The 72,089-nt window shown below is 47.6% G+C and overlaps 1 non-coding gene across 1 annotated transcript; it reads left to right on the top strand.

The window, feature by feature from the left end:
• Positions 1-46,855: 46,855 nt before the first annotated feature.
• Positions 46,856-46,929, top strand: TRNAI-GAU (transfer RNA isoleucine (anticodon GAU)). The gene has a single exon. It is a non-coding gene; the product is annotated as a tRNA-Ile (tRNA).
• Positions 46,930-72,089: the final 25,160 nt, after the last annotated feature.

Here is a 72,089-nt window from a genome sequence, read left to right as displayed (position 1 = left end):
CATCATCTGGTTCCTCTGGATCTTCAACTTCCTCTTGATCTTCAGCTTCGCCCGTTGCAGCATCACCGTATTCAGGGGGCACATAGTTGTCATCGTCCTCTTCTTCTTCGTTGTCTTCCATCATAACCCCTATTTCTCCGTGCTTCGTCCAAACATTATAGTGTGGCATGAAACCCTTATAAAGCAGGTGGGTGTGAAGGATTTTCTTGTTAGAGTAAGACCGCGTATTCCCACAATTAGGGCATGGACAACACATAAAACCATTCTGCTTGTTTGCCTCAGCCACTTCGAGAAAATTATGCACGCCCTTAATGTACTCAGAGGTGTGTCTGTCACCGTACATCCATTGCTGGTTCATCTGCGTGCATTATATATAATTATGTGTGTCAAAAGTAAGAAAATTAGACAAGTATCTATCTAAAGTAAGATTTTTTTTTCTTTCAGAAAGAAGATAAGAACAAGAGGCTCACCACGGTGGTGCCGGCGACGAGATCGGCGCGGGCGATCGACGGCGGTGAAGACGAGGACGGGGTGTGACGGACCACTAAACCTAGACAAATCTCGGAAAAAATGGAGCTCGGAGGTCGAGCTTCAAGAGGAGAAAGCTTAACTAGTGTGGCTCGGGCATTTCATCGAACACCTCACATGCATAAGAGGTGAGCTAGAGCACCCAAATGCCCTTCCTCGCCGGCCAGCAAAAACCAGAGCACTGTGGAGTGCTTTGCTCGCTGGCGATGGGGTATATATAGGCAACTCATTTGTCCCGGTTCATGGCTGGAACCGGGACTAAAGGCCATCCTTCTGTCCCGGTTCCAGCCACGAACCGGGACCAAGGGTTGTGGGCCAGGAGCGAGGCCCATTGGTCGCGGTTCGTGCCAAGAACCGGGACAAATGGACCCAGACGAACCGGGACCAATGCCCACGAGGCCCCGGCCGCCCCCTGGGCTCACGAACTGGGACAAATGCCTCCATTGGTCCCGGTTCGTGGACAAAACCGGGACTAATGGGTTGGCCAGGCCCGACCGAAAGCCCCTTTTTCTACGAGTGAACCACCCTACGTAAAAAATTGAAGGCAAAATCAAAATCAAAAATTAAAGGCAAAATGGAGAGCCTAGGATAGTGGAAGAACAGATGTACAATAAGATCACCTTAACAGACGTCATGCCGCGCAGGAGCCATTGGAGCCCGATTCAATCTCTAGATCCGTTTGCGGCCTTGGTCTTCCTCCAGCCGAGGAGACGGCGGAGGCATTGCGACCGTGGCGCTAGGGTTAGCCTAGTCCGAGGGGACGAGGGGGAACGGGCCGCATTCCACCTCATGCGGTGCGGCGGGGCCGGCTGGGCGAAGGGGATGACGGCGGCGGGGCAGGGAGGCGCGGGCTGCTCTAGTGATTGGAGGGAGAAAGAGAGAGGGGCTTGGTGGGACGGAGAGACGGCCACACTAGTACTGGAGGAGGCGGCTTAGGTCTTCACAAGAGAAGTTGTTGCCCTTTCGTACGCCTATGCGCGAAATAACGAAAATGCCCTTGGCGGGGCACTGTAATTGCACGCGGTTGCACGGCGGGAGTGAAACTATTCATTGTAATAGTGCTCTTGTTCGGTCCGACGGCCTAGGGCTTCCACGTGCGCGATCCAACGGCCGAAAGTGCATCAAGGAATCGAGATGGACGGCCGGATGTCCCTAATAGTTGTGAGAGCTCGAACCTTGCTTAGGTTCTTGTTTCTTGATAAACTGATGGACGTGAGAGTGGATATTAAGATAAATGGAGCCTAACTCTCACACGTCTTGATTTTGCCGTTCTTCGATATTCTCAATTATTGAAGTATCAAAAATGCTGTCTATTATTTTAATAAAAAAGGACTATGTCCAAAGCAATTAAGTCCTATAGCTCAGCTGGTTAGAGCGCTGGTGCGATGTACCAGAAGTCACGGGTTCAAGCCCCGTCGGGACTAATTCTTTTTTTTAATTGCGATTATCCTTTTCTTTCTTGTACCCGTATAGAGATCGATCTCACGGTTGTACGTCTCCTGTCGATTCCCTATGTACCCGTACGTACACCATATATATAACGGTAAGTATGTTTCCTCAAGCGACACCATATGTTTTTTTAGTATTCCTCAACAAAAAGTATGTTCTTTTAGTCTAAACACATTTTATTCATTAATCATCGACCAAATACATTAGGATAAAATTTAGTTTCGGAGGATGGAGGAGCCACAGATGGCGTCCTAAAAAGAGGCCTAATGTGTCCTTAGCATTTCTATAAGCCTTAATATTAGTTTCACGTCCCTTAAAGATGGCTGGAAATGCCGTGAACTGTGCTGAGGTAGCTTTAATCTCCTTGACGATGCTCCCATTTAAGCCTCCTGCATTGTTTTTGATATTTGTAACAACCTATTTGCAATCAGAAGGTATTATCACATGTGTGAGTCAAGATCCTGGGCTAGAGAAAGAGCTTCTCGACAAGCTAGCATTTACAAAGTAGTCGGGTCTGTTATGCCATCACACTTTATCGCTGAAGCACCCAGGTATTTGACTGCTCCATCTGTACACACGGTACTGAAAGATCAAGTACCATTAGTAGAAAACAGGGCTATGGTCCAGGCCGGCTCAGCCCATTAGTCCCGGTTCAGTCTAGAACCGGGACCAATGTGGGCATTGGTCCCGGTTCGTGAGCCCAGGGGGCCGGCCGGGCCACGTGGTCCATTGGTCCCGGTTCGTCTGGACCTTTTGGTCCCGGTTGGTGGGAAGAACCGGGACCAATGGGCCTCGCTCCTGGCCCACCACCATTGGTCCCGGTTGGTGGCTTGAACCAGGACCAAAGGCTTCCCTTTAGTCCCGGTTCTTGTCATCAACCGGGACCAATGAGGTGCCTATATATACCCCCTCGCGCAAGAGCAGAGCACAGTGCTCTGTTTTTTTGGCCGAGGGGGAGAGGGCTTTGTGGTGCTCTAGCTCACCTCCTATGCACATGAGGTGTTCGATTGAATGCCCGAGCCACACTACTTAAGCTTTCTCCTCTCGAAGCTCGACCTCCAAGCTCCATTTTCCTCGAGATTTGTCTAGATTTAGCGGTCCGTCACGCCCCGTCCCCATCTTCACCGCCGTCGATCACCCGCGCCGATCTCATCACCGACACCACCGTGGTGAGCCTCTTGTTCTTATCTTCTTTCTGAAAGGAAAAATATTCTTACTTGTATGTTTAGATAGATACTTGTATCATTTTCTTACATTTTTTATTGCATCTTATATAGTGCGATGGTTTTGGTATCCGCCCCCGTTGGCCCTCGTCCTGTCTATGATTCGGATTTGGTATGTATATTATCTTTATAACTATTGGTTTATTTATTGTTTATGAAAATTATGCCGACCAACGTGACATAGATTTTATTTATCTAGGATGTATGTGAATCGGAAATGCCAACCGACCCTATTGTCGAGAGGTTAAATTTAGTTGAAGAAGAAGACAATTTGTTGAAGGAAAAAATAAAAAAAATTGAGGAGGAGAAGATGATATTGGAGTTGCATGTTGCGGATGTCGTCGATGATCACAAGATCAAGATGGATGCAATGCGCTTGAAGATTAGAAAGATTAAAAAATATGCCATTCATACCGAGGCTTGGTATCATTATGCCGTTGGATCAATTGTTACCTTGGTTGCGATTATGATCGCATTTGTTTTCGCATTGAAATGTTTTACATAGTTTCAATGTATGGTTTAATTAATTAGATGCTCTGGAGAGCTATATGTTATTAGATGAGAACTATGTATGCACTTTGGTTTTAATGTGATGATGAACTTCTATTAATTTGGACACTTAATTATATATAATGCACGCAGATGAACCGGCAATGGATGTACGGTGACAGACACACCCGCGAGTACATTAAGGGCGTGCATGAGTTTCTCGATGCGGCTGAGGCAAACAAGCAGAATGGTTTTATGTGTTGTCCATGCACTGAATGTGGGAATACGAGGTCTTACTCTAACCGGAAAATCCTTCACTCCCACCTGCTTTACAAGGGTTTCATGCCACACTATAATGTTTGGACGAGGCACGGAGAAATAGGGGTTATGATGGAAGACGGCGAAAAAGAAGAGTACGATGACAACTATGTGCCCCCTGAATACGGTGATGCTGCAACGGGGGGAGCTGGTGAAGATCAAGAGGAACCAGACGATGTGCCCAATGATGCTGCCACGGGTGAAGCTGCTGAAGATCAAGAGGAACCAGACGATGTGCCTGATGATGATGATCTCCGCCGGGTCATTGTCGATGCAAGGATGCAATGCATTAGTCAAAAGGAGAAGCTGAAGTTCGATCGCATGTTAGAGGATCACAAAAAAGGGTTATACCCCAATTGCGAAGATGGCAACACAAAGCTCGGTACCGTACTGGAATTGCTGCAGTGGAAGGCAGAGAATGCTGTGGCTGACAAACGATTTAAGAAGCTATTGGAAATATTGAAGAAGAAGCTTCCAAAGGATAACGAATTGCTCGACAGTACATACGCAGCAAAGAAGGTCGTATGCCCTCTAGGATTGGAGGTGGAGAAGATACATGCATGCCCTAATGACTGCATCCTCTACCGCGGTGGATACAAGGATCTGAACGCATGCCCGGTATGCGGTGCGTTGCGGTATAAGATCAGACGAGATGACCCTGGTGATGTTGACGGCGAGCCCCTCAGGAAGAGGGTTCCTGCGAAGGTGATGTGGTATGCTCCTATAATACCACGGTTGCAACGTCTGTTCAGAAAAAAAGAGCATGCCAAGTTGATGCGATGGCACAGTGAGAGCCGAAAGAAAGATGGGAAGTTGAGAGCACCCGCTGACGGGTCGCAGTGGAGAAAAATCGAGAGAATGTACTGGGATGAGTTTGGAACGGACCCAAGGAATGTATGGTTTGCTTTAAGCGCGGATGGCATTAATCCTTTCGGGGAGCAGAGCAGCAATCACAGCACCTGGCCCGTGACTCTATGTATGTATAACCTTCCTCCTTGGACGTGCATGAAGCGGAAGTTCATTATGATGCCAGTTCTCATCCAAGGCCCTAAGCAACCCGGCAACGAAATTGATGTGTACCTAAGGCCATTAGTTGAAGAACTTTTACAGCTGTGGAATGGAAACGGTGTACGTACGTGGGATGAGCACAGACAGGAGGAATTTAACCTTAAGGCGTTGCTGTTCGTGACCATCAACGATTGGCCCGCTCTCAGTAACCTTTCAGGACAGACAAACAAAGGATACCACGCATGCACACACTGTTTAGATGACACTGAAAGTACATACCTGGACAAATGCAGGAAGAATGTGTACCTGGGCCATCGTCGATTTCTTCCGACCAACCATCAATGTCGAAAGAAAGGCAAGCATTTCAAAGGCGAGGCAGATCACCGGAAGAAGCCCGCCATGCGCACCGGTGATCACGTGCTTGCTATGGTCAATGATTTACACTACGTAATCTTTGGAAAGGGTCCCGGTGGACTAGCTGTTCTGAATGACGCTGAGGGACACGCACCCATGTGGAAGAAGAAATCTATATTTTGGGACCTACCCTACTTGAAAGACCTAGAGGTCCGCTCCTCAATCGACGTGATGCACGTGACGAAGAACCTTTGCGTGAACCTGCTAGGCTTCTTGGGCGTGTATGGGAAGACAAAAGATACACCTGAGGCACGGGAGGACCTGCAACGTTTGCACGAAAAAGACGGCATGCCTCAAGCAGTATAAAGGTCCTGCCAGCTACGCTCTTACGAAAGAAGAGAAAGAAATCTTCTTTGAATGCCTGCTCAGTATGAAGGTCACGACTGGCTTCTCGTCGAATATAAAGGGAATAATAAATATGCCAGAGAAAAAGTTTCAGAACCTAAATTCTCATGACTGCCACCTGATTATGACGCAACTGCTTCCGGTTGCATTGAGGGGGCTTCTACCGGAAAACGTCTGATTAGCCATTGTGAAGCTATGTGCATTCCTCAATGCAATCTCTCAGAAGGTGATCGATCCAGAAATCGTACCAAGGCTAAGGAGTGATGTGGCGCAATGTCTTGTCAGTTTCGAGCTGGTGTTCCCACCATCCTTCTTCAATATCATGACGCACGTCCTAGTTCATCTAGTTGACGAGATTGTCATCCTGGGGCCCGTATTTCTACACAATATATTCCCCTTTGAGAGGTTCATGGGAGTCCTATAGAAATATGTCCGTAACCGCGCTAGGCCAGAAGGAAGCATCTCCATGGGCCATCAAACAGAGGATGTTATCGGGTTTTGTGTTGACTTCATTCCTGGCCTTAACAAGATAGGTCTCCCTAAATCGCGGTATGAGGGGAGACTAACTGGAAAAGGCACTCTTGGAAGAGAATCAATAATATGCAGGGACGGATATTCTTGGTCTCAAGCACACTACACAGTTCTACAGAACTCTACCTTGGTGACCCCGTATGTCGATGAACACAAGAACAGTCTGCGCTCCAAACACCCGGAGCAATGCGACGACTGGATTACATGTGAACACATCAGGACTTTCAGCAGTTGGTTGGAAACACGTCTCAGAGGTGACAACACTGTTTGTGATGAGTTGTACTTGTTGTCCAGGGGACCATCTTTGACTGTATTGACTTACAAAGGATACGAGATAAATGGGAATACATTTTACACGATCGCCCAAGATCAAAAGAGCACCAACCAAAACAGCAGTGTCCGCTTTGATGCAGCAACCGAGAGCGGAAAGGACACATATTATGGTTACATAGTGGACATATGGGAACTTGACTACGGATCTGATTTTAAGGTCCCTTTGTTTAAGTGCAAATGGGTCAATCTGTTAGGCGGCGGGGTACAGGTAGGCCCACAGTACGGAATGACAACAGTGGATCTGAAAAATCTTGGGTACACTGACGAACCGTTCGTCCTAGCCAATGATGTGGCACAGGTTATCTATGTGAAGGACATGTCTACCAAACCGAGAAAACGAAAAGATAAGGAAGCGAATACATCATACGATGAGCCAAAGCGCCACATAGTTCTTTCAGGAAAAAGGGACATCCTGGGAGTGGACGGCAAGACAGACATGTCTGAAGATTATGAAAAGTTTCATGAAATTCCTCCCTTTAATGTCAAGGCTGACCCAAGCATCCTGATAAACAATGAAGATTATCCATGGTTACGGCGCAATAAGCAAATGACACAAGCGAAGAAAAAGTGAAGACTTTCTCCCGCAATAAGCAAATGCTATGTGGGTGAAATTATGATACCATCCCAACTTTCAACTTTTTCAGAGTTCATTTGAAATGCTTTCATGTCTTATGGTTCGAAACTTTGATACTTCGAAAGTGATGATCCATTTTGTACACGAAGTGCATCAAGTTTTTGTCGTAACCCTCTCTACTTTTTGGAACATGTTATGTGGGTGAAATGATGATACCATGCCAACTTTCAACCTTTTCAGAGTTCATTTTGAAATGCTTTCCAATTTCAGAGTCATTTAGCTCAAAGAATGAATTAATAGCAAACATAATGAACTACAAAACTTTTATGAAAATAAAAACAATCAATTAAAATATTATGTTATGATTAACTAAAATAAAACTATAATATTCTTCAATAGCAAAAGGAATATAATTTTTGTGACCTAAAATCAAACTATAAGTATTTAATTGTAAGTATAAATAAAAAATAAATAGCAAAGAAGAAAAAAAATTCTATTTTTATAGTAAAGTTATTCATAAACTAGTGATTCACACAAATTTTAAAAAATTCCAATTTAAACTATTCAAAATTTTAAAACTAATGGCACTAACAGAAAGTTTATAATTTTTGTGACCTAAAATCAAAAAGAAATCACTAAAAAATTATAAGTATTTAGTTGTAAGTATAAATAAAAAATAAATAGAAAAAAATTCTATTTTTATAGTAAAGTTATTCATAAACTAGTGATTCACACAATTTTTTAAAAATTCAAATTTAAACTATTCAAAATTTAAAACTAATGGCACTAACAGAAAGTTTATAATTTTTGTGACCTAAAAGCAAAAAAAATCACTAAAAAACTGTATGTATTTAGTTTTAAGTAGAAATAAAAAATAAAAAACCAAAAAAATGTCCCGGTTGGTGGCACCAACCGGGACTAAAGGGGGCATTGGTCACGGTTCGTGGCACCAACCGGGACCAATGCCCCCCTTTAGTCCCGGTTGGTGCCACCAACCGGGACCAAAGGCCGCCGCTTCCCGCCCTTTGGGCTGCTGAAAATTGCCTTTGGTCCCGGTTGGTGGCACCAACCGGGACTAATGCCCACCTTTAGTCCCGGGTTGTGCCACGAACCGGGACTAAAGGCTTTGCTATATAAGTTCACACTTTGGAAATTTTCACTCTCGTCTCTCGCAGTTGCCGCCCTGACGCCGACGCCGCCAGGCTGCCCCGCCGTCGCCGTCGCCTCGCCCGTGCCCGTCGTCGCCCGCACCCTCGCCGTTTCCCGCCGTCGCCCGCGCCCTCGCCGTCGCCCGGGCCCCTGCCCCGGACCACCCCTGCCCCGACGCGCGCCGCCCCGGCCCGCCGCCGTCGCCGTCGCCCGCGTGCCGCCCCGGCCCGCCCTCGCCATCGCCCGCGCCCCTGCCCCGACGCCATCCTCGCCGCCGACCTCTCCTTAGCTTGGTCCGGCCGCCGGCGCCCTCCCTTTGCAAATTTTTTTAGGTTATTTTCATTTGTAGAAATTTTTTATGTATCTAGGAATATTTTTGTTCATAGATGATAGATGATCAAATGATGATTTTTTTGTTCATAGATGATAGATGATCAAATGATGTTTTTTTGTTCATAGATGATCATATGATTTTTTTAGGTTATTTTCATTTGTAGAAATTTTTTATGTATCTAGGAATATTTTTGTTCATAGATGATAGATGATCAAATGATGATTAATTTTGTTCATAGATGATAGATGATCAAATGATGATTTTTTTTGTTCATAGATGATAGATGATCAAATGATGTTTTTTTTGTTCATAGATGATCATATGATTTTTTTTAGGTTATTATCATTTGTAGAAATTTTTTATGTATCTAGGAATATTTTTTGTTCATAGATGATAGATGATCAAATGATGAATTTTTTGTTCATAGATGATAGATGATCAACTGATGTTAACCTCTATTCATGAGAGAGGTGGGGAAGAAGGGGAAGCAGAGGAAGAAGAAGAGGAGAGGAAGAAGAGGATAAAAAAAGATCCCCTCTATTCTTTCTTCTCTTCTTTTTTCTTCTTCTTCCTCTTCTTTTTTTATCGGGAACGAGGGTCGTCGAGGGGTCGAGGGGGGGGGGGACGGCGAACATTCATGAGAGAGGCGGGGAAGAGGGAGAAGAAGAGGAGAGGAAGAAGAGGAAAAAAAGAAGAGGGAGAAGAAGAATAAAAAGAGGAGAAGAAAGAATAGAGGAGAAGAAGTTCTTCTCCTCTATTCTTTCTTCTCTTCTTTTTTCTTCTTCTTCTTTTTTTATCGGGAACGAGGGCATATCGAGAGTGTCGTCGAGCGGTCGAGGGTCGGGAAACTAGGGCTTACCCGAAGAAGGAGAAGAAGAGAAGAGGAAGAAGAGGAGAAAAAAAAGAAAAGGAAAAAAAGAGGAAGAAGAAGAAAAAAAGAGGAGAAGAAGAAGGAATAGAGGAGAAGACTTTGTCAGTTCTTCTTCTCCTCTAGCTATTCCTTTCTTCTTCTCCTCTTTCTTCTTCTTCTTCTTCTTCTTCTTCTTCTTCTTCTTCTTCTTCTTCTTCTTCTTAATTTTTATCGGGGGTTCGAGGGTTCGAGGGGTCGAGGATCGCCGAGGGGTCGAGAGAGGTTTCCTAGTGTCAAAGTATTGAAGAAATCCATGCCTTCATCATTAGCCGGAAGTAACCAGGGCATGTTGGTACGAAGTTTTGCAAAGTTGTTCTGGAATGGAGTCCTGGATAGAATAATCCGCCTTTTGGTACGAATTCAGCAAAGGCCTTCCAAATAGCGATATTCGGAAGGCTCTTGCTGAACTTTGTACCAAAAAGCGAATTATCCTATCTAGGACTCCGTTCCAGAACAACTTTGAAGAGCTTCGTACCATCATGCACATGTTACTTTCGCCTAATGATGAAGACATGGTTTTGTTGAATCCTTTGACACTAGGCAACCTCCCGATCCCTTGGCGATCCTCTCGAACATGAGAGGAAGAAGAGGGTCGTCTAGGGCTCGAGGGTTCCAGGGTCGTTGAGGGTTCGAGGGGTCGAGAGAGGTTTCCTAGTGTCAAAGTATTGAAGAAATCCATGCCTTCATCATTAGCCGGAAGTAACCAGGGCATGTTGGTACGAAGTTCTGCAAAATTGTTCTGGAATGGAGTCCCGGATAGAATAATCCGCCTTTTGGTATGAATTCAGCAAAGGCCTTCCAACTAGCGATATTCGGAAGGCTCTTTCTGAACTTTGTACCAAAAAGCGAATTATCCTATCTGGGACTCCGTTCCAGAACAACTTTGAAGAGCTTCGTACCATCATGCACATGTTACTTTCGCCTAATGATGAAGACATGGTTTTGTTGAATCCTTTGACACTAGGCAACCTCCCGACCCCTCGGAGATCCTCTCGAACATGAGAGGAAGAAGAGGATAAAAAAAGAAGAGGAAGAAGAAAAAAAGAGGAGAAGAAAGAATAGAGGAGTTCTTAACTCCTCTATTCTTTCTTCTCCTCTTTTTTTTCTTCTTCTTCCTCTTTTTTTATCTGGAACGAGGGTCGTCGAGGGACATAGATGTAGTGTCGTCGTTGTCGATATATACCCCCTCCCGATAGCTTACTATGATTAGGTAGCTAGTTCTACGTTTGGCACTAATATATCCATCTGTCATGTTTGAATAATAATTGCCATGTTGTAAATATTTGTAGAAACTATGGACACCGCCCTAGACGAAGCAACAAAAGAAGCGTTGTTGAGGGAGATAATCGCAGAAGGAAGTGATGCCGTCTCATACTTTCTCAATGAAACCGATGGTCTGGAAGGAGAGGGTGAACAAGCTGGCTACGGTGACCTAATGCCGGTGCAAGAAGAAGAACATCAGGACGGCTCCAGTGACCCAATGCCGGTGCAAGAAGGAGACCGTGATGACGGCTCCGGTGACCGAACCGAGTCCAGCCAGGTATATATATTAGTTAAGCCTATGCTGACTAGCTGATTGATGCATTCATTGTTTTGGTATGTACACATATTAATTAAGTCTTTGTTCTTTTTTCTAGCCCTCCGGATCGAGCACAACTTCGGTAAAGAGACGAGGCCCGAAGAAAAAGTTGAGCTCAGATGAAAAGCTTGAGATCACAGCAATCGCGCCCGACGGCCAACCTATTGAACCCCTCCGGACAAAGAGCGCATTTGTTGCTCAGTGCGGGGTTCTGGTTAGGGACAAGATCCCGATAAGCATCCAGCAATGGTTTAAGCCGGCTATAGAAGACCCTGAGGTGTCTTATGTCAATGATATGCAGAAAAATGATCTTTGGACTGAGCTGAAGTCAAATTTCACCCTACCGCCAGAGGATAATCCAGAGAACCCAATTAAAGAGAAATTAATCAAGTCTTTTGCTCTGAAGAGGATGGCAGAACTATTCAGGAGGTGGAAGAAAGAGCTGAATAAGTTTGTCGAAAATAAAGAGACACCAGAATTCAAGGGCAGATATGAGAAGATCAGAGATCACTGGCCCACATTTGTGGCCCACAAGACATCGGAAAAGAGTAAGAAGATGTCGGCGACAAACAAGCAAAATGCTGCGAAGAAGAAGCTTCACCATCGCACGGGGTCAGGTGGCTACCTCGTAGCCCGGCCTAAGTGGTCCAAGATTGAGAATGATCTGGTTCATAAAGGGATCGAACCAGAGACAAATAAATGGCCAGACCGTTGCCGGACTTGGTTCTTCGGGGCTGGCGGAACCTTGGACCCTGAAACAGGGAAGTGCATTTGGACGAACGATCAAATGGACATATCAGTCAGTAAGCTTAAGCAGTATATCGAAGCAGCGCAGGAAGGGACGTTCTTTCCAGATAGAGAGAACGACGAGCTCACAATGGCCCTCGGGAATCCTGAGCACCCTGGACGGACAAGAGGCACGCCAGGCTCCATTCCGTGGAAGGTTGGGTTTCCGGACGCAGGCGGTTACAAATCCCATGAGAGGAGGAAAAAAGTGCAGCAGACCCAAATGCAGGCGCTGCAAGCAAGGGTAGATGCGATAGAGGAACGAGAAGCAAATGGCAGCAAACGTACTGCCGAAGCCTCCCCCGAAGCCTCCCCCGTCATCTCAGCGCAGAAGCAGCGTGGCTTCCACCGAGCTGCTTCAGCCGGAGCATGCCTTGACGGCTCCTGCCAGCTATCCCGTGGATGCTATCACGGAGTCTCAAAATTGCCACCTTATGACGCAATGGATGAATTTGAAGGTCAAGGCGGCTGTTGGCTCTGTTTATCCTACTGAACCTGGCGCAACTTTTCACTGCCGGCCGATTCCAGAAGGATATGCTAGGGTGATGGTGGATGAGATAACGGAGGGATTTGAGGACCTCCAGCTTGACCACCCTACCAGTGAAGGGGAGACTCGGCTGGGGTCTGCTTTGAAGACTCCATGCCTATGGCGGAAGGAGCTCATCAACCTTCCGAACTGGACGCCTCCGCCTCCTCCTCCTCCGGCGAGTCAGGGCACTCCGCCTCCTCCACCGCCTCCTCCTCCGGCGAGTGACGATCAGGGCCCTCGGCCGGCTCCTTCTCCGGCGCGTGGCGGCACTCCGCCTCCTTCTCCGCCTGCGCCGACGCGCCCGAGCAGCCAGCCTCCTCCTTCTCCGCCTCGTCAGCAAGGGCGGAAGAGACCTGCCGCCGCTCCAGCTGCTCCGGCGCGTCGTAGTCCTTCTCCTCCGCCTCTTAAGCAAGTAAAGAAGACAACCGCTCCGTCTTCTCGGTCGGCGTCTAGCAGTACAACCAGAGGCGGTCGGACATACAGATTCGGTCCTTCTTTGAAGACTCCAGAGAAGTTACCATAAGAGAGGACCCAGGAGGAGAACGCCGAGATCGCGTGAGAAGAAGTGAGGAAATTCTTTGAAGGGGTGAAAGCAAAGAAACATCCACCTCTGGAGGAGAAGGTAGATCGGGTGAAAGTGAAGCGCACTCTGGCTGCCCTGACAAAACCACCGAAGTCTGATCCGCCGAAAGGAAACTATGACTGCATTATTGGAAAGGAATTTGCCAAAGCGGAGCGGTCGGGAAGTACTGTCAGTGATCAAAGGCTGAAAGAACGACGAGCTGGGAAACAAATTGCCCAGCTCGGCGAACAAGCAAAGCAATCGTGCCCCCCGCTCAAGGTGCCTAGCCACAACGTCGCTAATGATCCGAGGATGGTGCCCGGTTATAGCAATCTTGCAGATTACCTGCCCGACGAAGTACATTATGAACCCATGGAGATGCAGATACAAAGATACGTGTACGGGAAGCCTCTCGTGAAAGATGAAAGATCTCTATCAACGATGATGCGAAGATTGCATGATTGGTACTTGAAAATCTGCAGAGACTCTGGGGGGAGGAGTACTTTGTATTTGAAAGTTAAAAAGGAGCGTGACCTCGTTGGAATTGATCTGTTTCCTGTTCCATTTGAGGAGTTCTATCAGTTTTTCAATCAATTGGCCCTCGATAAAACAACGGTCGCCTGCTACTGCCTGTAAGTAGTACTACTCCTGTCATTAAGTTTCTCTATATAGCTTAGCTCTTTCATTGCATGTATTTATAATCATCCTCACTATATTATGCAGATTGAAGATCGTCGAATTGAAGAAAAGACAAGTCGGTGATATTGGGTTCATTAACACATATCTCATAGATGCAACTCAGGTTAAATTTCATGCCACAGAAACCGAGGCCAGCATGCTACAATCGTTGATAATAAATCAAAACAAAGATATAATACTCTTTCCTTACAACTTCAAGTGAGTGTTACTGTCTTGTGCGTATTCGGTTTCCCTTATATATTAGTCAAGGTTATAGTAATGTAATTGATGAGTTATGCATGCGTGTGCAGTTTCCACTATATTCTCCTACATATTAAGCTTGAGCAGGGACTAGTAACCGTCTTAGACTCAAGACGAAAAGATCCCAAGGACTATGCAGACATGACTCAAATACTCGAGAAGTAAGTTAAATCGATCATTATCCACCATATCAGCAACTTTGTTCATTTCCTGATATATCAAGTAATTATTTTCTTTGTCCGGCAGGGTTTGGAGAAAATTCACCAGAAAAGCTCCAGGACCGCCGAAGGAGCTGCAATTTAGACACCCGAAAGTAAGTACTAGCTATAGTAGCATTTTAAGCGCATCTACTAGTCATTCAAGCGCTAGTTTCATCAATACCATTTGGCATTCTTGCTTATCAGTTTGATTAACCTCTATTTCTTGTAAAGTGGTTGTGGCAGGAACAAGGGAATGATTTCTGTGGATACTATGTTTGCGAGTCCATCCGCCACACGACCTGTGAGCGGGGCTACATTGACGAAAAATATGAAGTACGGAAATAACAACATTCACAATTTTATTTTATTACCATCATTTGTGTTGAGTTTCATTCATTCATATATATATATATGTATTGACCCCCTTCTTTAAATTAGATGTTTCGGAAGCGGGATGAACTCCTAGCACCAGCTCGCATGCGAGGAATTCAAGAGGAATTGGCGGCATTCTTTCTTGACCACGTGATCCCTGAAGACGGAGAATTCTATGTTGACCCTGAGTCCGTATGATTATATTTGTAAGAGATAATTACTGTATATATGTAGCCGGTAGAGTCAGATAGATATACGAGAACTTGTTGTTCAACCAATCTCTTGGAGAAAGAGAGGTGGTCGATATCACTTCTCTCTGTATGCATATATGTTCATCACGATCTTCTGTTTCCTTCGTTTGCTTACTAGCTAGCCAGCGTGTCTAGTCCTCTCTATACGTATGTATAGTACGTAGCGTCGACCAAGCACGGACATAAGAGAGGACACTTCTCTCTATTAATTATAGCTAGCTAACACAATATATGAAACACCTAAATTAACCCCCCAAAACCCCCAACCCCCTCCCCTCCCTTTAAAAAAAAACAAAAACCCCAGCCATAGAAATGCTGACGCGTGGATGCCTATTGGTCCCGGTTGGTGCCACCAACCGGGACCAAAGGGTCTCCTGACTGGGCTCTGCGCACTGCCCACGTGGAGGCCCATCAGTCCCGGTTCTGGATTGAACCGGGACTAAAGGGTCGGGGCATTAGTACCGACACTTTAGTCCCGGTTCAGGAACCGGGACTAAAGGCCCTTACGAACCGGGACTATAGGCCCTTTTTCTACCAGTGTACTTCAGTTCCTCGCCATTGCCCCATCTACCTTGATCTTAGCAAAACCTGCCGCTGCGCAGGCGAGGTGCCCTCGCTATCAGCAATGGGTGTGTCCTGGATGGTTCACTCACCGAGCTCCTGGATGTAGTTGTTATGAAGTGATGATTTTCTATGTGCATACCAGATAGCCCATAGTGTAACCACCACTTTAACAAAATCATCATGTTGCAAGCTATCAATTAGTGTGAATATCCACATTCTTGCTTTCGGTTCCTTATTGTTCTCAACAACTTCAACTAGGTCTGGATCTTGCAAAGCCACACGCATCTTGACATGTTACAATGTAGGAGCGTGTGTTGCAAGGATCATCCCGTCCAGAAAGACTACATTAAGGAATTGTCGACATGTTCCTAGCTACTCTTTAAGAGATCAGTTGTGGGTAGGGATTACTGAGCTAACCTCCATAAGAAAGTTTTAACATCTAAGGGAACGTTTGTTTGACACATGCTTGTCCAGTCCTTCGGACCCCTCTTCGAGTTTGAAGATTCCGCTCTGCCCTCGAGCCATGCGTCGCGGCGTAACTTCGTAGAGACTAACATTCTATAGACAGAGCGAACTAAGAAAAAAAACCCGCTCTTCACATGGGTCCAAGACCAGAAACCGTCCACCTGACATGTCCATAGGGGGATAGAAGCAATAGCTTGTACATATGTAGGCAGGAAAGTTTGAGCTAGCTTGTCCATGTCCCACGATGCATCCACTGTGATCAGTTCGGCCACCAGTTCGGGCAGTTCCAGTACATTATTTACAATGGGCCACATATTAATGTCCCGGGGAATCAGGTTATGCTGCCAGATCGGTGTGGATGTCCCGTCCCCTACTCTCCTAGTAAGGCCCTGTTTCATGGTGCCCCTACCATCCAATTTCTATTGCCAGATTTGCGAAGGGGAATTCCCAAGCTCAGCATCAAGAAATCCTGAAGTAGCAAAGTATTTAGCCTTTAGTATTCTCGCACTTAGAAAAGCTGGTTCCATCAAAATGCGCCAAGCCTGACGGCCTAGCAGGGCAAGTTTAAAGAGTTCAGTATCTCAAAAGCCGAGTCCTCCACAAGATTTTGGCCTTGTCATAACACTCTAGGATACCCAATCTGGCTTTCGCCTACCTTCTGTAATACCCAACCAAAACTTCCGAATAAGAGTATTAATATGCTTGGAAAGGTCACGCGGGAGCTTAAAACAAGACATAGAGTAAACAGGTACTGCCTCAGCAATCGATTTTATAAGAACTTCCTTGCCACCAACTGATAGGATCTTCTCCATCCATCGCTTCACTTTTTTGCAGACTCTATCTTTCAAGAACTTGAAGGCACCATTCATAGAATTACCAACATCAGTCAGCATTGCTAGATATCTCTTAGACAAAGACTAATTTGGGACATGCAAGGCCTCCTTAATTTCAAGCTTTAAACTTTCAGGACAACCTTTACTAAATAAAATAGAAGACTTCGGTAGATATACCTTTTGACGGGAAGCATTACAATAGGACTCTAACAAAGAGGACAACTCATTAGCTCCTTGACTACATGACTTGACAAACAGTAGGCTGTCATCTGCGAATAGCATGAGGTTGACTGGCGGTGCCGACGATGCCACTTTAATGCCACATAGGTGGGATGACTTATTCTTATTTTGGAAGAGGCATGAAAGGACCTCAGCTGCAAACAAAAATAGGTAAGGAGATATTGGGTCCCCCTGTCGGATCCCCATTGTTGTCTTAAGTTCTTCTATTTTTTCTCCATTAAACATCACGGAGAATTTCACTGAACTAACCATCTTCATTACAAGAGATTCCCAAGTTACTGCAAACCCCAACTTTGACATGATAGCCTCAAGATAAATTCCCTCGACCCGATCATAGGCTTTCATCATATCAAATTTAACCGCACAAAATCTATTTTTCTTAGCATTATTGCTCTTCATCAAGTGTAAACACGTGTATGTTGTGATAATATTATCAGTAATGAGACGCTCATTGTTCTTCTTAGATGATATCGGGAAGAACTTGCTTGAGATGATTAGAGACCACTTTTGAGGCAATTTTGTAAAGGACATTGCAAAGGCTAATAGGATGAAACTGAGTGAGTTGGTTGAGGTGTTTTACCTTATGGATAAGAAAAAAGATTGTCTCATTTATTATCTCTGGGATCTCTTCACCTTGCAAAATTATCAGAAACGCGTTGGTGACCTCAACCCCACAGATATCCCAATGACATGGAATGAAGTGTGCGGGGAAGCCATCTGTTTTGGGCGCCTTTGTTGGAAATATCTGAAAAAGAGATGTTTTCACTTCCTCATTAGTGTATCGAGCAGTCAACATAGAATTCATCTCGTGAGTAACCTTGACCAGAACGCTATCAAGAACATCTTGCACACCCAAAAGACCTTCTGCTGTGAAAAGGTTTTGGTAAAAAGAATTCACCATAGATGCCATCTCCGTGGGTCTTGTGCTAGTGAGCCGTCTTCCCTCTCTAAGTGTTTTATTTTGTTTTTTCTATGATGCATGCTCGCTGGCCTCTCGAAGTACTGGGTATTTTTGTCCCCCTCACGCAACCAGTCCGCCCGTGAACGCTGTATTTACAGCATCTCCTCCATATGATAAAGCTTGACCAGGTGTTGCGAAATTTTTATCTCTACATGTAACGAGTCAGAACGTTGGGTGTCTCCTTGCAAAATTGCTAGTGCCTTTTGTAGTTTCTTAATCTCTGTGCACTTGTTACCAATATTGGCACCGCTCCATTGAGCCAGGCATGTTGACAAGTCAGGCAAGGTTTTTGCGGAGTGCGGCGACAGACTGAGCTACATGCAAATTCTCCCATTGGGCCAACAGTCCATCTGGGAAATTATCATACCTTTCCGAGAAAAGTTCGTAGCTAAACAATTTTGTTATTTTATTTTCTCCGGCCACTGGATCCAACTACAGACGAATATGACAATGGCCGGATGTTGCTCCCGTCTCGTGGGGCGGAGTGGCCAATTGAAACAAAGCTTTCCACTTGTCAGTGTGATAGTTCATCTTCTTCTAAGATGAATATCTCATCGTGAAATTTCAGAAAATTCAACGATTTTCCTGATTTGCATAATCCTGTTACAAGTTTTAGGGTTTTGATATCCATAACTTACGGTTTATTTTGAAGACAATCTAACAGAACAACTTCCGGTTTGTTAATCCTACTTATTACCACTAGAGATTCAATAATCCTTTCCAAGTTCTAGTATCCTCCCACTCATTTCTTTGACAAGAAAACACTTTCTTGAAAAAATATTCATCCGTGACAAACACTTTGCCTTTTGAACATTTCGATGGAAGGAATTCAAGTCATGTTTCTGAGATATCCTATAATTCAACATTTATCTGGTTTATAAACTCCATAAGTTATATGGTTTCTATTAGCAAGGCTAATATGCGGTGCTCCGTTTAGTGTATATCTTATCGTTTCAATTATACCCCAAATTTTATAAAAGCATATTGGTAATAAAATAATTCCACAATTATTCGAGTGTTTTCCTAAACTTATGACTCAGATAATTTTCTTCAATACTGAAGAATCACTTTATCTTTTGTCATAATGATCCTTATCTTCACTAAAAATATTTGAACTCTTCAAATAATATATTCTTAAATTCCTTTGAACTATTCAAATACTTCAGATTTTATGCTAAGTAAATAATATTTTCCTAATCTTTAATGAAGCATAATTATCCACCGCTCCCTCGGTTTTTCATCGAACCTTATATATCACTATGTATTCTTTTATTTGATTTCTCAATCAAGATAATTCAGTAATGTTCAATGAGACTTTGTCGTAATTTTGTACTTATCATATATAAAAATATGGCACCAATATATACGTACAAGCATGTATACATAACATTGGACAATACGTGGATTTTTCATCAGAGGGTCATCAAGATGGGTGGAGCATTATTTAATTATGTCTACACATGCATCATCTAATGAGCCTCACTTAACGAGCAAGTGGATGTACGTGCACATGCAAAGAGCTATGCATGGACATAGCTCACGTACATGCTATGATAGAAATCCCATGCGTGCATGGGGTTACTAACTAGCTAGGTAAATTGACGGCTATTTGGCTTGACTACCCGTGCAAGATGATCAGGACAGGCCGAACGTGCAAGCCGTGACCATGTTCAGGTCTAGCTGCTGCACCGCACGTACAAGGGATAAGTCTCAAAGAGATAACATGCTTATCATTGCCGGGAGAATAACACCTGCCGAATAAAGTCTTCCGCAGAGTACGTGCATCTCATACCTATCCATTCCTGCGGCGCTTGCGTCCACTGCCATGACGCGTATGGCTGGCGGCGGTGCAAGGACAAATACGAGAAGACCAGCGAGAGGATGCGGCGGCGGCGGCAGAGACACCCGTTGGGGCGGGATGATGGCGACGGTAACACACACCAGGCTGTTGTGTGTCAAGTCAAGCAAGGTACAACCAAAACAAGAAAGACAAAGAAAAATCTCTTCTTTGAAACCTAGCTAAACCTGAGAATCTCCTCCACAAGAAGAAAATAAAAATCACTAATCCAGCACACAAGATTAGAGGAGAAGAAACTCATCAAGCAGCACAAGAACAAGCTCTACACATAAATCGTGACAAGAATCCAAACGAACAGAGAGAAAAGAGGTTCAACCTCCAGGTCCATCTACATAGCAGTCGCAGGAACGCCACCGGCACCAAGAGAACGAGTAAAGATCCGAGAGAGAGCAACCACCCTGCTTAAAAAATTGAAGGCAAAATAAAAAATCAATCGAAGCATGGAGAACCTAGAATAGTGGAAGAACAGATGTACAACAAGATCACCTTAACAGGCATCACGCCGCGCAGGAGCCATTGGATCCCGATTCAAACTCCAAATCCGTTTGCGGCCTCGCTCTTCCTCCTGCCGAGCAGACGGCGGGGGCTTGGCGACCGTAGCGCTAGGGTTAGCCTGGGCCGAGGGGACGGCGGGGGAATGGGTCGCATTCCACATCGTGCGGTGCTTTCCTTTCTTGTATATATACTATATATATATAGCCCCGTCGGGACTAATTCTTTTTCTTAATTGCGATTATGCTTTCCTTTCTTGTATATATACTATATATATATAGCCCGTACGGCCCAAAACGGATAGCCCAGCAAACGATCCATGAACGGTCATAGCGAATCGTTTTCCCCTGACCTAGCCGCCGCCAGGCGACGAGGCAGGCGACCAGGGGAGCTCCTATTCGGCGCGTTCGGCGCCGGGGAAGCGAACCGGCGCCTGCTGGCAGCGCGAAGTGGGCCGGCCCACAGACGGAGCGAGCAGTAAACGGTTGCGTGAAAAAAGAAACGCAGCAAGGTAGCGGGATTTTTCAGCTAACCAATACAGCTTCAGATGACTAGCGATTCAAAACAAACGCGAACTCTATAAGAACCATATAAGAGCCGCGCCATTTATTGCACAAAAAAATACAGTTTACTCTAGAACTTGTATTTTCGAATTTCTTAAATATTGTACGTTTTACTTTATAGCTTGAACAAGAGTTCATTGAATTTGAAAATAAGTTCATCAAATTTGAAAAAAGTTCATCGAATTTGGAAAAAGTTCATGAATTTTGAAAAGAGTTCATCCCGTTTATAAAAAAAAAGTTCATCGCATTTGAAAAAGGTTCACAAATTTGAAAAAAGTTCATCGGATTTGAGAAAAGTTCATCGATTTTGAAAAGAGTTCATCAGATTTGAAAAAAAGTTCATCGATTTTTCAAAACAGTTCATCAAATTTGAAAAAAAGTTCATCGAATTTTGAAAAAAAGTTCATCGATTTTGAAAACAGTTCATCAGATTCAATAAAAGTTCATCAGATTTGAATAAAAGTTCATCGAATTTGAAAAAAAAGTTAACATATCTGAAAAAAGTTCATCGAACTCGAAAGAAGAAAAAGGAAAACAGAAAACGAAAAAAGAAAAAAGGAAAACAGAAAAAGGTAAAAAGGAAGATGTAAAAGAAAATAAAAGTTCATTCTAAACAAATGAAGTGTGTTGGCTTGCTGGTTGCACCATCGGTACTACGTGCGTGAGGTCCCTGGTTCGAATCACAGCTAACACATGTCTTTTTGCTGATTTAATAAGAAAAAAGTTATTGGGCCGGCCCATCGCGCGAGCGCTGCAGGCGCCGGGTTGGCAAGCGGGCGCATATGCGCCAAATAGGAAATCCATGTCTTTTTGCTGATTTAATAAGAAAAAAAGCTATTGGGCCGGCCCATCGCGCGAGCGCTGCAGGCGCCGGGTTGGCAAGCGGGCGCATATGCGCCAAATAGGAAATCCCGGCGACCAGCCTACCACCGATCTTCACCGGCGAGATCGCTAGTCCTCCCTCCCTCCGTCTACTGCTTCGGCGGGAGGGAGGGGGGACCCCGTTCCTCCGCTCTTTAGTTAGGTTTTGGTTTTGAATGTCGTGGTGCGTCGCTGGGGTGGTGGGTGCGGCGCCCAGACGAATAAATCTGCCTCAGCTCCACTCCCACACCGGCGATGTCCTTCATGGCGGCGTCTCGGAGTTGATGGCATCGTGTGTTTGCTGATTTAATAAGAAAAAAGTTATTGGGCCGGCCCATCGCGCGAGCGCTGCAGGCGCCGGGTTGGCAAGCGGGCGCATATGCGCCAAATAGGAAATCCATGTCTTTTTGCTGATTTAATAAGAAAAAAAGCTATTGGGCCGGCCCATCGCGCGAGCGCTGCAGGCGCCGGGTTGGCAAGCGGGCGCATATGCGCCAAATAGGAAATCCCGGCGACCAGCCTACCACCGATCTTCACCGGCGAGATCGCTGGTCCTCCCTCCCTCCGTCTACTGCTTCGGCGGGAGGGAGGGGGGACCCCGTTCCTCCGCTCTTTAGTTAGGTTTTGGTTTTGAATGTCGTGGTGCGTCGCTGGGGTGGTGGGTGCGGCGCCCAGACGAATAAATCTGCCTCAGCTCCACTCCCACACCGGCGATGTCCTTCATGGCGGCGTCTCGGAGTTGATGGCATCATGTGTTTGCCGATCCTTCAGATCGGCGAAGTTAGGGTTCATGGATGGTGTCGGCGAGCCGGCGGTGGCGACTCTATCAGGTGTGTCTCTCCTTCTGCTCTGTCCCCGTTGCTGCGGCGTTATCTCCGACGTCATGGTGGAGCAGGGAGGTTTTATCGTCCGGGAGTACGCGCAGACGGTGGCCTGCGCAGTTGACAGCTGGAAGATGGTGCATCCTGTGCTGGGTGTGTGGTTGGAGGCTGACAGTTCTGGTTTTCTCCTCCAATGTTGTAGTTGTGCGGGGATGTCAGGTCTGGAGTTCGAGGGCGTGTCTGGGGACACGTTGCCCTGGTCTGATTCTTTCAACGGCAATGGTTTTGCTTTTGGCAAACTACTTTGGAGGTCCGTAAAGCTGCAGATCAGGGATGGAGCCGCGTCGAGCTCGGGTGAAGAGGTGATCTGTCTTCTCTCTCTTGGTGGTCGCTTCGGTGGTGCCGAAGGAGAGGGACAGGCGCTGGTTTTTTGCGTAGGATTATCCTATCCTTTCAGTACTGTAATGTCGGTGTTTACGTGTGTCTTGTAACCGGATCTTTATTTTATGAATGAGAAACGTATTACCTTGCAAAAAAAAAGCAAACGATCCATGAAGGAGCACCTCCGCGTAGCCACGATCGGTTAGTACGTTTCTTCAAGCGACACCATCTGTTTTTTTTAGTATCTATCTATTAGCTAACCAGAAAAAAGGAAATAAGCTAGAAAATCTCACAAAAATTAGAAACATCCAATTGTTAATTTAACACGTCATAAAATTACAGCCCTTTGATCTTCCCAATACCATTTGGACATAAAACTTGATAAAAATTACCCACCAATGCCAACTAGTCCATACTAATCCTGTTTGTGAAAAAAAAATCTAGACTAACCCTCAACTCACCTCACGTCAAAGCAAAAAAAAAAAACTCAGCTCATCTTCCGTGTAAAAGGAAACCTAAACTCACCTGTACGCGCAGCCGCCTCCTGACCTATCAATCCAATCGCATCTCCCCCCTGCACTCGCCGCCATTAGTGTTCCCAATCTTCCTCCCCAAGCTCCACCAGATCTGGGATACTCGCCCTCGCCCAGCACGACTCCCTAGCCATATTACTCATGTGTTAATCGATATACATGGATTTCAACACATCAAAGATTCAAGGGTTGGACAATGCACAACATGCATGGGCCGGTAACGTGATCATCGTGTCCGGGAAGATTCGGTATTGACATCAGGGTATTTGTTTCTTTTTTTTCTATGAACTACTAATTTCATGGCCAATGTGTTGATGCATAATAAATAAATCTTATAGTTCAGCTTCAGATTTCATTCTATATGTACAACTCATATCGCTTTGATGTGTTCTGAAAGCATCTTGCTATATATTTCATATGGATCACAACTCTGAACTTAGTGACTAATCTGCTGATGCAGAGTTTTGTAATGTTGATTCAGTTTTGTCCCTCTTGCACGCACCTTATCCTCGCCATCGCGCAGTCCATTGATGTGTTTGCTCTTCCTCGCAGAGTTGTCGTTGTTGTTCAGATTGATCGAAAGTTCAAGACCACACCTTCAGTCCACAGAGTTATAGTCTTCCAGATCACATCATAAGCCATCTTGTACGTCCCCAGCCTCGCCTTCTCTATCATCACTAATCAGTCTATGTTCTTCCTGAAGAATTATATGGACTCCCTGCATATATGGAGACGCATGACATCAATGAAGTAAAGGCGTGAAACGATGAATGTTCAGTGATGGAGCGGAGAGGAATAAGATGCGTGTATCTGACCAAAGTACAGACCATCCATCCTACAATGGCTGCACGCTGCTGGAGATGGGCACGGTTTAAATTCATTGTGAGTGTCCAGCCTCGCCTTCTCTGTCATCACTCATCAGTTTGTGTTCTTCCCGAAGAATTATATGGGCTCCCTGCATATGGAGACACATGACATCAATTAAGTAAAGGCAGGAAAAGATGAATGTTTACTGATGGAGCGGAGAAGAATAACTGACCAAAGTACAGACCATCGATCCTAAAATGGCTGCACGTTGCTGGAGATGGGCAGGGTTTAAATTCATTGTGAGTGTATCTTTCATCAGGAAGACAGGAACTGCGAGTGTGGGAATTATTTTCGAAGATAATGTTCAAAATGTTCTGCTTGCTGCACGCAAGGTGTTACAGTCATGCAACGGTGCGCAGGAAGTAGAAGCCATGGCATGCCAAGATGGCCTTAGATTAGTAGCGACCTGGCCACACCATATTTTTGTTCTTCAATCAACCTGTTGTGTAGTGGGGTGTCAGCTATTCAAAGCACGGATAGGAACCTGTCAAGACACAAGTCCATCTACAAAGATATCAAAGTTGTAGGAACGGTAATCCCCTTGGTGGATAAAAGAAAATATGCGTGAGACAGAGACACAGAGCAGAATTCAGTGGTTCACGAATTAGCAAACTACATTAATTAGAGATAGAGGTTCTGGTGATATGTCCGGATTTTGCATGGACAGGAGCCTATAGAAAGAGTTGTGACAAATGGTTGTAATTGTTTCCTAATTCAGCAAAGCTATATATTTGTTCCGTAAATTAAGTTCTGTTAAAGCTCTCTTTTGACCTAAAAAAATAGATTCACCAAATAGTAATACATTGTCGTGATCAAAATGGTGGTTTAGTGCGCGCTGGGTGTTCTTCCAATAAGAGAAATGACTTGCAGGTAGGAAGAATGATCATATGATCTCTACTTTCTAATATGCGCAATTCACTATCTCTTCTGTTCATTGCCTGGAGTTATCGGCAGGACACGATCTCAAAGAATCAATTGCCAGGTTTGTGTATTTTACTGTGGCAAAAACATATTTGATTGTTGCTAAAACTTCTTCGCAGAACCATCCATTGTTTCGGCGAGAAATTCTAGAAGCTGCAAATATAAGGTTATTCATATGCCATATTTATCAAATAGTATTCCAAAAGGTAGAAAACTGAAGTGATATATAACTTATCATGTAAATGATGTTATGCTAGACTCTCTTATATGTATGATTTGGTTTTCTTATCGCCTCTTTATCAGATTAGGTTGTAGTATTTCACACAAGTGCAGATATACGTAAAGCTCCGGATGTGGCTGCAGTAGTGATCTTTCCATTATGTATTAGTTGTTTATTGTACGTCGAATGTTTTCACAAGGCTACACAATTTTCATCCTTTGGTTCGCTTTCTTAGATATATAGCGCATTTATCTGACATGATAGATGCTATGGATTGTACAGCTATTTACGCGGCTGAAGGATATGCATTGCATCCCCATGGTAGGATATAAGGTACATATTTAGTTAACTGCATGTTTTCTACGGTACTCAGTTTAAAGAATCCGCTTGTCTGATTCAGTTATTAGCATGGGCATGAGACACACTCATATATAGTGAGGATAACAGAATATATCACTTGAACATTTAGTTTTATATTTTCCCCACCAAACCGCACGATCACGTCACTCTTTGGGTGTTGTTGTCGCTGCTGATTGTCAGCGTCAAATTCATATTTGATTATCATAGTGGAAAGCATATATAAGTTGTTCGAGATATTCGTACATGACTCCAGCAACTATATCTCTTATACGAGATATAATGTACTTATTTGAAGGGAAGCAATTTGTGCATGCATGCTAGAAATGCTCCTAATCTGATTTTTTTTACACATTACTCCTAATCAGTTCTATGCCACCTAGATTAAATTCTATATATCTGACCTGAAATCTCTGAAATTATGTACGTTCAGATGTAGAAAGTACTATATCCTATGACTTAGTACTTTTTTATGTGGAGGTGAGCACAATACGAATGTGTGTTCTCACATAATCATCCAACCATTAGGTTGTCCTGGTCAGCAACTGAGATAATAGTTCTTGGCACACAAACAAGCATCTTCATGACTTCATCATAAGATGGAAGAACTAATCTAGAATGCATCGACTAAGCTTGGCCGAGCTAATTAACTTTAGCTTTGACCAGGCACTAATGGCATGATTCCACATTTACGATACTAAGAGAACTTATCGGCAATCTGATTGTTGTGCCATAGCTTCATTGCTTCCATGTAGTGACAATCTTGCAAATATTCTGTTTTCGATACAGACAACAAATTTAGATTCAGTTTTGCATTTCGAAAATCGGCAATTTTAAGAACTTTTTCAAGTCAGATTTGATATAGGGTTTGAAAGCTTTCTATTCTATATGAATAGAGCGGAGCAGACTATAGATTCTGAACATGGTGTAGTGTCAATGGATATATATCTGTCTCTGTGTGTGTGTGTCTATATATATATTTGTGTTGCTATGATCTAATACTACTAAATCAGTTTATCCCGGCGGTTACTATTTATTCTTTCATAAGTTAGTACAGCTATATTTGTGTTGAAATTTCCATTTTAGTTTAATCTACAAAAACATAACAAATTTCTCTAAAAGAATTCTCAGTGTATTTAATCCATTCACTCTAAATCAGTTTCCCATTACTCTAACAAAAATAAATCGCAAAAAAATTAAGCAAGTTAAATTTAGATAACATATGAGTTAGTTTATTCTCAACAAAAATGTCTCTTAGTGATTGCGAAATAATTATATCCTATATAAGACTAAAACATGAAATAACTTGATGTGGACTCAAAATATAACTACCACTCATAAAAATCATTACATATTGCTAGAGTTTTATCTTAAACAAAAAACAAATGCAAACAAGAATTTAAAATATAATTAAAATTGTACATAATTATATTAATTACATCTTTTCATAAAATATAATGAAATTTTGTCATCTTCAACAATATAATCATATATTCATAGTAAAAGGTATTAAAATTTCACCTTTAGAAAATAACAATGTCTAAAATATGTATTATACAATGAAGAGTGTAATTAGGAGTAAAAACATGTCTACATAAAATTGAATTAAATATTTATAATATTTTTAGCAAATTAAAGATGATGCCTTCGCAAAATAAAAAATTGGTAAAAGGAATAATTGTATCATCTAACCTTTGTAAGTAATAGACTTTTCCTAAAGCATGATATATGCAATTTCTTTGACGACAATGTTCACTCATATATACAAAAATGCTAAATAAATTTATAGCATTATAAATTACTATTAAAAATTTAAACCTATAAGGACGCGACCAATTTTTCTTTACGCAATGTGAATAATATGTGCCATTTTTCAACTGTCTAACGTTCTAGCCCGCGCATCGAGCGGGCCACTTTGCTAGTTCCTCAAAAAATAGTATGTTTTTTTTAGTCTAAACACATTTTATTAATTAATCATCAGCCAAATACACTGGGATACAATTTAGTTCCGGACGATCGAGAAGCCACAGATGGCGTCCTAAAGAAAGGCCTAATGTGTCTTTAGCCTGGCTATGAGCCATAATATTAGTTTCACGTCCCTCAAAGATGAGAGGAAATGCCGTGAACTGTGCTGAGGTAGCTTTAATCTCCTTGACGATGCTCCCATTTAAGCCTCCTGCATTGTTTTGCTCTTTGCAATCAGAAGGTATTATCACATGTGTGAGTCGAGATCCTGGGCTAGAGAAAGAGCTTCTCGACAAGCTAGCATTTACAAAGTAGTCGGGTCTGTTATGCCATCACACTTTATCGTCGAAGCACCCAGGTACTTGACTGCTCCATCTGTACACACGGTACTGAAAGATCAAGTACTTCAGTTCCTCGCCATTGCCCCATCTACCTTGATCTTAGCAAAACCAGCCGCTGCGCGGGCGAGGTGCCCTCGCTATCAGCAATGGGTGTGTCCTGGCTGGTTCACTCACCGAGCTCCTGGATGTAGTTGTTATGAAGTGATGATTTGCATGGGGGGTCTAAAGTTGTTGCTCTTGGAGAGCTTTTCTACGTGCATACCAGATAGCCCATAGTGTAACCACCACTTTAACAAAATCATCATGTTGCAAACTATCAATTAGTGTGAATATCCACATTCTTGCTTCCGGTTCCTTATTGTTCTCAACAACTTCAACTAGGTCTGGGTCATGCAAAGCCCACACGCATCTTTCCATGTTACAATGTAGGAGCGTGTGCTGCCAAGGATCATCCCGTCCACAAAGACTACATTAAGGAATTGTCGACATGTTCCTACTCTTTAAGAGATCAGTTGTGGGTAGTGATTGCTGAGCTAACCTCCATAAGAAAGTTTTAACATTTCAGGGAGCGTTTGTTCTCCACATGCTTGTCCAGTCATTCGGACCCCTCTCTGAGTTTGAAGATTCCGCTCTGCCCTCGAGCCATGGTTCGCGGCGTAACTTCGTAGAGACTAACATTCTATAGACCGAGCGAACTGGAAAAAAACCCGCTCTTCACATGGGTCCAAGACCAGAAATCGTCCACCTGACATGTGCATAGGGGAATATAAGCAATAGCTTGTACATATGTAGGCAGGAAAGTTTGAGCTAGCTTGTCCATGTCCCACGATGCATCCACTGTGATCAGTTCGGCCACCACTTGGGGCGGGTCCAGTACATTACTTACAATGGGCCACATATTAATGTCCCGGGGAATCCAGTTATGCTGCCAGATCGGCGTGGATGTCCTGTCCTCTACTCTGCTTGTAAGGCCCTGTTTCATGGTGCCCCTACCATCCAATATCTATCGCCAGATTTGCGAAGGGGAATTCCCAAGCTCAGCATCAAGAAAATCTGAAGTAGGAAAGTATTTAGCCTTTAGTGTTCTCACGCTTAGAAAAGCTGGGTCCATCAATATGCGCCAAGCCTGACGGCCTAGCAGGGCAAGTTTAAAGAGTTCAATATCTCGAAAGCCGAGACCTCGACAAGATTTTGGCCTTGTCATAACACTCTAGGATACCTAGTATGGCTTTCTCCTCCCTTCTGTACTACCCCACCAAAACTTCCGAATAAGAGTATTAATATGCTCGGAAAGGTCACGCAGGAGCTTAAAACAAGACATAGAGTAAACATGTACTGCCTGAGCAATCGAGTTGATAAGAACTTCCTTACCACCAACTGACAGGATCTTCTCCATCCATCCCTTCACTTTTTCCCACACTCTATCTTTCAAGAACTTGAAGGCACCATTCATAGAATTTCCAACATCAGTCGGCATTCCTATGTATCTCTTAGACAAAGACTCATTTGGGACATACAAGGCCTCCTTAATTTCAAGCTTTAAACTTTCAGGGCAACTTTAGGGAAGAAAATAGAATACTTTGATAGATATTCCTTTTGATGGGACGCGTTACAATAGGACTCCAAAAGAGATGACAACTCATTAGCTCCTTGACTACATGACTTGACAAATAGTAGGCTGTCATCTGCGAATAGCAAGTGGTCGACCGGCGGTGCCGACGATGCCACTTTAATGCCACATAGGTGGGATGACTTATTCTTCTTTTGGAAGAGGCACGAAAGGACCTCTGCTGCAAACAAAAAAAGGTAAGGAGATATTGGGTCCCCCTGTCGGATCCCCATCGTTGTCCTAAGTTCTTCTATTTTTTCTCCATTAAACATTACGGAGAATTTCACTGAACTAACAATCTTCATTACAAGAGATTCCCAAGTTACTGCAAACCCCAACTTTGACATGATATCCTCAAGATAAATTCCCTCGACCCGATCATAGGCTTTCATCATATCCAATTTAACCGCACAAAATCTATTTTTCTTTGCATTATTGCTCTACATCAATTGTAAACACTTGTATGTTGTGATAATATTATTAGTAATGAGACGTTCATTGTTCTTCTGAGATGATATCGGAAAGAACTTGCTTCAGATGATTAGAGACCACTTTTGAGGCAATTTTGTAAAGGACATTGCAAAGGCTAATAGGATGAAACTGAGTGAGTTGGGTGAGGTGTTTTACCTTATGGATAAGAAAAAAGATTGTCTCATTTCTTACCTCTGGGCTCTCTTCACCTTGCAAAATTATCAGAAACGTGTTGGTGACCTCAACCCCACAGATCTCCCAATGACACGGAATGAAGTGTGCGGGGAAGCCATCTGTTTTGGGCGCCTTTGTTGGAAATATCTGAAAGAGAGATGTCTTCATTTCCTCATTAGTGTATGGAGCAGTCAACATAGAACTCATCTCGTGAGTAACCTTGACCAGAACGCTATCAAGAACATCTTGCACACCCGGAAGACCTTCTGCTGTGAAAGGTTTTGCTTAAAAGAATTCACCATAGATGCCATCCCCGTGGGTCTTGTGCTAGCGAGCCGTCTTCCCTCTCTAAATGTTTTATTTTGTTTTTTCTATGTCGCATGCTCGCTGGCCTCTCGAAGTAATTGGTATTTTTGTCCCCCTCACGCAACCAGTCCGCCCGTGAACGTTGTCTTTACAGTATCTCCTCCATATGATAAAGCTTGACCAGGTGATGCGAAATTTTTATCTCTGCATGTAATGGGTCAAAACGTTGGTTGTCTCCTTACAAATTGCTAGTGCATTTTTTAGTTTCTTAATCTCTGTGCACATGTTACCAATATTGGCACCGCTCCATTGAGCCGGGCATGTTGACAAGTCAGGCAAGGTTTTTGCGGAGTGCGGCGATAGACTGAGCTACATGCAAATTCGCCCATTATGCCAACAGTGCATCTGGGAAATTATCATACCTTTATGAGAAAAGTTTGTAGATAAACAATTTTGTTGTTTCATTTGCTCCGGCCACTGGTTCCAACTGCAGACGAATATGACAATGGCCGGATGTTGCTCCCGTCTCATGGGGCGGAGTGGCCAATTGAAACAAAGCTTTCCACGTGTCAGTGTGATAGTTCATCTTCTTCTAAGATGAATATCTCATCGTGAAATTTTAGAAAATTCAACGATTTTCCTGATTTGCATAATCCTGTTACAAGTTTTAGGGTTTCGATATCCATAACTTACGGTTTATTTTGAAGACAATCTAACAGAACAACTTCCGGTTTGTTAATCCTACTTATTACCACTAGAGATTCAATAATCCTTTCCAAGTTCTAGTATCCTCCCACTCATTTCTTTGACAGGAAAACACTTTCTTGAAAAAATATTCATCCGTGACAAACACTTTGCCTTTTGAACATTTCGATGGAAGGAATTCAAGTCATGTTTCTGAGATATCCTACAATTCAACATTTATCTGGTTTATAAACTCCATAAGTTATATGGTTTCTATTAGCAAGGCTAATATGCGGTGCTCTGTTTAGCGTATATCTTATTGTTTCAATTATACCCCAAATTTTATAAAAGCATATTGGTAATAAAATAATTCCACAATTATTCGACTGTTTTCCTAAACTTATGACTCTCATAATTTTCTTCAATACTGAAGAATCACTTTATCTTTTGTCATAATGATCCTTATCTTCACTAAAAAAATATTTGAACTCTTCAAATAATATATTCTTAAATTCCTTTGAACTATTCAAATACTTCAGTGTCGGTGTACTAGAGTAGGGGTACCCTAGTATCCCGAACTTGTGCACGGGCAGTCGCAGCATCCGCGGCAAGGCTTGCCGGGTGACCGCCAAGGTCCTCCGTGGTTCCTTTGGAGCCATTCAAGAACAAAGTATCCAAGTCAAGACCCCGGAAAGAGGAGCTTGCTGGGAAGGCCAACCAAGGCACCTCAAGACCCCGGCAAGAGGAGCTTGCCGGGAAGGCCACCCAAGGCATCTCAAGGAACTTGCCGCGGCGCGCCACACGTCCCGACAAGGCCCGGTGAGCGACAAGCTCCCGGACGCGACAAGACAATGACCGCGCAAGCCACCACTCCGTGCCCGTGCTCCAGCGCATCCACCAATGTGTCGCTCTGGGACCCTTCCAGGCGTGCGTGGCGGGCGGCTGTGCAGCCAGCGGTGAGCGGTGGCAAGCGGCGCTGACAAGATTGCCATCGTGGCGAGCGGTGGCGTCCTTGACGGTCCCTTTTACACTGTTTAGGCGACGCAGACGGGCATTTAAGGCCCTTGTCCCCTGTCGTCAGGGTTAGGTATCATACAGTGTAGTAGGTAGCTGTACCTACCGCATCACCTTTCTCATTTTTACCCTTTGCCTCCGTTGCCACCTGTCGGTGACCCCTTGAGAATATAAAAGGAGGCCCATGCGCAACGTAGAGGGGGGTTCGGAAAAACAGAACACTCACGCTCGGTCTCGTTAGCTGCTGGTGTGTACTGTAGCACTCCGCGCTCCCGAGCAAGAACTCAATACAAACCACAAAGCAGGAGTAGGGTTTTACGCATCCGTGCGGCCCGAACCTGGGTAACTGCTCGCGTGCTTCGCCTCGATCCGCTCTTTGCATGACCTCCGCCCCCGCCGAACCGAAAGGGACTCGGTCCGCCGGTCCCATAGGTGTTCGTGGATTAGTCCCCCGACATCTTTGGCGCGCCAGGTAGGGGGCGTCGAGGTTGTGTGAACCAGATCCGGCGTTCACGCGAGCTAGATCTTCATCATCTTCATCGACATGCCGCCGAAGAAGAAGGCTTCGGAGGCGGCTGCTCCGTCCGCGCCGAACCCACCACCGCCGGAGCAAACAGCTGATGGGGCGGAAGCCGGCGGAAGAACGGGCATCGACGAGGGAGCTCACGGTGCTGCCAGGTCCAAGGACAAGGCCGCGCTGCACATCGGCGGCGTAGCCGGCTCCCACAACGACCGGGCACACTCCAAGACCTCGGCGTCCGTACATGCACCGCGCCCACCTCAGGAGGCGCGGGACCGGCAGCGTCATGGTACTCACAGTACCATGCGTTTGCTGGACCAAGATCGAGCTGGTGGATCTCGGAGTGCTCCAGACCAGCATGCACACCAACATGCTGGCACGAGCGAGGCGCGGTCGCCTGGACGGGATACTGCTCCTTCTAACATAGTTAGAAGTCCGAGCATATCCCACTCCTCGCACCGTTCGCCACCACCACCCGCCACTGCAGCAGAAGCTTTGGCGCGAGCTCAACTGCTCCTAGACTACCCTCCAACATCAGACAAGATCGACGACTGGAGGGCCACCATCCAGAGTCTCATCGGCTTCGCCAACGGCGACACTCAACGGCAGCCGAGCACGTCGCAGCCGCGGCAAGTCAGCCAGGCACGAGCCGGTGGCGACAAGACCGGTGGGGGTGCAACCACTGTGCACTCTCCGCCCCGAAGGCCAAGATCGCCGACTCGCCGGATCCACCTCGACAGCGACTCCACCGCGTTATCAGATCCACGAGCTCGTCGAGATCAGCGCCAAGTTCTTCACGAATGACAGCAAGAAGACGCTCGTACTCGCATCGAGCGCTGAAGAGAAGCGCGACGTCAATCAGACCAGCGCGCTGGGCCCTCTGTTGACATGCATGCGCTAGGGGAACCGGGCGACTTGCCGTACGCGGTAGGTTGCCCTGCGTTCACTCGTGAGCTGCGGCAAGTCCAGTGGCCCAGCATGAAGAATTTCAAGCCAGACGTACCAGAGAAGTACGACGGCAAGTCACATCCATCGGAGTTCCTCAGCATCTACACCATTGCGGTGCATGCTGCCGGGGGACGGGACGACAAGATCCTTGCCAACTACTTCCCACTGGTGCTCAAACCCAACGTCAGGTCCTAGCTCATGCACTTGCCGGACAACTCCATATCCTCCTGGGCAGACCTGTGCCATCAGTTTGTCGGCGCCTTTACAGGCGGCCACAAACCTCATGGCCAAGAGAGTGACCTTCATCTACTCGCCCAGAAGGAAGGAGAGCCCCTGCGCAAGTATATTCAAAGATTCAGCCGTGTGTAGCACAACATCCCAGATGTCCACCCTGCCGCGGTCATCAGCGCGTTTCATCAGAACGTGCGTAACCGCAGGATGCGGGAGGAGATGGCGATGTGCAAGATCAGAGACGTCAGTGAGCTGTATGCCCTGGCCGACAAGTGTGCACATGCTGAAGAAGGGAGGAAACTCCCCGGAGAGAATATAGGAGCAGGAGGATCTGACAGCGAGGATGCAACCCCGGCAAAGAAAAACCGGCGGCGGAACAGGAAGAAGAAAGGCAAAGATGTGCTAGTCGTTGAGCAGTCCGGCAACGAAGGTGGCGCCAAGAAAGCCAAACTTGGTAGTTCCAGCAAGGAGATCGCCGCATGCACCAACTGCCAGGCTGTGGTGGTCGCCGACAAGCAGGACGGCACCGACAAGCAGTACTGCAAGATCCACCGCACCAAGGGCCACGACCTCCAGAGCTGCAAGAAGGTAGAGCAGATTGTCCAGTAGCAAAAGGCTGAGTACGAGCGACGAGACAAGGAGAGGGCCCAAGGAGGCGCTGGAGAATCCGGCAAGAAGCGCGCCGGCCGGGGAGGACGCCGCGGCAAGGCCAAGCAGCGGCAAGGAGACAGACCTCCCCGCGGCCGCGACAAGGATGAAGACGACGACGACGACGAAGACATGGATGATGTTGAGACCAGTGAGCAGGAGTTCCAGAAAGCCACAGAGGTCTTGTGCGTTGACGGCGGTGCTTCTCTGCATACTTCACACCGCCAACTCAAGCAGTGGGTGCGGGAAGTCAATGCGGCGGAACCACCTGTCGAGTCACGCAAGCTTCTGAAATGGTCCAGCACGCCTATCATCTTTGATATTGAGGACCACCCTGACCGCACAACTGTGGTCGGGTGCTTGCCGATGTTGGTTTCACCAACTATCCGCAACCTCAAGGTCACCAAGATGCTAGTTGACGGCGGGGCCGGCTTGAACCTAATCTCCTCCGCTGTACTCCAGAAACTCCAGATCCCTGACAGCGAGCTTGAAGAGACCGGCACATTCCAAGGAATTAACCCGGGAAGAAGTAAGCCGAAGGGGAAGGTCACGTTGCCAGTAACATTTGGCAGCGAGCTGAACTTCAGGACTGAGAGGGTCACTTTTGACGTTGCCGATATTCCATTGCCTTACAATGGGATACTTGGCCGTCCAGCACTCGCCAAGTTCATGGCAACCTCTCACTACGCATACAACATGCTGAAGATGCCAGGCCCGATAAGCGTCATCTCTGTCCCCGGCGACAAGAAGGATGCTCTTATCTGCGCCGACAAGATCTACCGGGAAGCGGCAGCCGCAATAGACCACAAGTCACTTGTCGTTGAAGCTCCCGGGGGGAAGAAGAAGACCAAGTATGGCAAGAGTTTTGATGCCCACTCCGGCAAGTGCACCTCTTCGGAGTGCTGCGCTGCCGTCGAGGACGCACCATCGAGCTCAACCGACAAGTGTAAGAAGACAATGGCAGCTCCGCCAGAGACCAAGAAGGTGTCCGCCAAGGAGGACGGCATTGGTGGTACCTTCACCATCAGTGCCACTCTCAACCCCAAATAGGAAAGCGCGCTCATTGCTTTCCTGCGGGCGAATGTCGACGTCTTTGCGTGGCAACCGTCTGACATCCCCGGTGTTCCCAGGAAAGTAATTGAGCATCATCTTGCCGTTTGTCCTCATGCGCGGCCCGTCAAGCAGAAGGTCAGGAAGCAAGCAGTGGAGCGCCAAGAGTTCATTGCAGAAGAGATCAAGAAGTTGGAAGCAGCAAGCCTTGTTAGAGGAGTGCTCCATCCTACGTGGTTGGCCAATCCTGTAGTCGTGCGCAAGGCAAACGGGAAATGGAGACTTTGTATCGATTTTACCGATGTTAACAAAGCTTGTCCCAAAGACCCATTTCCTTTGCCGCGCATTGACCAGATTGTTGACTCCACAGCCGGATGTGATTTGCTTTCATTTCTTGACGCATACTCAGGATACCATCAGATCTTCATGGCAGAAGAGGATGAGGAGAAGACCGCATTTATTACTCCATGTGGCACGTACTGTTTCATACGGATGCCTTTCAGATTAAAAAATGCTGGCTCAACATTTGCAAGAGTAGTCCATGTCGCTCTTGAGCCACAAATACACAGGAATGTGGAAGCCTACATGGATGATATAGTGGTCAAGAGCAAAGACAAGGCAACTCTGATCCAAGATTTAGACGAGACCTTTGCAAATCTGCGCAAGATCAGCCTCGAGCTCAACCCAGAGAAGTGTGTGTTTGGAGTCCCCTCCGGCAAGCTTCTCGGGTTCTTCGTGTCTCAGCGGGGAATTGAAGCCAATCCCGACAAGATCAAGGCCATTGAGCAGATTGAAGCACCAAAGCGCGTCAAGGATGTACAAAGACTTGCCGGTTGCGTGGCTGCTCTCAGCATGTTTATCTCTAGGTCTGCTGAGCGCGCCCTGCCATTTTTCAAATTATTTAAAAAGGCAGGTCCAATGAAATGGACTCCGGAAGCGGAGGCTGCGCTGCAAGACTTGAAGAGATACCTGTCCTCTCCTCCAATACTTGCCGCACCTAAACCACAAGAGAAGTTGCTGCTGTATATAGCAGCAACAAATCAAGTGGTTAGTGCTGCGTTAGTAGCGGAGAGGGAGGCAGATAACGAGCCAACAACCACGGCAGGCACATCCAGCGACAAGCAGGGGGCTTCCCCGACAAGCTCTGGTCCCGACAAGGATGGGTCTGTGCAGGCGCGCGAGGAGATACAGAAGAGAATGGTGCAGCGCCCAGTTTACTTTGTCAGTTCCCTTCTGCAGGGGGCTAGGTCAAGGTACTCTGGCGTGCAGAAATTGCTTTTCGGCCTTCTCATGGCCTCGAGAAAGCTGCGCCATTACTTCCAAGCACATGAGATCACAGTTGTCACTCGCTTTCCACTGAAGAGGATACTACAGAATCCAGAAGCGACAGGCAGGATTGTTGAGTGGGCACTGGAACTGTCAAGCTTTGGCCTCAAGTTTGAAAGTACTTCAACTATCCAAAGCAGAGCATTGGCAGAATTCATAGCAGAATGGACGCCAACACCAGATGAAGAAATTCCAGAAACGAGCATCCCCGTCAAGGAAGCAAGCAAAGAGTGGCTGATGTACTTTGATGGTGCCTTTTCGCTGCAAGGCGCCGGCGCTGGCGTGCTGCTTGTCGCACCCACCGGAGAGCACCTCAAGTACGTAGTCCAGATGCACTTTCCCAAGGAGCAAGCAACAAACAATACTGCAGAGTATGAAGGCTTGCTTGCCGGTCTCAGGATCGCGGCAGACCTTGGGATCAAGAAGCTCATTATCAGGGGTGACTCACAGCTTGTCGTACGCCAAGTAAACAAGAGCTATCAAAGTCTGTTGATGGAAGCCTACGTCGACGAAGTGAGAAAGCTAGAAGAGCACTTTGACGGCCTACAGATGGAGTATGTTACAAGAGCTCAGAACGCCATTGCCGACGGCCTGTCAAAGTGCGCCGCACTTAAGTTACCTGTGGAACCAGGGATCTTTGTGCTCAAGCTGACTCAACCGTCCGTAACGCCATCAACTGGACAGAGCAAGAAGAGGAAGTTGATTTCTGGTGACTATTTTCCGGCAGAGCTTCCCGAAGCCGCCGCCAAGAAGGTCCCCAAGATCAACGCCAAAAGCGCTGAGGAGTAGTCTGCTCCGGCAAGCCCTAGGGTTTGTTCCGTTGAAGCAGAAGCTCCCGACAAGTTTTGCTCCGGCAAGCTTGCCGGGGAACGTCAAGCTCCGGCAGAGTCGCAGGTTCTCGCCGTAGAAGCGGATGTTCCCACAGCAGCAGATTTGCCTTTAGTCCTTGTTGTCGAGCCACAAGATCCAGCATGGGCACAGCAGATTGTCCGTTTCCTTCAGACAGGAGAACTTCCCGAAGAGCAAGAAGAAGCGAAAAGAGTAGCCCGGCAGTCAAGTATGTACTAGTTTGTCAACAAGACACTGTACAGAAGAAGAATCAACGGTGTGAAATTGAAGTGTATTCACCGGGAAGACGGACAAAAGCTGTTGGCAGAGATACATGGAGGCATATGTGGTCACCACATTGGCGCAAGAGCACTTGTCGGCAAAGCGTTTCGGCAAGGTTTCTTTTGGCCGACAGCCCTCCAGGATGCAACTGCACAAGTAACCAAGTGTGAAGCGTGCCAGTTCCATTCCAAGCAGATACACCAACCAGCTTAAGCTCTCCAGACAATCCCTTTATCCTGGCCATTTTCGGTCTGGGGGCTCGACATCCTCGGCCCCTTTCCCCAAGCAATCGGGGGCTTTGAGTACTTGTACGTTGCAATTGACAAGTTCACAAAGTGGCCGGAAGTGGAACTAGTGAGGAAGGTGACAGCACAGTCAGCAGTCAAGTTCTTCAGGTCAATTGTTTGCCGCTTCGGGATCCCTAACAGGATAATCACCGACAACGGTACGCAATTCACGAGCTGCACCTTCATGCAGTACGTCCAAGATCTTGGCGCCAATGTCTGCTTCGCTTCTGTTGCTCACCCGAGAAGCAACGGTCAAGCGGAGAGGGCAAATGCTGAAGTGCTGTGAGGGCTCAAGACCAGAACTTTCGATAGGCTGCACAAGTGCGGAAAAAACTGGATCGAGGAGCTGCCGGTGGCTCTTTGGTCGATCAGGACGACGCCAAATCGAGCCACTGGCCAGACACCTTTCGCTCTAGTCTATGAGTGCTCGCTTATGATGAGCTTGAGCAAGAGCAGCTGCGACAAGATGACGTGCTGCTCCTTGAGGAAGACCGTCTTCAGGCTGCTGTGCGAGCTGCTCGCTACCAGCAAGCTTTGCGCCGCTACCATAGCCGCAAAGTTAATGCCAAAAGTTTCGAGGAAGGCGACCTTGTTCTTCGGCGTGTTCAGTCCGCCAAGAATTCCAACAAGTTGACGCCAAAGTGGGAAGGCCCTTACCGGGTGAAACGAGTCACTAGGCCTGGCGCTGTCCACCTTGAGACCGAAGATGCCATTCCGGTGAGCAACTCCTGGAATATTGAGCATCTTCGTAAGTTTTACCCGTAAGGCGCGGTTGCCGGAACCTGTTTCGGCAACCACCTTTTGTACAAGTCTTGCCGCTGTTGCATGTAATCCTTTGTACAAAGCCGGGTGCAGACCCCGCGCATAAGTAAAGCTCATGTGCTTCGCACATCTTGTCAATTTCATGCTTTCTATTTTTTGCATGTGTTAACTGACACATTGTGCAGCACCTACTCCCCGGTAAGCAATAACGAGCCTAAGGCTCCATATCTTTATTTTCTCTTCTTTCTTTTTTCTCAAGGAAAGGAAGGTTCCCTCGCCCACAAGTTTGCCGGGGGGGAAAGGAGAAGATAATGGTATGGACCAGGCGTCGTCCAAGAAAGTTTCGCCTTGCCGGGAAGCAAACAACAGAAAAGCTAAGTTGCCAAAGTTTGAGCAATCAGATTTTTTAAATTTTTGAAGTTATCTCCCTTGAACGACCGCACTTTGTATGGAAAACCTGTGCGCGGAGGAACCAACTCGTAGCTAGTTGCGCCCTTACTTTGTGTCGAGTCCGCTCAACAACTTAAGTGAGCTGCGACTAGTTGCGACAAGGTTTCTTGTCGGTAACGGCACCGCCAGCAGGCTGCTGACGTTCCGCACTCAGCGCTCACGGCTAAGGTGCCTGCACCGGCAAGTTCCCTAAAAGCGTAGGGCAAAAACATACAAAGGGAGGAATCAAGTAAAGGGAATAACATTGCAATCATTACCCAGAATAGAGCTATATTACAAGATAGCTTGTCGCGGCTCTAACGGATTGTTTTCATAACATGATAAACAGCGACAAGGAAAGAAGAAACAGGCGGCCTAGTCTACGCGATCGCCTTCGATCCTCTTGATCCCGCTCACCTTGTCCACAATGGGTGCGACAAGGGTCTTGAGCACCTCCAGATCAGCATCCGGCGGCAGGGTCTTGAGGACGTTGGTGAGGTTGAGGCCCGGATTGCGGAAGGCCACCTTCACCAACACTTTCTGAAGAGCTCCCGCGCAGATCTTGCGCGACTCGTCGGCCAGCTGCTTTGGGATCTTCTCCCGGAGCCGCTGAAGGGCCGTCGCCACGCCTTTGAAGAACAAGAGGAGCTTGGCGCTGGGTTGGAGGTTCTCGTCGGAGGGATACCCGAGATCCTCCATCCCCAGCTGCGCCAACTCCCTGTCAATGTCTGTGGCAGCATTCACAAGACTCTCCGTCCAGTGCTCCACAGTCTCCCTGAAAGCGTTCTGGGTGGTGGCAACACTCTCCAGCAGCGCCTTGTCGGCCTTGATCTCTTCTTTCAAGGCCGCCTCCTGTTCCTTGGCGCCGTCCAGCGTCTTGGACAAAGTAGTCAACTTCAACTCAAGATCCGCGTTGGAGTCCTTGGCGGCGCTGAGCTCTTTGCCCTTATCGGCGAGATCGGCCTCCAGCTCCTTCTTGGCGGCGTCGGCGGCGGCGGCAGCATCCTCTGCGTGCTTGAGGGCTCCGCTGAGTTTTTCCTCGCGCCCGGCAAGCTCCTCCTCGTGGGCGTCAAGATTGACCTTCCGCTGCGTCAGCTCGCCCTCTTCCGCGGATAGCTTCTCAGCGGCAAGCCGCTGTTGCTCTCTGACTTCAGCCTTCTCGAGGAGGAAAGCCTTCTGCGCTTCGGCGAGCTGCTCCCGCTCCTCCGCCAGGGACCGGAGGGCTTCTTGGTGGAAACCCTCGAGCTCCTCCGCGCGCTTCTCGATGTCTGCTCCCGCCTTCGCGACAAGCGCCTAGCGGGATTCCAGCTTGGCTTGCCGCGCGCGGTAGAGCGACAACAACTTCCGCAACAGCCGCTCTTCCTCGGGCTCGTTGCCGCTGCTGCTTGGCGTCTCAACCAGCGTCAGCCCAGCGGAGGCGAGCACTTCCCCGTCGAAGATCTCTCCCTCGACCGGCGCCCTGGAGCTTGACGCCCAGGGGAGGTTGATGAAGACGCCATCGCCGGCCTTCAAGTAGACGCCTGGCTGGGGCTCTTCGGAGCCTGGCGCTGCGGCAGCAGCGGACGGGTCAGCGGTCGACGTAGCGCCCGGCGCTCCTGCGGCCTCAGGGCCGTCAGTGCGATCGCCAGACCCCTCACCAGTTGCTGCGGCGGTAGCCTTGGCGGCCTCTGCGCCAGCGGGATCGCCAGCACCGGCTGCTTCGTCGGTGGCAACCTTGGTCTCCATCTGCTCCGCAGCAGATGGGTCTGACGGCCGAAAAAGGGAGAAGAGTCAAGTAAATATTCAACAAGAAGAAGATCAAAAGAAGAAGAACCCAAGGGAAGTTTCAAAGTAAGAGGATTACCTGTACCTGGTTCTCCAGTCGTGGTCTCCGCCGTCGGGGGGCCGCTGGTGCTGTCCCTTGCCGGAGAACTCTCCCTTGCCAGAGACTTCTCCCTTACCGGAAAGCTCTCCCTTGCCGGAGGACTCTCCCTTGGCTCCTGGTGGGGCTGCTCTGCTCCTACACAAGCCAGCAGTCAGATATCAGCAAAGACAGAGTATCCATACGCGCCTCACAGCGGAAAGCAAACCAGATACTTACGCTGGAGGCTGCTCTGGAGAAAAATTGCCGGGTCCGGCAAGTTTGTCTCGGGTGCCCCCCCCCCGCTATTGCCGTGGGTTCATCCTCGATGATAATCACCGGGGCCTTAGCTCTCTTCGCTGCTCTCTGGGCCAGAGTCCTGAAAAGGAATAAGTTCAGAGTAAAGCAAGTGAGATACAAGACAAAACAGCAAGGATTGAAGAACTACAAGTACAACAAGACGATCTTACTCTTCTTCTTCTTCCTCGTCGGAGCTGAACGTGGAGAAGTCGAAGTCCGGCTCACGTCCAGCGCGAGGAGGTGGAGGAGTGGCTTCCCTTGACCGCTTGGCGGGAACAGTGGCGGTGCTCTGCGACGACCCCGCTCCAGCTGTCGTCGCGGCATGAGAAGCGGCAGGAGCAGAAGCGGTGGTCCGGGAGGACCCCGCTCCAGTTGCCGCTGCAGCGTGAGATGCTCCCGCGGCAACGTTGCTTGCCGCGGTGGAGCGTGTCGCGCAGCGCAGCGGCTGTTTACTCACTTGCCGCTCCGCTACGTCCCCGGCCTTGCGGAGACGCCTTCTTGGTGGAGATGGAGGCTCTGCTTGCGGCGAGCTGTCCGAAGATGAGGTGGAAGACGAATTGATCTCCAGCGAGCCGCTCGTATCCTTGGCGGGCTCGCTCGACCCGGCGCCATGCCCGGCAAGTTCTTTCTCGCTGACGCGCTCCTCTCGCTCGGCACGGCTTCCCGCCTCTGCTGCATCTGCCTCCTCCACGGTGAATCCAAATTCGCCCGCGGCTGCAGCTGCCGCCGCCTCTTCCAGCCTGGTGGCGATGCGTGTCATCTCCTCATCGGTGGTGTCGCGGGTGAGGCTGTCCTTCTCGTCGGAGCGGATCGCCACTTCTACCAAGCCATCGAAGAATTGCTGCACGACCTCGTCCGCAGGCTCTTGCCAAGTTGGGACAATCCCGTGCGAGTCGCACTGCGGCATCATTGCCCGGATGCGGTCGAGCGAGGAATTGTTGCACAGCGGAACGACGCCCCCCGGCAACCTGAAAACTTCGGGATGTTGGGGGTCGTACTTGAACAGCTCCTGGAGCATCACGTTGAGCTCCAGGACAGTGAAGTTGAAGTTGAGGCCCGGGCGCAGCCTCATGACGTCTGCCGCATTCTTGAACTCCCAGGCGGGCCTCCCCCGTTCCTGCAGAGGGGCGATGCGGCGGCGAAGAAAATCTGCGCCAACAGCGCCTACAGTAAGCCCGGCAAGCCTGAAGCGCAGGATCCGGGTGACAGCAATCTTCAGCCTGTCGTCTTCCGGGGCCACGCCACTCCAATCGCTGCCGCGTGCTACTGGGGTTTGGCGCCGGGTGGTAAACGGCTGTGGATTTTCCTCGTCAATCCAGCACCAGTCTGCCCTCCATTCCTCCCACTTTCCGCGGAACTCTCCCTCCAGATAAGTTTCCTTCTTGCCGGCCCTTGAGATCCAGGCGATTCCGCCGGATAAAGGCTCTCCTCTCTCTACTCGGGGTATAAAGAAATGGCGAAAGAGGGCTACATTGGGATGGACTCCGACAAAGTTTTCGCAGAGATGCGCGAAAACTGCCATGGTCAGAACGACATTGGGGGTGAAGTCAAGGAGGTGGAACCCGTAGGTGTTCATGATATCGCAGAAGAATTCAGAGAAGGGCGGGCAGAGCCCGCAGTAGAAGAACAAGGCAAAGAAAGGGTATCCGTTCGGAGCCTTCTTCCAAGCGGCGGCGGGAAGTACCTTCGTGCGCGGGTGCGCCCGCGTCTCCATCGACCAGAAGAGGTAGTAGTTCTCCCTCAGCTCCTTCGCGGCAAGCTTGGGGGGGAAGACTGCCCGCTCCTTTCGCAGCGCCGCAAGCCGCTGCGCCTCGGTCGACTTCACAACTTTCCCCTTGTCGGCTTTCGGAGCCATGGCGGAAGTGGTGGAGGAGGTCGACGGCGTTGGTAGTGCTGGTGGCGATGGGGGGCGGGGTGCTGCTCTCTTTCGGCTTTGGGAAGACGAGGGAGCGGCGGAGATTTCTGAGATTGGAGCAGCAACCGGCGAATGTGCGAACTGCCCCTGTTTCCCCTGCTTATAAGGAGGGAGGGGGCGGACGTTCCGCATTTCCGAATAAAGTAACCACCCACGATGCCGCATTCAACGCGTGCCGTTCGGGGAGGGCGCGGTGGATACGGAGAAAGATACGGCGTAACCTAGGCCGCGCGTGCCCGTGCCCTGTTTTGGGCCTGGCCCAACAGCGCTCGGCACCATGTATGGCCCAGGCCCGGGGGCTCCTGTCGGTGTACTAGAGTAGGGGTACCCTAGTATCCCGAACTTGTGCACGGGCAGTTGCAGCATCCCGCGGCAAGGCTTGCCGGGTGACCGCCAAGGTCCTCCGTGGTTCCTTTGGAGCCATTCAAGAACAAAGTATCCAAGTCAAGACCCCGGCAAGAGGAGCTTGCCGGGAAGGCCAACCAAGGCACCTCAAGACCCCGGCAAGAGGAGCTTGCCGGGAAGGCCACCCAAGACATCTCAAGGAACTTGTCGCGGCGCGCCACACGTCCCGACAAGGCCCGGTGAGCGACAAGCTCCCGGACGCGACAAGACAACGACCGCGGCAAGGCGCTTGCCGCGGCAAGCCACCACTCCGTTCCCGCGCTCCAGCGCATCCACCAACGTGTCGCTCTGGGACCCTTCCAGGCGTGTGTGGCGGGCGGCTGTGCAGCCAGCGGTGAGCGGTGGCAAGCGGCGCTGACAAGATTGCCATCGTGGCGAGCGGTGGCGTCCCTGACAGTCCCTTTTACACTGTTTAGGCGAGGCAGACGGGCATTTAAGGCCCTTGTCCCCTGCCGTCAGGGTTAGATATGATACACTGTAGTAGGTAGCTGTACCTACCGCATCACCTTTCTCATTTTTACCCTTTGCCTCCGTTGCCACCTGTCGGTGACCCCTTGAGCATATAAAAGGAGGCCCATGCGCAACGTAGAGGGGGGTTCGGAAAAACAGAACACTCACGCTCGGTCTCGTTAGCTGTTGGTGTGTACTGTAGCACTCCGCGCTCCCGAGCAAGAACTCAATACAAACCACAAAGCAGGAGTAGTGTTTTACGCATCCGTGCGGCCCGAACCTGGGTAACTGCTCGCGTGCTTCGCCTCGATCCGCTCTTTGCACGACCTCCGCCCCCGCCGAACCGAAAGGGACTCGGTCCGCCGGTCCCATAGGTGTTCGTGGATTAGTCCCCCGACATTCAGATTTTATGCTAAGTAAATAATATTTTCCTAATCTTTAATGAAGCATAATTATCCACCGCTCCCTCGGTTTTTCATCGAACCTTATACATCACTATGTATTCTTTTATTTGATTTCTCAATCAAGATAATTCAGTAATGTTCAATGAGACTTTGTCGTAATTTTGTACTTATCATATATAAAAATATGGCACCAATATATACGTACAAGCATGTATACATAACATTGGACAATACGGGGATTTTTCATCAGAGGGTCATCAAGATGGGTGGAGCATTATTTAATTATGTCTACACATGCATCATCTAATGAGCCTCACTTAACGAGCAAGTGGATGTACGTGTACATGCAAAGAGCTATGCATGGACATAGCTCACGTACATGCTATGATAGAAATCCCATGCGTGCATGGGGTTACTAGCTAGCTAGCTAAATTGACGGCTATTTGGCTTGACTACCCGTGCAAGATGATCAGGACAGGCCGAACGTGCAAGCCGTGACCATGTGCAGGTCTAGCTGCTGCACCGCACGTACAAGGGATAAGTCTCAAAGAGATAACATGCTTATCATTGCCGGGAGAATAACACCTGCCGAATAAAGTCTTCCGCAGAGTACCTGCATCTCATACCTATCCATTCCTGCGGCGCTTGCGTCCACGGCCACGGCACGTATGGCTGGCGTCGGTGCAAGGACAAATGCGAGAAGACCAGCGAGAGGATGTGGCGGCGGCGGCAGAGACACCCGTTGGGGCGGGACGATGGCGACGGCAACACACACGAGGCTGTTGTGTGTCAACTCAAACAAGGTACAAACAAAACAAGAAAGACAAAGAAAAATCTCTTCTTTGGAACCTAGCTAAACCTGAGAATCTCCTCCACAAGAAGAAAATAAAAATCACTAATCCAGCACACAAGATTAGAGGAGAAGAAACTCATCAAGCAGCACACGAACAAGCTCTACACATAATCGTGAGGAGAATCCAAACGAACAGAGAGAAAAGAGTTTCAACCTCCAGGTCCATCTACATAGTCGCAGGAACGCCACCGGCACCAAGAGAACGAGTAGAGATCTGAGAGATAGCAACCACCCTGCGTAAAAAATTGAAGGCAAAATAAAAATCAATCGAAGCATGGAGAACCTAGGACAGTGGAAGAACGGATGTACAACAAGATCACCTTAATAGGCATCACGCCGTGCAGGAGCCATTGGAGCCCGATTCAATCTCCAGATCCGTTTGCGGCCTCGCTCTTCCTCCTGCCGAGCAGACGGCGGGGGCATGGCGGCCGTAGCGCTATGGTTAGCCTGGGCCGAGGGGGCGTCGGGGGAATGGGTCGCATTCCACCTCGTGCGGTGCGGCGGGGCCGACTGGGCGAAGGAGATGACGGCGGCGGGGCAGGGAGGCGCGGGCTGCTCCTGTGATTGGAGGGATAAAGAGACAGAGGGGCGAGGCGGGATGGAGAGAGGGCCACACTAGTGCTGGAGGAGGCATCTTAGGTCTTCACAAGGGAAGTTGTTGCCCTTTTATATGCCTATGCGTGAAATGACAAAAATTCCCTTGGCGGTGCACTGTAATTGCACGCGGTGGCACACCGGGAGTGAAACTATTCATTGCAATAGTGCTCATGTTTGGTCCGACGGCCTAGGCCTTCCAAGCGCGCGATCCAACGGCCGAAAGTGCATCAAGAAATCGAGTTGGACGGCCGGATGTCTCTAATAGTTGTGAGAGCTCGAAGCTTGCCTAGGTTCTTGTTTCTCGATAAACTGATGGCCATGAGAGTGGATATTAAGATAAATGGAGCCTAACTCTCACGCGTCTTGATTTCGCCGTTCTTCGGTATTCTCAATTATTGAAGTATAATAAAAGCTGTCTATTATTTTAATAAAAAAGGACTATCTAGAAAATAATTAAGTCCTGTAGCTCAGCTGGTTAGAGCGCTGGTCTGATGTACCAGAAGTCACGGGTTCAAGCCCCGTCGGGACTATTTCTTTTTCTTAATTGCGATTATGCTTTCCTTTCTTGTATTATATACTATATATTACGCCCGTACGGCCCAAAACGGATAGCCCAGCAAACGATCCATGAAGGAGCACCTCCGCGTAGCCACGATCGGTTAGTACGTTTCTTCAAGCGACACCATCTTTTTTTTAGTATCTATCTATTAGCTAACCAGAAAAAAGAAAATAAGCTAGAAAATCTCACAAAAATTAGAAACATCCAATCGTTAATTTAACACGTCATAAAATTACAGCCCTTTGATCTTCCCAATACCATTTGGACATAAAACTTGATAAAAATTACCCACCAATGCCAAGTAGTCCATACTAATCCTGTTTGTGAAAAAAAAAATCTAGACTAACCCTCAACTCACCTCACGTCAAAGCAAAAAAAACTCAGCTCATCTTCCGTGTAAAAGGAAACCTAAAACTCACCTGTACGCGCAGCCGCCTCCTGACCTATCAATCCAATCGCATCTCCCCCCTGCACTCGCCGCCATTAGTGTTCCCAATCTTCCTCCCCAAGCTCCACCAGATCTGGGATGCTCGCCCTCGCCCAGCACGACTCCCTAGCCATATTACTCATTTGTTAATCGATATACATGGATTTCAACACATCAAGGATTCAAGGGTTGGACAATGCACAACATGCATGGGCCGGTAACGCGATCATCGTGTCCGGGCATGTCCGGGAAGATTCGGTATTGACATCAGGGTATTTGTTTCTTTCTTTTTTCTATGAACTACTAATTTCATGGCCAATGTGTTGATGCATAATAAATAAATCTTATAGTTCAGCTTCAGATTTCATTCTATATGTATTACTCATATCGCTTTGATGTGTTCTGAAAGCATCTTGCTATATATTTCATATGGATCACAACTCTGAACTTAGTGACTAATCTGCTGATGCAGAGTTTTGTAATGTTGATTCAGTTTTGTCCCTCTTGCACGCACCTTATCCTCGCCATCGCGCAGTCCATTGATGTGTTTGCTCTTCCTCGCAGAGTTGTCGTTGTTGTTCAGATTGATCCAAAGTTCAAGACCACACCTTCAGTCCACAGAGTTATAGTCTTCCAGATCACATCATAAGCCATCTTGTACGTCCCCAGCCTCGCCTTATCTATCATCACTAATCAGTCTATGTTCTTCCTGAAGAATTATATGGACTCCCTGCATATATGGAGACGCATGACATCAATGAAGTAAAGGCGTGAAACGATGAATGTTCAGTGATGGAGCGGAGAGGAATAAGATGCGTGTATCTGACCAAAGTATAGACCATCCATCCTACAATGGCTGCACGCTGCTGGAGATGGGCACGGTTTAAATTCATTGTGAGTGTCCAGCCTCGCCTTCTCTGTCATAACTCATCAGTTTGTGTTCTTCCTGAAGAATTATATGGGCTCCCTGCATATGGAGACACATGACATCAATGAAGTAAAGGCAGGAAAAGATGAATGTTTAGTGATGGAGCGGAGAAGAATAACTGACCAAAGTACAGACCATCGATCCTAAAATGGCTGCACATTGCTGGAGATGGGCAGGGTTTAAATTCATTGTGAGTGTCTCTTTCATCAGGAAGACAGGAACTGCGAGTGTGGGAATTATTTTCGAAGATAATGTTAAAAATGTTCTGCTTGCTGCACGCAAGGTGTTACAGTCATGCAATGGTGCGCAGGAAGTAGAAGCCATGGCATGCCAAGATGACCTTAGATTAGTAGCGACCTGGCCACACGATACTTTTGTTCTTCAATCAACCTGTTGTGTAGTGGGGTGTCAGCTATTCAAAGCACGGATAGGAACCTGTCAAGACACAAGTCCATCTACAAAGATATCAAAGTTGTAGGAACGGTAATCCCCTTGGTGGATAAAAGAAAATATGCGTGAGACAGAGACCCAGAGCAGAATTCAGTGGTTCACGAATTAGCAAACTACATTAGTTAGAGATAGAGGTTCTGGTGATATGTCCGGATTTTGCATGGACAGGAGCCTATAGAAAGTGTTGTGACAAATGGTTGTAATTGTTTCCGAATTCAGCAAAGCTATATATTTGTTCCGTAAATTGAGTTGTGTTAAAGCTCTCTTTTAACCTAAAAAAATAGATTCACCAAATAGTAATACATTGTCGTGATCAAAATGGTGGTTTAGTGTGCGCTGGGTGTTCTTCCAATAAGAGAAATGACTTGCAGGTAGGAAGAATGATCATATGATCTCTACTTTCTAATATGCGCAATTCACTATCTCTTCTGTTCATTGCCTGGAGTTATCGGCAGGACACGATCTCAAAGAATCAATTTGCAGGTTTGTGTACTTTACTGTGGCAAAAACATATTTGATTGTTGCTGAAACTTCTTCGCAGAACCATCCATTGTTTCGGCGAGAAATTCTAGAAGCTGCAAATATAAGGTTATTCATATGCCAAATTTATCAAATAGTATTCCAAAGGGTAGAAAACTGAAGTGATATATAACTTATCATGTAAATGATGTTATGCTAGACTCTCTTATATGTATGATTTGGTTTTCTTTTTTTTTTTGATAAAACGCAATGGACTCTTTGCGTTTCATTTCATTGAAGAGATGAGAAAGTACAATCCTCCTAGGAGGTGGTGGTTACATGGATTAGCACCCTATCAGTGGACATCCCAGTTAGTGGGGAGGACTACCCTGAGACCCAAAGCGCCAGCTTGTGCCCAACATTTGGGTTCGGCCTTAATCCTATCTACGAGTGCGGTAACCGAGGGGCGTGCATTCTCGAAGACGCACTTGTTCCACTGTTTCCAGATCATCCAAGGAACGAGCATGGCGATGGATTGCAGGCCTTTCCGTAACGCCTGTGGGGTCTGCCCTTTCGTTCGTTGCCACCAGTCCGTGAGGCTGGGTTCATTGCTTGGCGGTTGAGAAGGTATCCTCACCCAAGCCAGCACGTCGTACCAAACCTGCCGCGTAAACGGGCATTCTAGGAGGAGGTGCCACGTCGACTCTGGGGCCTGATCATAGAGGAGGCATCGTGGATGGTGCTGTAGGCCGCGACGGGCGAGTCTATCCGCCGTCCAACACCGGTCCTGGCTAGCCAACCAGTGAAAGAAATGGACGCGTCGCGGTGCCCAGCTCTTCCAGGTAAGCTTCCAGGAGGGACATTTCATAGATCCGTGGAAGGTTGCAGCGTAGCATGACCGTGCCGTATAGGTACCACTAGCCGTCCATCTCCAGAGCATCCTGTCAGGTCGGTTTGGTAGGCTGATGTGCTGCACGGCATGCCAAAGTCTGAGATATTGGCCAATCTCATGAATCCCTATCACTCCTTGAATGTCACGAGCCCAAGCGTTGCCCGCAAGGCCTGCAGCCACCGTTCTCTACTTGCGTCGCCGTTTGGGGATGCATTGGTAGAGTGCCGGTGCGAGTTCACGCACGGACTGACCATTGAGCCATCGGTCATCCCAAAACAGTGCCGTCTGTCCATCACCAAGCTCTATGGTCGTCGATGCGAAGAACAACGCGCGCTCCTCGTGGGAAAACTGGAGGTCGAGGCCTTGCCATGCGCGATCGTCATCCGTGTGGGAGAGCCACATCCAGCGCAGGCGCAGCGCGAGGCCAGCACGCTCCAGATCCTGGACCCCAAGTCTGCCGTACTCGAGCGGGCGGCACACACGTCGCCAGTTGACGTGGCAGTGTCCGCCATTAGCAACGGCGCTCCTGGCCCACAAGAAGCCGCGCTGGATCTTTTCGAGCTGTCTCAAGGTCTTCTTGGGCAGTGCGAACGCGAGCAGTTGATGTATCGGAATCGCGGCGAGCACCGATTTGACCAAAGCCAGCCGCCCGATTTTGTTCATGAGCCCTGCTTTCCATGTGGGGAGCCGAGCATCCACCGAGTCGACGAGGGGTTGTAGTTGGGCAGCCGAGGGGTGGCGTAGCATGAGAGGGATGCCAAGATAAGTAATGGGCAGCTCCGCCTTCGTGCATCCCACCTGGTCAATTGTTGCATCCGCCTTGGGGTCGCCATTGAGGGTAGTGGCGGAGCTTTTGGCGTAGTTCACTCGGAGGCCGCTAGCTTCACTGAATATAGCCAGGATCGCGCGTACGGCCTCCACGTCGCCATGCGTGGCGTGGCAGAATAGCATCACATCGTCGGCGTACAGGGATATGGCCGGAATGTCTCGTCGGGGGTGCAGCCGCTGCAACATGCCGACGTCGTGGGCGCGGCTGATTAGGCGCCCAAGGATGTCCACGGCGAGCACGGAGAGCTGCGGAGATACGGAGTCTCCCTGGCGCAGCCTGCAGCGATGCCAAACTGGTGGTCCCGGTTCACCGTTGATCATGATCCGAATGCTCGAGGATGATAGCAAGATCGCGAGCCACTCCCTGAAGCGAGGTCCGAATCCATATTGGCCAAGAGCCTCGAAAAGGAAGGGCCATGACAGGGAGTCGAAGGCGCGCGTTAGGTCTAGCTTGAGCATCACTCTCGGAACCACAAGTTGGTGCAGTAGCTTCATCGATTGCTTGACGAGGACAAAGTTGTCGTGCAAGCTCCGTCCCGGAATGAAAGCGTTCTAGTGACGGCTAACCATGTCTCCCAGTCTGGGCGCTAGGCGGAGCGATAGCACCTTCGCGAAGATCTTCGCCACAAGGTGGACGAGGCAGATTGGCCGGTAGTCGCGGAGTTGGCACGCGTCTGCTCGCTTTGGGAGTAATGTCAAGAGGGCCTGGTTGAGCTTGCTGAATCTGCGACCGCGCAGCTCAAAGAGCTGCTAGAAGACGTCGAAGAAGTCTTGCTTGATGATGCTCCAGCAGGCCCGCAAAAATTCCGCGGTGAATCCATCCGGCCCCGTTGCTTTGCGAGCCGGGAGGCGCTTGACGGCGTCCCAAATCTCCTCCGGGCTGAATGGTGCCTCGAGGTCAGTCAGGTCATGGGGCTCGATGATCTATGATAGATCCAACGTGTGGTTGCGGGCGGCGGAGGAGCCAGGAAGCTCGTGAAAGTACGTGAAGGCCGCTTGGGCCATTCCCTCCTGATCAGTGATCACTTGTCCATTGGTCACAAGGCGGAATATGTGATTCTTCTGTCGGCGGAATGAACATTGCCGGTGGAAGAAGGCTGTGTTAGCATCGCCGTCCTTGAGCATGGTGGTCCGCGCTCGTTGCCTCGCGATTGTGCGCTCGAGAGAAGCCAGCCCCAAGTATGAGATCTTGAGCTGTTTTCGCAGCCAATCTTCCGGGGGAGAGAGCGCGCGGTCTTCCTGGGCTTTGTCAAAACGCGATATGAGCTCGCGGGAGATGGCCATCTTGTCACGAATGCAACCCTTGGACCTAGCGCTCCAACTCGTCAGTGCGCGGGCCGTGCTCTTAAGGCATAGCATGAGGTGCCGGAAAGGGTTCGGGTCGTGCACCGATCCCCAGGCCGCGGCAACCGTGTCGTGGAATCCGTCAAGCCGCACCCAGAAATCCTCAAAGTGGAACCTCCGATGCACGACGTGCGTGGGTGCGCAGTCAAGGAGGAGCGGGAAATGGTCGGACACGACGGAGGCGAGGCATCTCAAGTGGCAGCCACCATGCGCGTCCTCCCAGTCCACGGTGCAAAACACGCGGTCTAGGTGCACCAGGGTGGGCAGGGTTTGCTCGTTGGACCACGTGAATCTTCTCCCATTGAGGTATACCTCCTTGAGCGCAAGATCATTGACGAGGCGGCAGAATCTTCCCATCATGCGGCGATTCAGGTTGCCGTTATTCTTGTCTTCATCACGAAGGATCAAGTTGAAGTCACCGCAAAGCAACCAAAGCCCAGGGCAGTCCGCACGTATATCGCGAATCTCCTGCGGAAAGGCGATCCTTTCCGCGTCCTCCTGGGGGCCGTAAACGACTGACATCCACCAAGGCATGCCACTGGCCGTGGCCACTCTTGCAGTGAAGGCGTTTGTGGTGAACATGGGGTCAGTGATCGACACGACCCTGCTCTTCCACGCGAGCAGGATGCCTCCCCTCGTGCCGTTCGCCGGAAGGTATGTGTAGTCGTCAAACTACGAACCGAGGGCATTGAGGACAACGGACGAGCACATCAAGGCCATTTTAGTTTCTTGTAAGCATACAATGGAGGCTCCGGTGGTGTTGAGCAACGATCTAACGGCAAAGCGCCGGGCACGCGCATTGAGGCCGCGCACATTCCATATAGCTATCTTGATGTCGTGATCCATGGGTGCAAATGATCGACGAGGCGGACGTCGCGATATCCCTATGGCGAGCCGGCCAACCGAGCGGTGGCCGTCGCAGCAGCCGCGGTAGAGAAGTCCGCGGGTAGCTCTCGGTCTACTAGGGCAGCGATGGCCGTGAGTATCGAGAGCGGGATGGGTACCGCAAACATGTCATCGTATGCCTTCATCTCGGCCGCGGTGATCCTCTGGTTGGTCCCGACTATCCCGAGCGTGCGAAGGATCTGAACTTGCGCGCGGCGCTCGGCGGTGGGTGGCGCAGCCGACGAGACGGCAGTGGTGGCCGATCGGCCAAGTATGGGCGTGAAGTTCAGCGGGCGGCGCGGTTTCTTCCCTGGGGTTGGCAAGGCCGCGACAATGTGTTTCGTTGCTGCTGCGAGAAACTCGCCCAGAGTCCAAGTCTTCGGCGTGCAGGGGCGTGCGCGAGATCGGCGCAGCGTGATTGGCGGCGACGCGAACCTCCCCGGTGTCGGACGTGGGGAGCCATGTTGGGCCCCCATAGGCATAGGGCGACGGGGCCCACGACGTCCTCCTGCATGGTGGGCTGGGCCTGGGGCCTGTCCAGTCATGACTCGTCCATCGGGGGCGCAGGATTGGGTGGTTGCGAGTCTGTCGTGGACGGCGCGCTGGCCTCCACGTGGGGTCCGGTGGGCAGGTAGTCGCCGTCACCAGGGCCCATACCCCCAGTCGCTGGCGTGGGGGGGTTGTTGCTTTGCCCCGACCGAGCCACAGAATGGCCCATAGGCGCTAGCGGCGTATCAGAAACCGCGCAGGCGGCGTCCACATCCCGACAACGCATGGGATCGGGCGAGCCGGACATGGCCCCCACGCGATCGTCCTCGGGCGCGCCGTTCCCAGCCGGGTTCGAGTCCCGCGCTGGTTCCAGTGAGTTCGCGGCCAACGAGAGTTCGCCATCTGGGCCTGGCCCGCCACCACGCCCACCATCGGGGCCGCAGCAGCCAAAGTGTCGCCACCAACTGGCGCGGTCGTCGTGGTCCAGGGGACAACTGCGTCCCCGACAGTCTTATCCACAGGGCCCGCCTGCAAAGTGCCCCTTTGTGATCCTCTGCCTCTTCCTTTTCTTGCGCGTCGACGAGGGGGTGGGTCCCCTGCTGACCAGGCCACGATGGCATGCAACGATCCCGGCCCAATACGAACGGCGGCGCGCCCTCGCCGGCGGGAGCAGGCCAAGCATGCGACATGGCGAGTCCGTCCACGCGTCCAGGCCGGTTTTGTGCTCGCCACAGCGCGTCATCCATGGCCATGCCATCAGTGCGGCCAGGCGGCGCGGCGTCCGTACGCTGGCGCTTGCGGCCCCGGCGGCGCGCTCTTCCTTGGCCTGGTGCGCGGTTACGGTTGTCGTGGGCGCCGTCGTGCGCATCATCCCCACCCTGTCACGTGCCATGCTGGCCACGGAGAACTGGAGTGCTAGCTGGCTCGACGCGGGCCACAACAATGGCAATGGGGTAAGTGAGGATCCTGATGGTGTTGGGGAACGTTGCAGAAAACAAAAATTTTCCTACGGTTTCACCAAGATCCATCTATGAGTTCATCTAGCAACGAGTGATCGGATCCATCTACATACCTTTGTAGATCGCGAGCGGAAGCGTTCAAAGAACGGGGATGAGGGAGTCGTACTCGACGTGATCCAAATCACTGGAGATCCTAGTGCCGAACGGACGGCACCTCCGTGTTCAACACACGTGCGGTCAGCGTGACGTCTCCTTCTTGATCCAGCAAGGGGGAAGGACAGGTTGAGGAAGATGGCTCCAGCAGCAGCACAACGGCGTGGTGGTGATGGAGCTGCAGTACTCCGGCAGGGCTTCGCCAAGCTCTATGGAGGAGGAGGAGGTGTTGGAGAGGGAGAGGGAGGCACCAAAGGCAAAGGTAAGAGGTCCTCCATCCCCCCCACTATATATAGGGGGGCCTAGGGGGGCGGCGGCCAAGGGGTGGGGGCTTGCCCCCCAAGCAAGGGGGCGCCCCCCCTTTAGGGTTTCCCCCACCCTAGGCGCATGGGCCCTAGGGGAAGTGGCGCCCCAGCCCACTTTGGGCTGGATCCCTTCCCACTTCAGCCCATGGGGCCCTCCGGGATAGGTGGCCCCACCCGGCGGACCCCCGGGACCCTTCCGGTGGTCCCGGTACAATACCGGTGACCCCGAAACTTGTCCCGATGGCCGAAATAGCACTTCCTATATATAATTCTTTACCTCCGGACTAGTCCGGAACTCCTCGTGACGTCCGGGATCTCATCCGGGACTCCGAACAACATTCGGGTTACTGCATATACATATCCCTACAACCCTAGCGTCACCGAACCTTAAGTGTGTAGACCCTACGGGTTCGGGAGACATGTAGACATGACCGAGATTGCTCTCCGGTCAATAACCAACAGCGGGATCTGGATACCCATGTTGGCTCCCACATGCTCCTCGATGATCTCATCGGATGAACCACGATGTCGAGGATTCAAGCAACCCTGTATACAATTCCCTTTGTCAATCTGTATGCTACTTCCCCGAGATTCGATCGTCGGTATCCCAATACCTTGTTCAATCTCGTTACCGGCAAGTCACTTTACTCGTACCGTAATGCATGATCCCGTAACCAGACACTTGGTCACTTTGAGCTCATAATGATGATGCATTACCGAGTGGGCCTAGTGATACCACTTTGTCATACGGAGTGACAAATCCCAGTCTTAATCCGTGTCAACCCAACAGACACTTTCGGAGATACCCGTAGTATACCTTTATAGTCACCCAGTTACGTTGTGACGTTTGGTACACCCAAAGCACTCCTACGGTATCCGGGAGTTACACGATCTCATGGTCTAAGGAAAGGATACTTGACATTGGAAAAACTCTAGCAAACGAACTATACAATCTTATGCTATGTTTAGGATTGGGTCTTGTCCATCACATCATTCTCCTAATGATGTGATCTCGTTATCAATGACATCCAATGTCCATAGTCAGGAAACCATGACTATCTGTTGATCAACGAGCTAGTCAACTAGAGGCTTACTAGGGACATGTTGGTGTCTATTATTCACACATGTATTACGATTTCCGGATAACACAATTATAGCATGAATAAAGACAATTATCATGAACAAGGAAATATAATAATAATGCTTTTATTATTGCCTCTAGGGCATATTTCCAACAGTCTCCCACTTGCACTAGAGTCAATAATCTAGTTACATTGTGATGAATCGAACACCCATGGAATTCTGGTGTTGATCATGTTTTGCTCTAGGGAGAGTTTTAGTCAACGGATCTGCTACATTCAGGTCCGTATGTACTTTACAAATATCTATGTCTCCATCTTGAACATTTTCACGAATGGAGTTGAAGCGACGCTTGATGTGCCTGGTCTTCTTGTGAAACCTGGGCTCCTTGGCAAGTGCAATAGCTCCAGTGTTCTCACAGAAGAGTTTGATTGGCCCCGACGCATTGGGTATGACTCCTAGGTCGGTGATGAAGTCCTTCACCCAAATTGCTTCATGCGCTGCCTCCGAGGCTGCCATGTACTCCGCTTCACATGTAGATCCCGCCACGACGCTCTGCTTGCAACTGCACCAGCTTACTGCCCCACCATTCAAAATATACACGTATCCGGTTTGTGACTTGGAGTCATCCAGATCTGTATCGAAGCTAGCATCGACGTAACCCTTTACGACGAGCTCTTCGTCACCTCCATAAACGAGAAACATTTCCTTAGTCCTTTTCGGGTACTTCAGGATATTCTTGACCGCTGTCCAGTGTTCCTTGGAGGGATTACTCTGGTACCTTCCTACCAAACTTACGGCAAGGTTTACATCAGGTCTGGTACACAGCATGGCATACATAATAGAACCTATGGCTGAGGCATAGGGGATGACACTCATCTCTTCTATATCTTCTGCCGTGGTCGGACATTGAGCTGAGCTCAATTTCACACCTTGTAACACAGGCAAGAACCCCTTCTTAGACTGATCCATATTGAATTTCTTCAATATCTTATCAAGGTATGTGCTTTGTGAAAGACCTATGAGGCGTCTTGATCTATCTCTATAGATCTTGATGCCTAATATATATGCAGCTTCTCCAAGGTCCTTCATTGAAAAACTCTTATTCAAGTAGGCCTTAATGCTGTCCAAGAGTTCTATATCATTTCCCATCAAAAGTATGTCATCTACATATAATATGAGAAATGCTACAGAGCTCCCACTCACTTTCTTGTAAACACAGGCTTCTCCATAAGTCTGCGTAAACCCAAACGCTTTGATCATCTCATCAAAGCGAATGTTCCAACTCCAAGATGCTTGCACCAGCCCATAAATCGAGCGTTGGAGCTTGCACACCTTGTCAGCATTCTTAGGATCGACAAAACCTTCCGGCTGCATCATATACAATTCTTCCTTAAGGAAATCATTAAGGAATGCTGTTTTGACGTCCATTTGCCATATCTCATAATCATAGAATGCGGCAATTGCTAACATGATTCAGACGGACTTTAGCTTCGCTACCGGTGAGAAAGTCTCATCGTAGTCAACCCCTTGAACTTGTCGATAACCCTTAGCGACAAGCCGAGCTTTATAGATGGTCACATTACCATCCGCGTTTGTGTTCTTCTTAAATATCCATTTATTTTCTATGGCTCGCCTCTCAACGGGCAAGTCAGTCAAAGTCCATACTTCGTTTTCATACATGGATCCTATCTCGGATTTCATGGCTTCTAGCCATTTGTCGGAATCCAGGCCCGCCATCGCTTCTTCATAGTTCGAAGGTTCACCGTTGTCTAACAACATGATTTCCAAGACAGGGTTGCCATACCATTCTGGTGCAGAACGTGTCCTTGTGGACCTATGAAGTTCAGTAGCAACTTGATCTGAAGTTTCATGATCATCATCATTAACTTCCTCTCTAGTCGGTGCAGGCACCTCAGGAACATTTTCTTGAGTTGCGTCATTTTCCGGTTCAAGAGGTAATACTTCATCAAGTTCTACTTTCCTCCCACTTACTTCTTTCGAGAGAAACTCTTTCTCTAGAAAGGATCCTTTCTTGGCAACAAAGATCTTGCCTTCGGATCTGAGGTAGAAGGTATACCCAATAGTTTCTTTAGGGTATCCTATGAAGACGCATTTTTCCGACTTGGGTTCGAGCTTTTCAGGTTGAAGTTTCTTGACATAAGCATCGCATCCCCAAACTTTTAGAAACGACAGCTTAGGTTTCTTCCCAAACCATAATTCATACGGTGTCGTCTCAACGGATTTCGACGGAGCCCTATTTAAAGTGAATGCGGCAGTCTCTAAAGCATAGCCCCAAAAAGATAGCGGTAAATCGGTAAGAGACATCATAGATCGCACCATATCTAATAGAGTGCGATTACGACGTTCGGACACACCATTACGCTGAGGTGTTCCAGGCGGCGTGAGTTGTGAAACTATTCCACATTTTCTTAAGTGTGTGCCAAATTCGTGACTCAAGTATTCTCCTCCACGATCTGATCGCAAAAACTTGATTTTTCTGTCACGTAGATTCTCAACCTCACTCTGAAATTTCTTGAACTTTTCAAAGGTTTCAGACTTGTGTTTTATTAAGTAGACATACCCATATCTACTCAAGTCATCAGTGAGGGTGAGAACATAACGATAGCCACCGCGAGCCTCAACGCTCATTGGACCGCACACATCAGTATGTATGATTTTCAATAAGTTGGTTGCTCGCTCCATTGTTCCTGAGAACGGAGTCTTGGTCATTTTACCCATGAGGCATGGTTCGCACGTGTCAAATGATTCATAATCCAGAGACTCTAAAAGTCCATCTGCATGGAGCTTCTTCATGCGTTTGACACCTATATGACCAAGGCGGCAGTGCCACAAGTATGTGGGACTATCATTATCAACCTTACATCTTTTGGTATTCACACTATGAACATGTGTAGCATTACGCTCGAGATTCATTAAGAATAAACCATTCACCATCGGAGCATGACCATAAAACATATCTCTCATATAAATAGAACAACCATTATTCTCGGATTTAAATGAGTAGCCATCTCGAATTAAACGAGATCCCGATACAATGTTCATGCTCAAAGCTGGCACTAAATAACAATTCTTGAGGTTTAAAATTAATCCCGTAGGTAAATGTAGAGGTAGCGTGTCGACGGCGATCACATCGACCTTGGAACCATTCCCGACGCGCATCGTCACCTCGTCCTTCGCCAGTCTCCGCTTATTCCGCAGCTCCTGCTTTGAGTTACAAATGTGAGCAACTGCACCGGTATCAAATACCCAGGAGCTACTACGAGTACTGGTAAGGTACACATCAATTACATGTATATCACATATACCTTTTGTTTTGCCGGCCTTCTTGTCCGCTAAGTATTTGGGGCAGTTCCGCTTCCAGTGACCACTTCCCTTGCAATAAAAGCACTCAGTCTCGGGCTTGGGTCCATTCTTTGGCTTCTTCCCGGTAGCTTGCTTACCGGGCGCGGCAACTCCCTTGCCGTCCTTCTTGAAGTTCTTCTTACCCTTGCCTTTCTTGAACTTAGTGGTTTTATTCACCATCAACACTTGATGTTCCTTTTTGACTTCTACCTCTACTGATTTCAGCATTGCAAATAATTCAGGAATGGTCTTTTCCATCCCCTGCATATTGAAGTTCATCACAAAGCTCTTGTAGCTTGGTTTAAGCGACTGAAGGATTCTGTCAATGACTGCGTCATCCGGGAGATTAACTCCCAGCTGAGTCAAGCGGTTATGTAACCCAGACATTGTGAGTATGTGCTCACTGACAGAACTATTTTCCTCCATCTTACAGCTGAAAAACTTGTCGGAGACTTCATATCTCTCGACCCGGGCATGAACTTGGAAAACCATTTTCAGCTCTTCGAACATCTCATATGCTCCGAGTCTCTCAAAACGTTTTTGGAGCCCCGGTTCTAAGATGTAAAGCATGCCGCACTGAACAAGGGAGTAATCATCAGCACGTGTCTGCCAAGCGTTCATAACGTCTTGGTTCTGTGGGACGGGTGCGTCACCTAGCGGTGCTTGTAGGACATAATCTTTCTTGGCAGCTATGAGGATGATCCTCAGGTTCCGGACCCAGTCCGTATAGTTGCTGCCATCGTCTTTCAGCTTGGTTTTCTCTAGGAACGCGTTGAAGTTGAGGACAACATTGGCCATTTGATCTACAAGACATATTATAAAGATTTTAGACTAAGTTCATGATAATTAAGTTCATCTAATCAAATTATTCAATGAACTCCCACTCAGATAGACATCCCTCCAGTCATCTAAGTATAACATGATCCGAGTTAACTAGGTCGTGTCCGATCATCACGTGAGACGAACTAGTCAACGTCGGTGAACATCTTCATGTTGATCGTATCTTCTATACAACTCATGCTCGACCTTTCGGTCTTCTGTGTTCTGAGGCCATGTCTGTACATGCTAGGCTCGTCAAGTCAACCTAAGTGTTTGCATGTGTAAATCTGTCTTACACCCGTTGTATGTGAACGTTGGAATCTATCACACCCGATCATCACGTGGTGCTTCGAAACAACAAACTATCGCAACGGTGCACAGTTAGGGGGAACACTTTCTTGAAATTATTATGAGGGATCATCTTATTTACTACCGTCATTCTAAGTAAACAGGATGTACAAAACATGATAAACATCACATGCAATCAAATAATAATAGTGACATGATATGGCCAATATCACATAGCTCCTTTGATCTCCATCTTGGGGCTCCATGATCATCTTGTCACCGGCATGACACCATGATCTCCATCATCATGATCTCCATCATCATGTCTCTAAGAAGTTGCTCGCCAACTATTACTTCTACTACTATGGCTAACACGTTTAGCAATAAAGTAAAGTAATTTACATGGCGTTTCTCAATGACAGGCAGGTCATACAAAAATAAAGACAACTCCTATGGCTCCTGCCGGTTGTCATACTCATCGACATGCAAGTCGTGATTCCTATTACAAGAGCATGATCTCATACATCACATATATATCATTCATCATTCATCACAACTTTGGCCATATCACATCACATAACACTTGCTGCAAAAACAAGTTAGACGTCCTCTAATTGTTGTTGCAAGTTTTACGTGGCTGCAATAGGGTTCTAGCAAGAACGTTTTCTTACCTACGTGAAAGCCACAACGTGATTTGTCAACTTCTATTTACCCTTCATAAGGACCCTTTTCATCGAATCCGCTCCAACTAAAGTGGGAGAGACAGACACCCGCCAGCCACCTTATGCAACTAGTGCATGTTGGTCGGTGGAACCGGTCTCACGTAAGCGTACATGTAAGGTTGGTCCGGGCCGCTTCATCCCACAATACCGCTGAAGCAAGATAAGATTAGTAGCGGCAAGAAAGTTCACAACATCTACGCCCACAACAAATTGTGTTCTACTCGTGCAAAGAGAACTACGCATAGACCTAGCTCATGATGCCACTGTTGGGGAACGTTGCAAAAAACAAAAAAATTCCTACGGTTTCACCAAGATCCATCTATGAGTTCATCTAGCAACGAGTGATCGGATCCATCTACATACCTTTCTAGATCGCGAGCGGAAGCGTTCAAAGAACAGGGATGAGGGAGTCGTACTCGACGTGATCCAAATCACCAGAGATCCTAGCGCCGAACGGACGGCACCTCCGCGTTCAACACACGTACGGTCAGCGTGACGTCTCCTTCTTCTTGATCCAGCAAGGGGGAACGAGAGGTTGAGGAAGATGGCTCCAGCAGCAGCACGACGGCGTGGTGGTGATGGAGCTGTAGTACTCCGGCAGGGCTTCGCCAAGCTCTATGGAGGAGGAGGAGGTGTTGGAGAGGGAGAGGGAGGCACCAAAGGCAAAGGTAAGAGGTCCTCCATCCCCCCCACTATATATAGGGGGGCCTAGGGGGGGCGCCGGCCCTAGGAGATGCAATCTCCTAGGGGGGCGGCGGCCAAGGGGTGGGGGGCTTGCCCCCCAAGCAAGGGGGCGCCCCCCTTTATGGTTTCCCCCACCCTAGGCGCATGGGCCCCAGGGGAAGTGGCGCCCCAGCCCCCTTTGGGCTGGATCCCTTCCCACATCAGCCCATGGGGCCCTCCGGGATAGGTGGCCCCACCCGGTGGACCCCTGGGACCCTTCCGGTGGTCCCGGTACAATACCGGTGACCCCGAGACTTGTCCCGATGGCCGGAATAGCACTTCCTATATATAATTCTTAACCTCCAGACCATTCTGGAACTCCTCGTGACGTCCGGGATCTCATCCGGGACTCCGAACAACATTCGAGTTACTGCATATACATATCCCTACAACCCTAGCGTCACCGAACCTTAAGTGTGTAGACCCTACGGGTTCGGGAGACATGTAGACATGACCGAGATTGCTCTCCGGTCAATAACCAACAGCGGGATCTGGATACCCATGTTGGCTCCCACATGCTCCTCGATGATCTCATCGGATGAACCACGATGTCGAGGATTCAAGCAACCCCATATACAATTCCCTTTGTCAATCGGTATGCTACTTGCCCGAGATTCGATCGTCGGTATCCCAATACCTTGTTCAATCTCGTTACCGGCAAGTCACATTGCTCGTACCGTAATGCATGGTCCCGTAACCAGACACTTGGTCACTTTGAGCTCATAATGATGAAGCATTACCGAGTGGGCCCAGTGATACCTCTCCGTCATACGGAGTGACAAATCCCAGTCTTGATCCGTGTCAACCCAACAGATACTTTCGGAGATACCCGTAGTATACCTTTATAGTCACCCAGTTACGTTGTGACGTTTGGTACACCCAAAGCACTCCTACGGTATCCGGGAGTTACACGATCTCATGGTCTAAGGAAAGGATACTTGACATTGGAAAAACTCTAGCAAACGAACTATACGATCTTATGCTATGTTTAGGATTGGGTCTTGTCCATCACATCATTCTCCTAATGATGTGATCTCGTTATCAATGACATCCAATGTCCATAGTCAGGAAACCATGACTATCTGTTGATCAACGAGCTAGTCAACTAGAGGCTTACTAGGGACATGTTGGTGTCTATTATTCACACATGTATTACGATTTCCGGATAACACAATTATAGCATGAATAAAGACAATTATCATGAACAAGGAAATATAATAATAATGCTTTTATTATTGCCTCTAGGGCATATTTCCAACAGATGGTGGGCTTGTCGGAACTCAGGCCCGCAGGGGTCTGCTCGACGATCTCCAGAACAGCGGCGCGGCGGATGCGGTCGGGGTGGTCAGTGTGCGCGGCCAACTTGAACGTCGCAAGGTTGGCCCTGGAGCGTGTCTTGGGGTGAAGGCGCTCGACCCAGCAGGTCGTTCCCAGGACGTGCTCTGAAGTGAACAGGTGCCAAGCCTGCGCCGGAACACCGCGGAGCTCTAGTTCGACGCAGTACTCGAACTCGCCGGAACCAGCGTGTGCTAGTTTGCTCCATGGCCTGAGGGAGAGCGAGAACCGCGGCATGTTGATGAAGTGCTCTTCGTCGAGACGGCGCTTGGTGGTGTGTGAGCCGAAGAGGATCAAGAAGTCCTCGGGGTAGTGCTCATGCACAGTGAAGTCGCCGTCGGCTAGCTCGAACATGTCGATGAGCACAGCGGAGACCTCAGCGCCGGACACAGGTGGTCGGTTGCCGGTGATGGAGGTGACCAAGGCGCGGCTGAGGACGTCCTCCGCCTCCTCCATCTCGACGGAGTGGGCCATGATTACCCGCACTGGCTCGGGCTCCGGCGTGCGGGGGGAAGCCACCACGACCAGGGCGGCCGTCTGCGGCAGGGGTGGCAGCGGAGGCGCGGCTCGGCGCGGCGGGGGGGGGGGGGGTGCCATGGCGCGTGGCCGCATCCACGGCAGAGGGGGCGGAGGTGTGGGCTCGTCCGGCGGCATCGCGACGCCTGTTGTCGCAGGAGCACGAGTCGTGGCCGTACTCGAGGCATCGACGGCAGCGTATGTCGTTGGTGCAGTCACGGACCCGGTGGCGATGGTCGAGGCAGCGGAACCAGAGCCCCGCGACCTCCTCCGGCGATGGGCCGCGACGGCGCAGCGGCGGGGGGCTCGGCCCGGCCGGGGAGCGCGGGCGGTTGCCGCGGTGCCTGTGCCGCGGCTGCTGGAAGCCGTCCGCATCAGCTTGAACTCCGCCGGAGATGCGGTGCACCTTAGAGCGGGGGCCGAGGCGTGTTGCAGCGGGCTGTCAGGGGAGGGGGGGGCTCCGGCGGGGTCCGGGCGACGTCGCTGTAGGAACGCAGTGAGGACTCGCTCTCCGAGTCGAACACGCTGCCACCAGAGGACACGCGGTCACCGTCGGAGAGGGTCGCTCGGCGCCCAGCAGGGTCAGCACCGGAGGGGCTGGGAGAGGCTCGCGGTTGGGAGGAGGGCCGCCGGCGGGGATTCGACGGCAGCTAGCTAGAGGTGGGAGAGGGCTAGGAAGGGGTGCTTTATTAGATTAGGTTGTAGTATTTCACACAAGTGCAGATATACGTAAAGCTCCGGATGTGGCTGCAGTAGTTATCTTTCCATTATGTATTAGTTGTTTATTGTACGTCGAATGTTTTCACAAGGCTACACAATTTTCATCCTTTGGTTCTCTTTCTTAGATATATAGCGCATTTATCTGACATGATAGATGCTATGGATTGTACAGCTATTTACGCGGCTAAAGTATATGCATTGCATCCCCATGGCAGGATATAAGGTACATATTTAGTTAACTGCATGTTTTCTACGGTACTCAGTTTAAAGAATCCGTTTGTCTGATTGAGTTATTAGCATGGGCATGAGACACACTCATATATAGTGAGGATAACAGAATATATCACTTGAACATTTAGTTTTACATTTTCCCCACCAAACCGCACGATCACGTCACTCTTTGGGCGTTGTTGTCGCTGCCGATTGTCAGCGTCAAATTCATATTTGATTATCATAGTGGAAAGCATATATAAGTTGTTCGAGATATTCGTACATGACTCCAGCAACTATATCTCTTGTACGAGGTATAATGTACTTATTTGAAGGGAAGCAATTTGTGCATGCATGCTAGAAATGCTCCTAATCTGATTTTTTTACACATTACTCCTAATCAGTTCTATGCCACCTAGATTAAATTCTATATATCTGACCTGAAATCTCTGAAATTATGTACGTTCAGATGTAGAAATTACTATATCCTATGGCTTAGTACTTTTTTATGTGGAGGTGAGCACAATACGAATGTGTGTGCTCACATAATCATCTAACCATTAGGTTGTCGTGGTCAGCAACTGAGATAATAGTTCTTGGCACACAAACAAGCATCTTCATGACTTCATCATAAGATGGAAGAACTAATCTAGAATGCGTCGACTAAGCTTGGCCGAGCTAATTAACTTTAGCTTTGACCAGGCACTAATGGCATGATTCCACATTTACGATACTAAGAGAACTTATCTGCAATCTGATTGTTGTGCCATAGCTTCATTTCTTCCATGTAGTGACAATCTTGCAAATATTCTGTTTTCGATACAGACAACAAATTTAGATTCAGTTTTGTATTTCGAAAATCGGCAATTTTAAGAACTTTTTCAAGTCAGATTTGATATAGGGTTTGAAAGCTTTCTATTCTATATGAATAGAGCCGAGCAGACTATAGATTCTGAACATGGTGTAGTGTCAAGGGATATATATCTGTCTATCTGTGTGTGTGTCTATATATATATTTGTGTTGCTATCATCTAATACTACTAAATCAGTTTATCCCGGCGGTTACTATTTATTCTTTCATAAGTTAGTACAGCTATATTTGTGTTGAAATTTCCCTTTTAGTTTAATCTACAAAAACATAACAAATTTCTCTAAAAGAATTCTCAGTGTATTTAATCCATTCACTCTAAATCAGTTTCCCATTACTCTAACAAAAATAAATCGCAAAAAAATATAACTACCACTCATAAAAATCATTACATATTGCTAGAGTTTTATCTTAAACAAAAAACAAATGCAAACAAGAATTTAAAATATAATTAAAATTGTACATAATTATATTAATTACATCTTTTCATAAAATATAATGAAAATTTGTCATCTTCAACAATATAATCATATATTCATAGTAATAGGTATTAAAATTTCACCTTTAGAAAATAACAATGTCTAAAATATGTATTATACAATGAAGAGTGTAATTAGGAGTAAAAACATGTCTACATAAAATTGAATTAAATATTTATAATATTTTTAGCAAATTAAAGATGATGCCTTCGCAAAATAAAAAATTGGTAAAAGGAATAATTGTATCATCTAACCTTTGTAAGTAATAGACTTTTCCTAAAGCATGATATATGCAATTTCTTTGACGACAATGTTCACTCATATATACAAAAATGCTAAATAAATTTATAGCATTATAAATTACTATTAAAAATTTAAACCTATAAGGACGCGACCAATTTTTCTTTACGCAATGTGAATAATATGTGCCATTTTTCAACTGTCTAACGTTCTAGGCCGCGCATCGAGCGGGCCACTTTGCTAGTTCCTCAAAAAATAGTATGTTTTTTAGTCTAAACACATTTTATTCATTAATCATCAGCCAAATACATTGGGATACAATTTAGTTCCGGACGATCGAGAAGCCACAGATGGCGTCCTAAAGAAAGGCCTAATGTGTCCTTAGCCTGGCTATGAGCCATAATATTAGTTTCACGTCCCTCAAAGATGAGAGGAAATGCCGTGAACTGTGCCGAGGTAGCTTTAATCTCCTTGACGATGCTCCCATTTAAGCCTCCTGCATTGATTTTGATATTTGTAACAACCTCTTTGCAATCAGAAGGTATTATCACATGTGTGAGTCGAGATCCTGGGCTAGAGAAAGAGCTTCTCGACAAGCTAGCATTTACAAAGTAGTCGGGTCTATGATGCCATCACACTTTATCACTGAAGCACCCAGGTATTTGACTGCTCCATCTGTACACACGGTACTGAAAGATCAAGTACTTTAGTTCCTCGCCATTGCCCCATCTACCTTGATCTTAGCAAAACCTGCCGCTGCGCGGGCGAGGTGCCCTCGCTATCAGCAATGGGTGTGTCCTGGCTGGTTCACTCACCGAGCTCCTGGATGTAGTTGTTATGAAGTGATGATTTGCATGGGGGGTCTGAAATTGTTGCTCTTGGAGAGCTTTTCTACGTGCATACCAGATAGCCCATAGTGTAACCACCACTTTAACAAAATCGTCATGTTGCAAGCTATCAATTAGTGTGAATATCCACATTCTTGCTTCCGGTTCCTTATTGTTCTCAACAACTTCAACTAGGTCTGGGTCATGCAAAGCCCACACGCATCTTGCCATGTTACAATGTAGGAGCGTGTGCTGCCAAGGATCATCCCGTCCACAAAGACTACATTAAGGAATTGTCAACATGTTCCTACTCTTTAAGAGGTCAGTTGTGGGTAGTGATTGCTGAGCTAACCTCCATAGGAAAGTTTTAACATTTAAGGGAACGTTTGTTTTCCACATGCTTGTCCAGTCATTCGGACCCCTCTCTGAGTTTGAAGATTCCGCTCTGCCCTCGAGCCATGCTTCGCGGCGTAACTTCGTAGAGACTAATATTCTATAGACCGAGCGAAATGGAAAAAAACCCGCTCTTCACATGGGTCCAAGACCAGAAATCGTCCACCTGACATGTGCATAGGGGAATATAAGCAATAGCTTGTACATATGTAGGCAGGAAAGTTTGAGCTAGCTTGTCCATGTCCCACGATGCATCCACTGTGATCAGTTCGGCCACCACTTGGGGCGGGTCCAGTACATTACTTACAATGGGCCACATATTAATGTCCCGGGGAATCCAGTTATGCTGCCAGATCGGCGTGGATGTCCTGTCCTCTACTCTGCTAGTAAGGCCCTGTTTCATGGTGCCCCTACCATCCAATATCTATCGCCAGATTTGCGAAGGGGAATTCCCAAGCTCAGCATCAAGAAAATCTGAAGTAGGAAAGTATTTAGCCTTTAGTGTTCTCGCGCTTCGAAAAGCTGGGTCCATCAATATGCGCCAAGCCTAGCGGCCTAGCAGGGCAAGTTTAAAGAGTTCAATATCTCGAAAGCCGAGACCTCGACAAGATTTTGGCCTTGTCATAACACTCTAGGATACCTAGTATGGCTTTCTCCTACCTTCTGTACTACCCCACCAAAACTTCCGAATAAGAGTATTAATATGCTCGGAAAGGTCACGCAGGAGCTTAAAACAAGACATAGAGTAAACATGTACTGCCTGAGCAATCGAGTTGATAAGAACTTCCTTACCACCAACTGACAGGATCTTCTCCATCCATCCCTTCACTTTTTCCCACACTCTATCTTTCAAGAACTTGAAGACACCATTCATAGAATTTCCAACATCAGTCGGCATTCCTAGATATCTCTTAGACAAAGACTCTTTTGGGACATACAAGGCCTCCTTAATTTCAAGCTTTAAACTTTCAGGACAACTTTAGGGAAGAAAATAGAATACTTTGATAGATATTCCTTTTGATGGGACGCGTTACAATAGGACTCCAAAAGAGAGGACAACTCATTAGCTCCTTGACTACATGACTTGACAAATAGTAGGCTGTCATCTGCGAATAGCAAGTGGTCGACCGGCGGTGCCGACGATGCCACTTTAATGCCACATAGGTGGGATGACTTATTCTTCTTTTGGAAGAGGCACGAAAGGACCTCTGCTGCAAACAAAAATAGGTAAGGAGATATTGGGTCCCCCTGTCGGATCCCCATCGTTGTCTTAAGTTCTTCTATTTTTTCTCCATTAAACATTACGGAGAACTTCACTGAACTAACAATCTTCATTACAAGAGATTCCCAAGTTACTGCAAACCCCAACTTTGACATGATATCCTCAAGATAAATTCCCTCGACCCGATCATAGGCTTTCATCATATCCAATTTAACAGCACAAAATCTATTTTTCTTTGCATTATTGCTCTACATCAATTGTAAACACTTGTATGTTGTGATAATATTATTAGTAATGAGACGTTCATTGTTCTTCTGAGATGATATCGGAAAGAATTTGCTTCAGATGATTAGAGACCACTTTTGAGGCAATTTTGTAAAGGACATTGCAAAGGCTAATAGGATGAAATTGAGTGAGTTGGGTGAGGTGTTTTACCTGATGGATAAGAAAAAAGATTGTCTCATTTCTTACCTCTGGGCTCTCTTCACCTTGCAAAATTATCCGAAACGTGTTGGTGACCTCAACCCCACAGATCTCCCAATGACACGGAATGAAGTGTGCGGGGAAGCCATGTGTTTTGGGCGCCTTTGTTGGAAATATTTGAAAAAGAGCAGTCTTCATTTCCTCATTAGTGTATGGAGCAGTCAACATAGAACTCATCTCGTGAGTAACCTTGACCAGAACGCTATCAAGAACATCTTGCACACCCGGAAGACCTTCTGCTGTGAAAGGTTTTGGTTAAAAGAATTCACCATAGATGCCATCTCCGTGGGTCTTGTGCTAGCGAGCCGTCTTCCCTCTCTAAGTGTTTTATTTTGTTTTTTCTATGTCGCATGCTCGCTGGCCTCTCGAAGTAATTGGTATTTTTGTCCCCCTCACGCAACCAGTCCGCCCATGAACGTTGTCTTTACAGTATCTCCTCCATATGATAAAGCTTGACCAGGCGATGGGAAATTTTTATCTCTGCATGTAACGGGTCAGAACGTTGGGTGTCTTCTTGCAAATTGCTAGTGCATTTTTTAGTTTCTTAATCTCTGTGCACATGTTACCAATATTGGCACCGCTCCGTTGAGCCGGGCATGTTGACAAGTCAGGCAAGGTTTTTGCGGAGTGCAACTACAGACTGAGCTACATGCAAATTCGCCCATTAAGCCAATAGTGCATCTGGGAAATTATCATACCTCTTTATGAGAAAAGTTTGTAGATAAAGAATGTTATTGTTTTATTTGCTCCGGCCACTGGTTCCAACTGCAGACGAATATGACAATGGCCGGATGTTGCTCCCGTCTCGTGGGGCGGAGTGGCCAATTGAAATAAAGCTTTCCACTTGTCAGTGTGATAGTTCATCTTCTTCTAAGATGAATATCTCATCGTGAAATTTCAGAAAATTCAACGATTTTCCTGATTTGCATAATCCTGTTACAAGTTTTAGGGTTTCTATATCCATAACTTACGGTTTATTTTGGAGACAATCTAACAGAACAACTTCCGATTTGTTAATCCTACTTATTACCACTAGAGATTCAATAATCCTTTCCAATTTCTAGTATCCTCCCACTCATTTCTTTGACAAGAAAACACTTTCTTGAAAAAATATTCATCCGTGACAAACACTTTGCCTTTTGAACATTTCGATGGAAGGAATTCAGGTCATCTTTCTGAGATATCGTACAATTCAACATTTATCTGGTTTATAAACTCCAGAAGTTATATGGTTTCTATTAGCAAGGCTAATATGCGGTGCTTTGTTTAGTGTATATCTTATTGTTTCAATTATACCCCAAATTTTATAAAAGCATATTGGTAATAAAATAATTCCACAATTATTCGAGTGTTTTCCTAAACTTATGACTCAGATAATTTTCTTCAATACTGAAGAATCACTTTATCTTTTGTCATAATGATGCTTATCTTCACTAAAAAAATATTTGAACTCTTCAAATAATATATTCTTAAATTCCTTTGAACTATTCAAATACTTCAGATTTTATGCTAAGTAAATAATATTTTCCTAATCTTTAATGAAGCATAATTATCCACCGCTCCCTCGGTTTTTCATCGAACCTTATATATCACTATGTATTCTTTTATTTGATTTCTCAATCAAGATAATTCAGTAATGTTCAATGAGACTTTGTCGTAATTTTGTACTTATCATATATAAAAATATGGCACCAATATATACGTACAAGCATGTATACATAACATTGGACAATACGTGGATTTTTCATCAGAGGGTCATCAAGATGGGTGGAGCATTATTTAATTATGTCTACACATGCATCATCTAATGAGCCTCACTTAACGAGCAAGTGGATGTACGTGTACATGCAAAGAGCTATGCATGGACATAGCTCACGTACATGCTATGATAGAAATCCCATGCGTGCATGGGGTTACTAGCTAGCTAGCTAAATTGACGGCTATTTGGCTTGACTACCCGTGCAAGATGATCAGGACAGGCCGAACGTGCAAGCCGTGACCATGTGCAGGTCTAGCTGCTGCACCGCACATACAAGGGATAAGTCTCAAAGAGATAACATGCTTATCATTGCCGGGAGAATAACACCTGCCGAATAAAGTCTTCCACAGAGTACGTGCATCTCATACTTATCCATTCCTGCGGCGCTTGCGTCCACGGCCACGGCACGTATGGCTGGCGTCGGTGCAAGGACAAATGCGAGAAGACCAGCGAGAGGATGCGGCGGCGGCGGCAGAGACACCCGTTGGGGCGGGACGATGGCGACGGCAACACACACGAGGCTGTTGTGTGTCAAGTCAAGCAAGGTACAAACAAAACAAGAAAGGCAAAGGAAAATCTCTTTTTTGGAACCTAGCTAAACCTGAGAATCTCCTCCACAAGAAGAAAATAAAAATCACTAATCCAGCACACAAGATTAGAGGAGAAGAAACTCATCAAGCAGCACACGAACAAGCTGTACACATAATCGTGAGGAGAATCCAAACGAACAGAGAGAAAAGAGGTTCAACCTCCAGGTCCATCTACATAGCAGTCGCAGGAACGCCACCGGCACCAAGAGAACGAGTAGAGATCCGAGAGATAGCAACCACCCTGCGTAAAAAATTAAAGGCAAAATAAAAATCAATCTAAGCATGGAGAACGTAGGACAGTGGAAGAACGGATGTACAACAAGATCACCTTAACAGGCATCACGCCGCGCAGGAGCCATTGGAGCCCGATTC

The sequence above is a fragment of the Triticum urartu genome, chromosome 6A (assembly GCF_056163025.1).
Source record: "Triticum urartu cultivar PI428250 chromosome 6A, HENAU_Tu73, whole genome shotgun sequence".
In the NCBI taxonomy this organism is placed as follows: Eukaryota; Viridiplantae; Streptophyta; class Magnoliopsida; order Poales; family Poaceae; genus Triticum; species Triticum urartu.
This window is presented reverse-complemented; position numbering and strand designations above follow the sequence as displayed.